General features: G+C 38.2%; 2 protein-coding genes across 2 annotated transcripts; one reads left to right on the forward strand and one right to left on the reverse strand.

Annotated features, from left to right (window-relative positions):
- The first annotated feature begins 31,785 nt into the window (after positions 1 to 31,785).
- Positions 31,786 to 36,407, forward strand: LOC131144325 (LRR receptor-like serine/threonine-protein kinase FLS2). Its single transcript, XM_058092890.1, has 2 exons — positions 31,786 to 35,592; positions 35,702 to 36,407. The coding sequence occupies exons 1-2, from the start codon at positions 32,169 to 32,171 to the stop codon at positions 36,040 to 36,042; spliced, it is 3,765 nt and encodes a 1,254-aa protein (XP_057948873.1). The 5' UTR covers positions 31,786 to 32,168; the 3' UTR covers positions 36,043 to 36,407.
- A 15,224-nt stretch (positions 36,408 to 51,631) lies between these two features.
- On the reverse strand, positions 51,632 to 52,102 carry LOC131143873 (uncharacterized). The gene has a single exon (XM_058092235.1). The coding sequence runs from the start codon at positions 52,100 to 52,102 to the stop codon at positions 51,632 to 51,634; it is 471 nt and encodes a 156-aa protein (XP_057948218.1).
- Positions 52,103 to 72,089: the final 19,987 nt, after the last annotated feature.

Here is a 72,089-nt window from a genome sequence, read left to right on the forward strand (position 1 = left end):
TATCATGATGGACCTGGAGAGGTTGGGTGTAGAATTGGTAGAAGGGAATCATGAGGCACTCATTTCTAATCTGGTGGTTCAATCGACTTTACGTGAAAGAATCATAACAACTCAGCTGAAAGATGCAGAGTTGATGGAGATTGAAGAGAAGATACAGGATAAGCAGCACACAGACTTTAATGTTGCTGAGGATGGAGTTCTCAGATTTCACACTCGATTATGTGTGCCAGATGACGTAGAGATAAAGAGGACGATTCTAGAGGAAGCTCACCGTTCTCTCTATACTGTTCACCCAAGTAGCACGAAGATGTATAGAGACTTGCGGGAAACGTTCTGGTGGAGTAACATGAAGAGGGAAATTGCTAAATTTGTAGGTCAGTGCTTGACATGTCAGTAGGTGAAGGCAGAACACTAGAGGCCAGTGGGACCACTTCAACCACTGGACATCCCTATATGGAAGTGGGAGCATATCTCAATGGACTTTGTATCGGGATTGCCTTCAGCGTTGCATGGATAGAATGCCATATGAGTAGTAGTTGACAGATTGACGAAGACTGCCCATTTCATTCAAGTTAGAACCAGTTATTCCATGGATAAGCTGGCAGAACTCTATGTTCAGGAGATAGTCAGAATACATGGTGTGGCCGTGTCCATTGTTTCAGATTGGGATCCGCGGTTCACTTCCCGTTTCTGGAAGAGTCCACAGGAAGGGTTGGGTTCTCAACTCACTTTCAGCACTGCATTTCACCCTTAGATGGATAGACAGTCTAAATGAACCATTCAGATTCTCGAAGATATGCTACAGGTATGCGTGTTAGATTTTGAGGGCAGTTGGATCCGATATCTGTTGTTGGTTGAGTTTGCATACAATAATAGTCACCAAACTAGCATTGGAATGGCACCATATGAGGTATGGAAAGAAGGGCAAGCGGTAGATTTTGGGACTAAAACTTGTTCAGCAGGCCTCTGCAAAGGTCGAACTTATTAGGTAAAAGATCAAGGCAGTTAAGAGTCGGCACAGGAGTTATTTGGATACTTGCCGACGGGAGTTGGAATTCAAAGTAGGTGATATGATATTCTTGAAGATTGCTCCGATGAAGGGGGTGATGAGGTATGGAAAGAAGGGCAAGCTGAGCAGTAGATACATTGGGCCATTCGAGATTCTGGAGAGCATTGGTTCGGCGACGTACAGGATAGCACTACCCCCAGCGCTGTCTAGGATACACGACGTGTTTCACGTGTCCATGTTGAGGAGGTACATTCCAGACCCCTCACATGTGATCAGTTATGAATCGTTGGAGATTGGGGATACTCTGGCATACGAGGAGGTACCAGTTCAAATTTTGGATCGGAAAATATAGGAACTGCGTACTAAGGATATTCCGTTAGTGAAGATGTTGTGGCGAAATCATGCAGTTGATGAGGCTTCTTGGGAGTTGGAAATGGAAATACGCCAGAAGTACCTGCAGCTGTTCAGTGAGGACAGTGCCAGATGGGTAAGGGTATGGTTGTATAAAGAGGGATTAGAGTAAGTTGTGTGGTTAGTTTTATATAGTTTTAATTATGAATAGTCTTTGGAAAAAATTGTTATGGTTATTGTAATTTCCCAAAGGTAGTATTATAACCACGGTATCCCTCCGCCACAAGTGAGGGTAGTTAATAAACATGGGATGGGGCCGCTATGTGGGTGGCTACCGACTCTTCTATAGACAGAGACTGTGAGTTAAAAATATGATTGGTAATAGTTAACAAATTTCGAGGACGAAATTTCTATAAGGGAGAATGTAGTGATCGTAAAAAAAAAAATAAAAAAAAATAAATAATAAAAAAATTTTAAAAAATTAAAAAATTTTAAAAAAAATTTAAAAATTGTAAATTTTTTTTTATTTAAATTTATTATTAAAAAATTAAAATTAAATTAAAATAAAAAATTAAAATTTTAAAAAGTTAATTAATTAATGTTAATTAAATAATATAATATAATAATATAATATTATAATGAATATATAATACAGGATGTTTATATATATATATATATATTAATATATATATTATATATAATATATATATATATATATATATAATACATCCTGAAGGATCATAGGATTCTTCAGGAGGAAGGAAAGTATAGAGGCATTTTTTTAAAAAATTTTTTCTTTCCTTCGTTCTCCATCTCCTCTCTCCCACTCTCCTCCATCTTGTCTTCGTTTCTCAGTCGATCAAAAATTCAAAAATACCGTTGGACTCTGCTCGCCACCACTGACATTTCTACTGGAGCGGATTTGTCGTGGGAGTGGTGTAGGCATATCTATTGGGGTAAGGCCAAATCTTAAACTTACCTCAATTTCTCTTAAACTATAAGCCTCATTAATGAACGGAAATTATAAGGAGACTCGTGGGGAGATTCTCTACAATCTAGCCGAAGCGAGTTTTCGAATTGGGGCTCCAGGGTACCATTCCTAAATCGGGGGTAAGTTTGATAGTTTAGGATTTTATTAGGCTATTTAGGGTATTCAGAACCAAGGGGATTTTAGGAAAAGTTGCTCTAAGAATTATGACGGGTAATATGGTGAAATTTGAATTTCAGGATTTCAGGGGTTTTTGAACACCTGGGGCGTAGGCCGGAGTGTTATCGGGTTTTTTTTTTTTCAAGAATCAGGTAAGTGGATTAAGTTAAGTCAGGAATTTTATTTAATTTGAACCGATTAAATTAATATATTTATTTATTTATTTATTCATTTGGGAATTTAAATGCTATTTTAAAAACAAACCGTTTGAAATGAGTTTTACAAACGTAGGATATACGGTATGATATTTTTGAATAAAATGAACGGTGGAAAGCTTGTTTATTTATATGGATATGTTAAAATGTGAAAAATTGTGTGGAAAATGATTTAATTTGTATGGATTATTGTATATTTGAATTTGAGATTTTGAAATACTGGAACTATTGTGAAAAATACTAGAAATGCTTGTAAAAATACTAGAACTGTTTATGAAATGCAACGGTTTGAACTAATGGTGAGTGGCCGGGTATTGTTTGATTGGCCAAGAGTCAGGATTATTATTTGACAGCTGATGGCAGAGTTTTATTTGACGGCTATGTGCCGAATTATAATTTTGGCCAGGGGTCGGGTTTTTGGAATAACAAGAAATATATGTGAAATGATGTTTTAAATGATATTTTCTATTATTTTAATTGCACGATATGCTTTAGGAACCCTGGGGACTAGTGTAGTGTGAGCACGGTACCGTTGCTAGATATTTGTTATGTGGCCATGTGCGCCCACACCTGTGCTGAGAGGTGTAGGGTGGCCTTGTCAGATTTGCCCACGTGAGGAGAATGCCCCCTTGGGTGAGGGCAATCGGACCAGCAATTGGAACTGCGTGTATTTGTGGAGTATGTTAACAAAGAGTATGGATGACTACTGTTTGGGTGGATCCCCCAAGACATTAGTCCAGCCTTCGGGCCTCACAACCCGTGCCATGGGGATGTAAATGGCGTGTTTGTCATAGAGAGTGTCTTATATGCATAACTGTTAATTTATGTGAATATGATAAATTAATAAATTTAGTGTCTTATATAAATATAGGCTCATTTGTGAGGATTAGCAAGAATTAGCAATTTGATTAGCCAAAAAATCCTCTCTTTTTAAAATACACTCTTTTTTCCAAATACTCTCAAATCTTCACTTCCTTGATATATTCTGAGATTGTGAGAGCATATTTAAAGTGTAAATATTCACATAAATTAACTAAATTTGAACTAAATAGCTCGGTTGCCTGAGTTGGTGGAATGTCCCTTTCGAAGGGTTCGGGTGCCCGAGGACAGCATATATAAATATGTTCGGTCGTTGAGAGCCTAAGTCCACCGTTGACTTCTCAATAGTTCGAGCGCCCAAGGAGTTTTGAACTGCTGAGGTTTGGTCGCCCGAGCTCTCTCAATTTACCTAATAATGTTCAATTTAAGTACATTTTCAACACTCCTGTATATTATATGATATGTGTGTGAGTGTTGGGACCTAAAGTCATACTATGGTCTTACTGAGCTTACCATATATCCCATATGCATGATATGTAGGTAAGAAAATACAGACCATATCCTAAGTTACTATTACAGACCCATATTACAATAATTTTAATTGACAATACAAATTAAAATCTTCAGGGTCTTCATGTTGTTTCAAGTGTCATTCCTTGAGATGCTCATCTAAGCCTGCATAAACATTTGAAAACCATCAAATACCTAAGTATTTGTCATTATCAAAACTGGGTGTGACCTATAAGTTCAACATTCTCCCCCTTTTTGATGATGACAAATACATTATGCAAAAATTGGTATTGTAAGAACTCGAACCGTGATAGGTGGGTTTAATTAAAATAAGAGAGGTGAAAAATTAGAAATTTAGTAGGTTTCATCGACGAAGTCCATGTAAGTCTCGTCAACGAAATTTAGAAGCTCATCGACGAGGAGAAGCTGAGAGATTTCGGGAAACTGGTTATATCAGGATTCGTCGACGAATCCATAGTCTCGTCGACGAGCTGACTATATGGCCTCATCGACGAGGACACCATTCGTCGATGAGGGCGGCCAGGTTAAAAAAGCTATAAATATCTTTTTCTCATTTCTTCTCAACTAAGAAAACTAAAAATCCTCTCTATCTCTCTAGAAATTCTCTCTACTCTCTATCTCTTTAGATTTCTACGCCATTCGTCGTTGGAATCGTTAATTTGAAGTTACCACGAGGATCATGGAAGGATTCTCTACAAGTTTTATGGATTGGATTTTCTATTCGGCCATTTTCGGGTTTTAGCAAAAAATCAAGATAAGGCTCGGTTTTCTTTTCTGATTTAGTAGTTTTGTAGGGAACAGTCTTGTGAGTATCTTCTGTACTGGGATTTGTAGGTTTTGGAACTCGGTTCGCTGTTTAGGGGCCTTATAGTTTGAGATTTTCCGTTTGGGGGAAAGGTAAGGGGAATTGTGTTTATATCAGTTATTTTTGAAATCAGACTTGGTGGAACTGTGGTTCACGGTCCTGTGTGTGTTTTGGCTACTCATTTGGGGGGATTTAATGGAGAAAACTATGAGTTTTTCATGATTACAGTTTTGGGAAAAAGGGGGTGACGGGCTGCATCCCTGGTTTTGTTGAAAACCGAATGTATATGTTGATTTATACTGTGTTATAGGGATGGTCGTGCCTTGACTTGTTTTAAACTGTATATGTTTGAGAAACAATGATTTTAGATTACCAAATGGGCGTGGTTTGTTTGGTTATGTGAGCATGCATGTTTATGTTGTGTTTGGTTGAAATGCGAGTAGAAACGTGGTTCTGAATTTGTTCCACGTACTGAGAGTGTCTGGCTCTATATCTGAAGGCATATGAAATCGTTGGCCATAGGTTGGCAGAGTGTCTAGCTCAGGCATATGAAATCGTTGGCCATAGGTTGGAAGAGTGTCTAGCTCTATATCTGAGGGCGTGAGCCTATCCCAGCTGATCATCGAAGGGTGTGGATCCACCAGTTTAGCGTCGGTATGATGCCATGGGAGTCTGGGACTAGCCATGTGTCGGTGGTGTCGTGTTCGCGGGTTGGCTACGGGCCAACGCCGTATGTTGCAGGCCAGCTTTGGGTCAAAGGGTGTGACGACACCGGGATTGTTGATCATGTGTGTGTGCGTGTATGCACTGTTGTGAAATTAGTAGTGGAACTGCATTTAACTGTGTGTATATTGCATCATGATAACACTCAAATACCATACACCGATATAACCTGCATTCTTCCTTACTGGGAGGTGTCTCATCCTTGCTATATGTACATATTTTTCAGGTCCTTCGAGTAACCAGAACTAGTGTCCTTGTGTCGGGAGCGTAGTGGCCGGTGTACTATGGTTAGCGCTTGGGTAAGTGCTAGAACTTGTGTTTTGTGGGTTGTCGTTTTGAGATATGTTGGCACCTGGATGTACGTTTTGTATGTATGGAGCTTGGACTCCATTTTGGTTTTGTATAGACTTTGATATGGTATAGTACATGTATAGAATGACCTTTTTCCGTTACGTATATTCTGTTGTGTTTGGATGTGTATAGGGTGTTTGGGAACTCTATGGGGTCAAACCCTCATCCTTTGTACTGTATCTTTGGATGTTTTTTTGGATACAGGGATAAGTTAGGTTACTGTAATCACACCTGGGACCCATCTGCGGGTTCGGGGTGTGACAGGTATAGCCTTAGAAGGCTCCCCCTAACAATGTGCATTATGTAAAACTTTAAATAATTTTTCATTTAAGTTCAACTTCAACTCAAACCAATTTTTGGGTCAACCCAATTTTTTCCCTCTCTTATCCATCTCCCCCTTTTGGAAAAAGCAAAAAAGCCCATGAGTAAGAATTATTTGTATACAAGAGAAGTTTGGGAATTTTTAAAAATTTCGGCAGCATGCCATTTGAAAATAAGATATTTCCCAAAAATTCCTGTATAAAAATGACCTGTTTGGAGGATTTAAGACCTAACAATTTATCAACAACTAGGCAACTCCAACAATTTCGTATGGTCAAGAATTATTACTTTCAGTATCCAAGAAGATGATATTATCATACAATGTACAAAGAATGACAAAGTATGAAATATAGTAATTACGCACACAAACAATATAACTGGTCATTTAAAGATTTAAATAACATGAAAGCTAAATTAAACCATAAATATGCACAAACCATGACAATTGAAACATATTATAAGATTCGTGAAAGATTTTAGTTTAAAAACACACGACATAGAAGGTTTGAGCATAAAAACAGTCCAACTAGTTCACATGCATTTTTATGTGAGTTACTGAACTAGTTATGCGACTTGAAAACCATATATGTATATAATAATAACAATAATATTAAGACAATAAGTATATATATATATATATATATATATATATATGTAAATATAAATATATATCCCCCTTTAATATTTGCAAAAAGTACTGGGGGTGTGCTTGCTGAAAAATAAGATTTTAATTTAAAATAAGCAAGTACAAATTTTATGGTTTGTCAATTAAGCACATGCTAAAATATAACCAGAAAACCACAACCATAATGATCCTAAAAATTTAACAATTACATGCAAGATCATATGACAAACACAAAGAACATGTGGCTAAGTATTATATTTTTCAATTAAGATATTCAATAAGGTTATCACAATTAAGCACATGCCACAGTGAATAACAAATTGATCTAAGCCAAAAATATTGGTGAGCATAACAAGATAGGATTTTAATTTAATATGCTCCCCCTATCAATTTGAATTCTAGCTTAGATGCAATAAGCTGCTTATACCAATTAAAGACCATTTTCAATATGCTTAGTAGTATAAGCCATCATTTTAAATCTCTTGAAATAAATATACTGGTAAAGATTAATTTACTCTTTTATGCAACCAGTATAGCTATCCCTATGTATTACACATGCATCAGAAAAGATATACGAAGGTATGAAATGATACTCATAACCTAGATCAATCCATATATATTCATAGACCATTAAGCACATGATATGATGTTCAGGGTTTTCTGAAGAGCCTTGATATTCAAAAGGTGAATTGATGCATATGAGATCATTATTTTCTTTCTCTAGGGATAGAGCTGAGCTCCTCTAAATATGTGATGATTATGCAAGGATGAAAGTTTGATATTTCTATTTAAGTTTTCACTCATCCTTTTAAAAAGATTTTAACGTTTATCTTATCATAATAATCTTTATACAAGGTTTTACTTTTGGGAAAAATCTACCAAAATTTCGGCAGCATGCCGTCTGTAAATTGGACGTTTTCCCATAAAACTTGTACCTGATAGGTTCAAATAAGCAATTTATAATTTAGTTCAAAGCACACGAGAACCTATATCCACTACCAATATGCAATTCTCATCAATTGCATCCGCCGTACAGAAGACATTCTAGACTAAGCATGCATTCCAGTAGTATAATCAATACAAGATATTCAATATAGCTCAATAGAAGTTCGTGCTAGGAGAAGACATAAACTATCCATCAAAGACATTTTAATTATTTATTGAATCATGGATAGTGCGACAATGCTTTGCACATATAAGCATAGAGGCATAATCGATACAAGAATATGAGAGCATTAAAATTTATATATATGAAGAATAAAAGCTCCCCCTGAGTCATGCACTCAACTCATTTTATGCCATTTTCATTTTTAATTACTTAGCCAAGTGTATAGATTTTTCGTGATTCAATCTTGGCTAAACATGCTTATGCTTAAAGGACCAAAGATTCACATGCAATACTTCTTTAGGGTCATAAGCCAATGCATGCCTCTTTACTTATGAGTTTCAATATATGACAGAGGCACGAGTTCGAATGGTTTCCAATATAAAAATGCATGTTCATAGGTCTACTTGAATTTTATGTATTCATATAGATTAAGACCTAGTGCAACCAACTTAGTCATTCAACTCATTTCTAAGGATACGAAGCTTTAAAGGACATGACTTACCGTTTTGAGAGCTTATGAGACAAAGTAAAGAATAAATACTCTTAATAGTTAAATTTCTATTAAGTTCAGAAGAGTGTTTAGGTAGTAGCAGAACAATATGAATGATGAGCACGCCAACCAATATGTCCTAACTAGTTTTAGAAAAGAGCAGTATATAGTGTATGAATATTTAAAGAATGATGCTATTTGATAATTTCAAATCAACCATGGTTGGAGGGTATCCGTTGAAGCATAATTGACCAATTAAGTTAAGGATACGAGCCCATGGATGGATGATACTTTACCAGATATGATCATGAAGTGGTAAAGATTTCTTGTGGATAGGATAAGCCAGAATTAGAGGATTTATGATTTAAACTCAAAGGGAAAAGTTTTATGATATCTAGATGAAGACTTGATTCCCTTAGAGGAAGCCCCTAATTTGTTATAGCTTTGAGAAGCACTCAATGTATATTAGTCATCTATGATCAATAGTGCTTTAAGCCTAGAGTGATGACAACATAAATTTATTAGGCATTTTAGGCTTTCAATATAAGTTTAGGATAAAATGTTAAACTGGAAGAATTCATTTCCTACAACTCAAAACTTGTGCAATGGACAAAGTATGCTTAACATAAGATTTGTACAATCAAGCACGGATTAAACATTAAGAATTTTATACCCAGCAAGGATGCTTTTGTCCATTTGGAAGCGAATTTTAATTAAGCTATAGCCAATGATTTCATATTTTAACTAATGAATATATGCATTAAGTTCATATTGGTTACATACTTGAATTTGCAGATTGACTTGATTTTTCAAAATACTTAGTATGTAAAATTTTAAATAGTGGACATATACTAATATTTTACATTTTCAGTCCGAACCACTTCCTAAGCCTTTACTCAACACTACCCTCTATGGCTAAACCTAAATGCTAAGGAAGAATTATGTGATCATGTAATTCCCGTTTGAGTAAATTCTTGGGGCTTTCTTTCTTAACAACCCATACCATTTTTCTATCTTTGATTCTTGATGGGTTAGGACTAGGTGGTACTTTGACTCTCCATACTTGTTTGCATTTAACACCTTTCCTTTTAAGCGGGCAATCAAATTTTGTGTGCCCCTTCTTTTTACATAAGATACATGTGGTGTGAGTATATGGGCTAGAGGAGGTACTAGCATAGTGTTTTGATGCTCTTACAAACTACCCCATGTATAGGTTCTTCTTTTTCCTATTTTCAATTCCATTAAAACCTATACCTTCTTTATCTATGGTCATCCTTTGTAAACCTAAGAGTTTGTCAAAATTTTTTACCTCTAGTGAATGTATAGATGATCTTAAACTGATCTTCTACTTTCTTTTATAGATCTTGCATTTTTGAATCTTTCAAGTCTTTGCAAACACTATGTAATTTAATAATCTCCTTGGTCATGTTATTTGCTTTGCATTCAAGTTCTGCAATAAGAAGATCTTTATTATTATCATTTGAAGTTTGAGATCTTACTGTCTTCAATTTGTTTTTTCTAATTTTTCATTATTGTTTACTAACTCTTTGGTTTTAAAATCATTTTCCCTTTCAACAAGAACTTTTTGATTCACATTCGTTCTCACATGCCTCATACTTGTTCTTCAAAGTAGTATATCTTTTGTTAGCTTTAACAAGTGACTTATGAATTCTAACATATTCAATTTGCAATTCTTCATAAGTAGGCATGCTCTCACTATCACTACGATCATATGATTTAGAATCAGATGCATCATTCAAATCATCACATGAATTATTGTCAGGGTTATCTAATAACACAGAAGGAGACGGGTTTACCTCATCGTCATTGAGATCTATGAAGCACGATTTACCTCCTTCATGGTTTTTTAGCTGGAGTCACATGGAGCTATAGACTTTTCATGCTTAAATGTTCCATATCTCTTTTCAAGTTCCTCCCATATTGCTTTAGCGTTTTGACATGCCCTTACTTCACGAAAGATATTAGTATCTAAAGCATAAAATAGAACATTCATGGCATCAAAATTTATTTGAATTAAACTCACATTATCATTCAGCTCAATTTTTGATTTGGGGATTTCAACATTATTGACACTTTTCATAGGTACGATATCCCCTTTGAGTAATGACTCTCCAAGTCCTCCAATTCAATGATTTTTTAAAGATAGTCATTCTAAGTTTCCAATCAGAAAAATTTTCACCAGAAAAACATTGGAGGGTTTGCAGAGAACCTACCCTCACATGATTGGGATACACCAACATGAGCCATTTTTATCTTTTACAAAATAACGTTTAAGTCAAGGTAATGAGGCTCTGATACCAAATGTTAGAATTGGTGTATTCCCAATAAGGGGTGGGGGGGTGAATTGGAATTTAAAACTTTTTCCTAGGTTTGACCTAAATAGTAGCAGTACATTCACAACCTAGGGTCTATCTATGCAATTCCAAATGCACAGATAAATATAATGTGTAGAAATTAAAATCATGCGCAACATTCACCAACTATAACATATATGTGCAGGAATGTAAATTGTAGAAAGATAAACAGTGCACACAAGATATGTTATCGGGGTTCGGCCAATACTGCCTACGTCCTCGCCTTGGCTACACTAGCATAAGGATTACCACTATAATGCTCACTTAAACGGGTGGAGCAGCACCTAAACAACCAGGTCAATTAGCACAGAGTTGACCTCAACTTTTACACAATCCTTACAGGGCTGGATTACCGCCCTCTCATGCCACGCCTGGAAATAAAACAGTATTCTCTCAAGAAAATGGTACATTGATTATGCTTTTATGTAAAATAGATATGTACCAAATATGTGCAGTCACATACACATCAAAGATATGGATATAGTGTAAGCTCATTGATGCAAATAGTTGTGCTATCAATACTTAATATGGTATAATCAGCGTGATGCTCAAGAGTGTTCAATAAAAGCAATATCTTGGAATCTAAGCAAAGCACAGTTTAGTAGCAAATCAATATTCCAAAGATATCAATCAGATATTCAAACTAGTTTGAGAAAATTTTCCTCAATGAAATAAGTACAATATTAGTTTGAAAATATTTTGCTTGTTGAAAAATCTTTGCACAACTAAAATCAAAGTTATTGGACACTTGCAATAACAATGCAATTATCCTAAGCTCACTTAGTTTATCCCAATACAAGATTTATAATATGAAAATCTGTGGGATAAACTTAAGCTAAACTCCTAAAAAAATATCGCAATCAATTACACAAGTGGGAGTTTCTAGTAAGTCTAGCAATCACAAACACTCTAAATATGCTCTCAAAATCTCTGAATATATCAAAGAAGTGAAGATTTGAGAGTATTTGGAAAAAGAGTGTATTTTGAAAAAAGAGGATTTTTTGGCTAATCAAACTGCTAATTCTTACAAATCCTCACAAATGAGCCTATATTTATAGGCGAGGATGAAATTATAACCGTTTGAGACTTGTTGGGAATTATTAAAAAAGTTTCAAATAGTTAAAAGCCCATTAACCCAATTTAACCCAATTTTACCGTAGTTCAATTAATTTTAACCCGCCGAGGTTCAGGTGGCTGAACTGTGGTTCGGTTGCTCGAACAGACACTGTAATAAAAGTAATTAAATTCAGTTCGATAGCCCGAGTGCACTTTCGGTGGCCCGAATCAAAGTAAAAAAGTTTGCTTTGTAACTTTAGGTGCCCAGTTATATGTTTGGTAGCCCCAACTCGTGTGTTTGGTCGCCTGGGGCTCAATTTGAACTAAATAGCTTGGTCGCTCGAGTTGGTGGAATGTCCCTTTCGAAGGGTTCTGGTGCCCGAGGACAGCATACATAAATATTTTCGGTTGCCCGAGAGCCTAAGACAACTGTTGACTTCTCAACAATTCAGGCACCCGAGGAGTTTTGAACTCTTGGGGTTCGGTCGTTCGAGCTCTCTCAATTTACCTAATAATGTTCAATTTAAGCACTTTTTCAACACTCCTGTATATTATGTGATATATGTGTGAGTGTTGGGACATAAAGTCATACTATGGTCTTACTGAGCTTACCATATATCCTATATGCATGATATGTAGGTAAGAAAATACAGACCATATCTTAGGTTACTATTACAGACCCATATTACAATAATTTTAATTGACAATACAAATTAAAATATTTAGGGTCTTCATGTTGCTTCAAGTGTCATTCCTTGAAATGTTCATCTAAGCCTGCACAAACACTTGAAAGCCATAAAATACCTAAGTATTTATCATTATCAAAACCGGGTGTGACTTATAAGGTCAACAAAATTTAATTATTCCCGTTGTGTCCCTAACGGTAAAAAAATCCTCCTCACTTATAAATACCTATTCATTTATCATAATTAGCAAGGATTAGCATTTTGATTAAGGCCAAAATTATCTTAACTTCCAAAACCCTATTTTAGCCTATACTAATCCCAAACACTCATACACTTCATATTTCTTGATCTTTCAAGTGCTGTGAGTATTTCTAAACTGATTGTGCTTAGGCTTACTGGCTAATACTCTCATTTGGTGCATTGTTTGATTGATTTTATTTGAGAGTATAACTTTAAGTTCTTCCACCGATTTTACTTGATAAATCTTGTGTGGGAAGACTTAGAAGGTTGTTGTTCTTGCATTGTCATTGCAAGATACCTAAACATATAATTTTTGTGTGCAAAATCCTTTTCAAAAGCTAGTTTTTCAAACAACTTCATTGTGTTTTGTATATTGAAATATTTTATTGAGATTGTTTGAATCAACTTGATTAGCATGTTTAAAACCTTGATCTGTTTTTGTATCATTCACATGTTGTGTTTAAAATCTTGCTTTGATATACACTCCAGATCTGGACTAATAAGCTATACTTGATTGAGTGTTTAGCATACATTAGAGCACTGAGTATATTTACTTATCATTTGTGCTTGCAATATTGATTGAGTTGTACTGGTGCACATATTTGCTTGTGTAGAAGCGTATTTCCGTGTACAAATTTTATACACATTGGTTGTATTCTAGGCGTAAGCCTGAAGAAGGATACTAGCCCTCTTGAATAGTCCCGGACTGACTTAGACCCGGTTAGGAAAGTTAGGTGCGCCATTATAGTAAGGTGTGTTGGTTGAGGTCAACCCCTTGAATTGACCTGGTTGTAATCGGTGCCGCTCCACCCATTAAGTGAGCTTCAGTGAGCTTTAGTGGAATCCTTGTGCTGGTGTAGCCAAGGCGAGGACATAGGCAATTTGGCCAAACCTCGATAACATATTGTGTGTATTGTTTACTTTTCCGCATCTTACTTTTCTGCATATGTATGTTTAATTTCTAAATTGCGTAGATTGACCCTAGGCTGTGTTATACTGTTGTTAAAATCAATAGACCTAGGCGATAAATTTTAAATACCCAATTCACCCCCCTTTTGGGGTTGCACAAAAACTAACAACTATTATCAGAGCCTCGTAACTTAGACTTAAACGTCATTTAGTAAAAGATCATGATGGCTCGTGATAGTGCATCCCCTTCATGTGAGGGAAGATTGGTCACACACCCACCAGTATTCTGTGGTGATAACTATGCTATATGAAAATTTAGAATGAATATGTGAAAGCTTTAAATTGGAAATTTTGGAATGTCATTGATTAAGGTGATTGTGAGCCTATGAAATCTACTAGGTGTATTGATGTTCTTAAATCTGAGTGTGAACTAAATGATCATGATAGGAACTTAGTGCAGGTAAATTTTGATGCCATGAATACCTTACTGCATGCTTTTGATTCTAATGTTTTATATGAGGTTATGGCGTGCAGTAATGCTAAGTAAATCTGGAATGAACTTGAGATGAGATATGGTGCATCCATGCAAAAGGAAGTCATCTCTCCGTGCGACTCAAGCTCCACTGATCTTGAGGGAGGTAACCAGTGTTTTGTTGCTTTAACTGATGATGAGGTTATCTCTATTCCTTCTGCTTTAGTATACAAATCTAAAAATGATTCATATGCTAAATTAAAAGATATGTCTGATTATGAATCATATGATAACAGTGATGATGAAAGCATGCCAACTTATGATGAAGTGCAACGTGAAAATGTTAGGACTCATAAGTTACTTGTCAAATCGAATAAGAAATATTCTATGCTGAAAAATAAGTATGATGCATGCATTAAAGAATGCGACTCAAAAGTTATTGTTGAAAGAGAAAATAATTTGAAAATTAAAAGATTGGAAAGCATGAATGAGTCATTAGAAAAGGAGTTAACTGTTTTGAAATCTCAAGTTTCTAATGATAATAAAAAGGACTACTTGATTGCTGAACTTGAACAAAAGGAAAATAATTTGGCTAGAGAATTCATTAAACTTCAAGATGATTGCAAGAGTCTTAAAAATTTGAAAATGAAAGAGCTTGAAAAGAAAATAGAGGACCAATCTAGGATCATGTACACATTCACTAGAGGTAAGAACAACTTTAATAAGTTGTTAGGTTCACAAAAGATGAACTTAGATAAGGAAGGTATAAGTTTTAATGGAATTGAAAATAAGAAAAGGAAGAACCTATACATGAGATACTTTGTAAAAGAATCAAAACATTATGCTAGTACCTTTTAGTCCATACACTCACACCACATGTGTCTTGTGTAAAAAGAAAGGGCACATAAAATTTGATTGCCTGTTTAAAAGGAAAGGTGTAAAATGCAAACAAGTTTGGAAAGTCAAAGTACCACCTAGTCCTAACCCATCAAGAATCAAAGATAGAAAAATGGTATGGGTTATTAAGAAAGAAAATCCCTTGAAATTTAAGGAAGAATTTACTCAAATAGGAATTACATGATCACATAATTCTTCCTTAGCATTTAGGATTAGCCATAGGGGGTAGTGTGTTGACTAAAGGCTTAGGAAGTGGTTTGGGCTGAGAATGTAAAATCTTAGTATATGTCCACTATTAAAAATTTTACATACTAAGTATTTTGAAAAATCAAGCCAATTTACAAATCCAAGTATATAACCAATTTGAACTTAATGCATATATTCATTGGCTAAAATATGAAATTATTGGTTGTTTGAATAAAAATCCACTTCCAAATGGACAAGGCAATTGTGCCTGGCATATTATTCTCAAATGCTTAATTCATACTTGAACATACAAATCTTAAGTTAAGCATACTCTGCCCATTGCATAAGTTTTGAGTTGTAGGAAATGAATTCTTCCAGTTTAACATCTTATCCTAAACTCATATTGAAAGCCTAAAATGCCTACTAAATTTATTCTGTCATCACTCTAGGCTTAAGTACTTTTGATCATAACTCCTTATCTATTTGGTACTTATTAATAGACATTCCTCTTAAAACCAAAATTAGAGACATTCACTAAATAATTCAAGTTTTATTGACAAATCAAGATATCTTCTTTGAACTTTAAATGTAAAAAACCTCTAATTTTAGTTCATCTCCTCCATAGGAAATCTTTACCATACCACGATCACATTAGGTAAAGATCCATCCTCTCATTGGTTCGTATCCTTGATCCAAAATTGTGATTATATCTAAAGGATACATTCCAATCACCAAAGAGCAGTGTTCCAAAATTCATACTCTTCTAGTTGCTCTTTATCTAAATTGTTTGGACATATCCTCTTCCATGAAAATATCTTGAATCATGTCCATTCCTAATGAATACTCTTTGAACATAACTTAAATTTTAATTTTTCAAGAGTATTAATCCAAAATTTCTTTTATAAGCTCTCAAACATCAAAGTCAAATCCTTAGAGATGAGTTGAATGACTAATAAAATTGCCTAGGACTCAGTCTAGATGAATGTATAAAATCCAAGTAGACCTATGCACAAGCAATTTAAATCAAAAGCCATTCCAACTTGATACCTCTTACACGCATTAAAATTCATATCAATAGAGGCAATATAGGCTTAGAACTCTCAAAGAAATAATCCTTGTGTTTTTTTGGTTTGTTAACCCTAAGAACTTAAAGGCAAGCTATAATTATTGAAACTATTATAACTCTTGGTTATTGAACTTGAAGATGAAAGAAAATGCATAAAATGAGTTGAGTGCATAACTTAAGGGGAGCATATATTCTTTCATGATTATATACATTAAAATGTTCTCAATTTTTTTATTTATGCTTATATGTCTGTATGCTCTTGTGATAACAATTCTACACTAATCTCATAACTATCCATTGTTAGTTATTGTTCATATCATCTATTGGATAGTTCATTTCTTTTATGAGTTGTTGATTGAACTACTGGAAAGCATGCTTGTGTTGAAAGCCTCCTGCATGGCGGATGCAATGATATAATTTGCATGATAGTTGTGGATATTAGGTTGTTGCTTGCTTTATATGATTTATCAATTGAAAACAACCCATTATTAGGTACAAGTTTTATGGGAAATGTCCTGTTTACAGACGACATGTTGCAGAATTTTCTGTAGACATTTGCCCAAAAGGTTGAAATGACTTTTAAAATTGAAAACTTTGTGTGCAAATGAAACTTGAATTTTGGATTTTAAATATTTATGCTTAGCTCATTTACTTTAAAATTTTCAGTTATATGGAGCTGGTTGTGCGTACATATTTAAAATACTTTGAAATTGGCAGCTTTTTATAGATAGATCACATTTTCAAACAAAATGTTGCCAAAATTTTTCAAAATTATTGCACATAACTCTATATCGCTTCTAAGTGCTAAACTTCCTAAAACTTGAGTTGTGCTTTTAAAATAATTTTTGAATTATGCTCAAGTTGATATATAAAGAAAGTGTATATTCTTAGGGGAAGTCAGTTAACCTTAAAATCATTAGGTTCTCAGAAAATAAATATGTATTTTGCTTTCATTTTTATATCCTTTGGAAAATACATTAACAATATGATATCAATGTGCACATTTTAGTAAATCTTTGCTTGACATCATGTTCGTTTCAATACAACATTTTTCTATAACTAGTGGTATTTTAACCATTAGTATCTCCTCTACCACGTAGTTATAACAATTGGTATCAGACCCACATGTTTTCATTATACTATATCTTATGGGAATACATATTTGTTTTGTCAACCAAAGATGATTATGATAAAATTAACATTTAAATATTTTTGAAAGGATGAGTGAAAGCCAAATGAAAAATCAATATTCATCCTTGCATAATCATCCTTTGGGGGAGTATACAACATTAAGATTGTTAATGTGTTGCATGCTACTTTTACACCTTTGATGCACATTCTGTTTGAGTTAATTGATTGAAATATTCTATATATTGTTTATTGAAACTCCAAACAGGTCACTTAGGTACAAGGTTATCTAGGGAATGTTTAATTTTCAAATGACATGCTGCCGAATTTCTTTAATTCCTCCCAATGTACCTTCTGTATCTAAATGACATCTTTTGCCTTCGTGCTATAATTCTTAGCCCTTTTTGTTGTTGCCAAAAGGGAGAGAAGAGGCAAAAGTGAGTAAAACAATGCTTAATCTACAATTACCCATTACTTTAATTATCTTTATGCATAAAGTCAGGGGGCGCCTTTCTTGGCTGTACCCACTTTTGCATAAAGTATTTGTCATCATCAAAATGGGGGAGATTGTTGACCTGATTGTCACCCAATTTTGATCATGACAAATACTCTTGGTATTAATCGTTGTACTAAGGCTTACATGCAGGTTCACTGTGCATGTGTATTCGGACTAAAAGATATACCATGACGGCGTGCGGTGTTCGTGTCGATGAAAGAAAAATTTTGTGTTGTATTTGTATTTATTATTTCATTTCTTCATTCTAGGATGTAATATTTATTATGAACTGTACACCTTACGACTTGTAATAATTTGCATCATGCATGATAGGTAGCTATGCTCAGAAATGCCATAGATTGACCTTAGGGACTGAATGACCTTAAGGTTTGGTCGATCAACGCCAGGTTTTTGGGCGTACTTGAAAAGACCTTAGGTTCCAAGACATATGCACTAATAAGTCCCCATATCATTTATTATATCAGGGGAATCAATTCAGGAAAAAAATGACTTAAATTGAAAATCTTGAGAGGGTTCGGGCGACCGAACCTAAGCCGTATAAAACAGCTCGGGTGACCAAACAAGTGAAAATATTGACTTTGTGTTCGGGCACCCAAACCTGATTTGAGCGTATCTTCCTCAAGCACCTGAATCTGTGTCAGAGCACTTTTCAACTACTCGGGTGACCGAATTAGATAGTTTGGTTTACCGAACTTGGAACCGGGCACCTGAATTTATGAACAAAATGCTACTAACTTTTGTTTAGCCGACCGATTGTTTCTTCGGGCACCCGAACCATTAAAAATTGATTTTCTAAGTGAGTCTATTCAGGCACCCAAACCTTAGGCCGGGCATCTGAAACTCACGGGTTAAAATACTTTTTATAGATTTTTTTAATGGGGTAAATTGGGTTAATTTTCTTAATGGCTTTTAAAATAAATTTAATTATTCCCATTGTGTCCCCAACGGTCAAAAAATCCTCCTTACCTATAAATACCTATTCATTTATCATAATTAGCAAGGATTAACATTTTGATTAAGGACAAAATTCTCTCAACTTTCAAAACCCTATTTTAGCCTATAGTACTCCCAAACACTCACACACTCCATATTTCTTGATCTTTCAAGTGTTGTAAGTATTTCTAAACTGATTGTGCTTAGTCTTACTAGCTAATACTTTCATTTGGTGCGTTGTTTGATTGATTTTATTTGAGAGTATAGCCTTAAGTTCTTCCATCAATTTTACTTGATAAATCTTGTCTGGAAAGAGTTAGAAGGTTGTGGTTATTGCATTTTCATTGCAAGATACCGAAACCTATAATTTTTGTGTGCAAAATCCTTTTCAAAAGTTAGTTTTTCAAACAACTTCATTGTGTTTTGTATATTGAAATATTTTATTGAGATTGTTTGAATCAACTTGATTAGCATATTTAAATCCCTGATATGTTTTTGTATCATTCACGTGTTGTGTTTCAAATCTTGCTTTGATATACACTCCAGATCTGGACTCATAAGCTATACTTGATTGAGTGTTTAGCACACATTAGATCACTGAGTATATTTACTTATCATTCGTGCTTGCAATATTGATTGAGTTGTACTGGTGCACATATCTGCTTGTGTAGAAGCATATTTCTGTGTACAAATTTTATACACATTGGTTGTATTCCAGCCGTGGGCCTAAAGAGAGAGATTGACCCTGTTGAATAGTCCCGAACTGGCTTAGACCCAATTAGGAAAGTTAGGTGCGCCATCCTGGTAAGGTGTGTTGGTTGAGTTTAGCCCTTAAAATTGACCTGGTTGTAACCGGTGCCGCTCCACCCGTTAAGTGAGCTTTAGTGGAATCCTTGTGCTGGTGTAACCAAGGCGGGGATGTAGGCAATTTGGTCGAACCTCAATAACATATTGCGTGTATTGTTTACTTTTCCGCACCTTACTTTTCTACACTTGTATGTTTAATTTCTAAGTTGCATAGATTGACCCTAGGCTATGTTTTACTGTTGTTAAGACCATTAGACTTGGGCGATTAATTTTAAATACCCAATTCACCCCTCTCTTGGGGTTGCATCAAAACTAACAATTTGTCTAGGAAATGTTTAGCCTCTGTTTTACTTTCCCTCCCGGGTGAAACCACTGGCATGCATTAAATGATTTGGGGCTGTTAGGTACATCTCGCAGGCTTGAAGTAGCGGCAGCTACACCCCCAAGATTTCCTGCTCTATTGTACGCCACGTGTGGGGTTTCTGTCCCAATGATCCCATCCCCATTTCTTTCCTTTTGCCTTTTCTTGGGGTTCCCATCCTCAATAAGCTACTCTAGCAGAACTCCATCATAAGCTCTCTCTCTCTCTCTCTCTCTCCATCACCACTTCACTCTCTCCCCATCTCTTATCTTTACATATAATAAAGATTAATGAAAATCTGAAACTATTTGAAACAACATAAAAAATAAAATATTTCTAAAAATATAGAAAAGTTAAAAAATAGAAATTATTTTGGATTCTTTCAGGTGCAAAATAAGAGTTGGAAATCTGAAAAATAATTAAAAAAATATATTAAAATTTTTAAATATACATTTAAAATATTAAAAAAATAAGGTAGTGTCTTTTAATTATTTGAAGAATTTTTAAAATAAAATAAATTTCACAAGTAAATAAATAGTGCCAAAATTATTCATTATTATTTATTTATTTAATACAAAATGCATTAAAAATGAAAAAAATAACTAACTTTTTAATAATTGTTGAAAATTTGAAATGGAAAAAAATAATAACCTTTTTTTTTTTTTTTCTCTCAAAAAGTTTGTTAAAATTTTTAAAAATTTTCAAACAATTAAAAATACTACCTTATTTTTTAAAAAAATTTATCCTTCAAATGGCCCAACTAGACTTTAGGCGGACAGACAGATAACTGGAAAAGCTGTGAAAAAGAAAAGCATGGACTCTGGGAGGGTAGGCAGAAAAGGCTGCAGTGCTTGTCCTTTGTGTTCATCCTTATTAATTAATTTACAAATTTATCCAACCAAATGAAATTAAACACTCAAATTTGCAGAGGCATAATCGTCATTCTGCTTCCCCAACCATTGGCGCCATTACCTGTTTTCCTTTTCCCTTCATTTTTGATTTTTTTTTTTGATCATAAGGGTAAATGTATTAATCAAAATGAATATTTACATGGAACTCTGGGCATACCCAGGTATAGGGGAGACATATAAGTCCCATCTAAATTGCAATCAATAAGTCAGCACACAGGAACATAAAAGAACCTGGGCATTCTAGGGGCCTTTTGGCCAATTACAACAATCCAAAACTCATACAACAAGATCCAAATTGAGATTATACTCCTCCAACTGTGTGTAGCCCAAATCTGTCATAGACCACTGTGTATATATGTTTCTGGATGGTCACTATCAGCTCCTTTGGGGATATGGATTTTCCTTCAAATCTTTTTCTATTCATGGCATTCCATATGAGATAAATAGTAGAGGCCAGGCCAACTCTGTTGCCTACCGAATGTATTCCAGTGCCCCTGACCTCTTTCTGTAGCAATTTCATTGCAGCTCTTAGTGTTGTCATAGCCCTGTTGAGCCCTAACCAACCTTTAATTGTGTTCCAAACCTGGGAGGAGAATCTGCAATTAAAAAATATATGAACAATGAATTCATGCTCTTGGCAGCAAAAGGTACAATTCAGATCCCCATCAAAACCAATGAGTCTATCACATGTAGGTAGTTTCCTTTAATTCCCAGCCAAAGAGTGAAAGCATGTTTAAGGGTACTTCCACTCTTCCATACCTCCTTAGACCAAGGTATCGTAGTTCCTTTAGCTCTCCAAAAGTTATAACAAATGGAAGAGCTAGTGTGGTCAAGGTCCCATTCCTAAAAAAGTTGAAGCACTGCATCTAGGTGATTGCCACATCTTAACGTAATCTGATTCTTAATTTCAATGAGCTTTTTGTATAGTGGGGAGTTGTCATGTTTTACCCCGGCCTCCCAAAGACTTGAACCTTTCAAGTAGATTTGATTAACCCATTTGGACCAGAGAGAGTCTTTTTTAGAGTGGATATTTCAAAGGGTTTTTGTGAGCAAGGAAAGATTCTAGGCTTTCAGATCCATCACCCCCAAACCACCTTTTGATTTTGGCAGACACACTTCCTTCCAACCAACCAAAGGCTTCTTCCTCCCACCCCAAAGAAAGGCCCTGCATAATTTAACAACATGCTCCAAAACTTTATTAAGGATTGGGAAAATTGATAACCAAAAGCATTCAACACCCTGAATGACAAACTTAATTAACTCAAGTTTCCCTGCATAAGATAAAGTGAAACCAGGCCAACCCTTGAACAAATCAGCAATCCTATTTATCAGAGGGGAATAATGACTTGAGTTCAGTCTGGATGTAGCCAAAGGGATCCCAAGGTATTGAAAAGGGAAAGATCCAACATTGAAGTCTATAGCTTGTTTGATGCACTCAAGGTCATATTCTTTTGTACCTGCATGAAATAAGTTAGATTTCATATAGTTAGTTATCAATCTAGAACAATTTGAGAATCCCTCCAGATAGTCCATAAGGGCTTTGAATCACTCGAAAAATGAGCAGCTCGAAAGCTATCCCAAGTATAGGAGTTCTATAGTGTAATATTAAGCCCAAGGGCTAGATCGTCTCCTCAGGGAATGCGTTTTAATCTCAGATTTTACTTTCTTCCAATCGAAATTAAAAAGGTACTGAACTCAGTTCAGATTCGGGTTTTCAAGATTGTGGAGACTTAAATGAAAACACAAATTAAAGTCCTAAAACTATCACGCACGGAATTAAATAACAATAATGAAAACCCTAGTCTACTTAAGGAAACACTAGATCATACTAACTAAAAATGGAAACTTTAAACATGGAATTAAAATAACAATAATGAAAACCCTAGTCTACTTAAGGAAACACTAGATCATACTAACTAAAAATGGAAACTTTAAACATGGAATTAAAATAACAATCATGAAAACCCTAGTCTACTTAAGGAAACACTGGGACACGCGTTAATTAAAAATGGCAACCTAGAACATGGAATTAAAAACACACAATGGAAACTAAACTAGACACATACTAAAAAAAAACCGAACCTACTAAAAATCGAACCTTTAGCACAATTAAGAGATCAAATCAAGACTCACAATTTAAATGCAAACATGAATTCAACAAAAATTTAAAAAACGTAAACAATAACGGAACACAATAAAAACACAACCTTTACTAATCATAGACCCTAACTAAATCGAATTTCGACAAAAAAAATATCTGAATATAATTAAGAATGCTAAATTAAAATAACTATCAATTAGATAAACAAAGAGATTAATTTAACAATAATGAAATACCCAACATTACTCAACTTAAACAAAAAGAAAGAAAACTCCAATAACATTAAAAAAAAAAACTAAACTTTCTTCAATATTCCAAGATTCAAAGAAAAGTAAATAAAAGAAAGAAAGAAAGGAAGAGAGAGAGAGAGAAACAAATCCAGGAAGCCGTGGCAGCAGCAGCGGCTGTGTGTGGGTTGGTTCGCGGCTGTGGCATGGAGCAAGGAACAGCGGGAGAGTGGCTTACGGTTCTGCTGGTGCTGTTGGCAGCCGCCGGAGAGAGCAACAAAGTGCAGCAGGAGCTTTTTGTGCTGCGGCAACAATGGGCAAAAGAGGTTTGAGTGAGAGAGAGAGAGAGGGCTAAAGGGAAGGAGAATAGAGAATAGAGAAAAGAAAAAGAGAGCAAAGCAGAATTTAAAAGAACAAAAAGAAAACAAACTAAAGAAGAAGAAGAAGAAGGAGAAGAAGAAGGAGAAGAGGAGAATGGGGAGCCCTGGGGGCTGCCTACGCAGGAAGAGGAAGAGAAGGGTTAAATAGGATAGGGGGGAAAGCCCTAGACCCGGATAGGAGACCCGACCCGGCAACTTGACCCAATTGGAGTTGACCCGAATTGCTATATTTTTTTTTTATTTTTTTCATTCTCTGTTCATCGCAAATATGACTCTTCTAGAGCCCGTATCTCACAAAAGTCAAAACACAAAAGTTGTAGATAATCTTTTCCTCTTTCTTCAAAAATTTAAATAGTCTCGATCGGAGCTCAGAAGGAAAAGTTATGCATGAAATACGAGTAGGTATTGGTTTTGGTTCCTGGGAATTTTCCTACGACAAAAAATTACCAAAACTTCATAAATTGTGCAATAAAATTCAATAATGATGATTTTGGCACTTTATTAAAATATTGTACAATTTTGGACATTTAATTAAAAATATAAACCATAAAGCCCGGGTTAAGATGTCCAATTACGCAGTTTCGGCTTGTAATCAGACCCCCCAACTAATGTTTTGCTAGTCTCTAGCAAATGACGTGAATGAATTTCAGGATGGTGTCTAAAACTACATACTCCAGTGATTATGAAATCAATGCACATGCTACATAATTATACCACTTCACATACAAGAATATAATTGAATTTTACACAAGCTTGTTCATATTCAATGCACATGACTTCAAAGCACGTCACTCATGCAAGTTTCATCGTTTATATGTGATTTGAGAGCAGTATACTCACATGAAGTTAATCAGTGGCACATTCAGAGTTAATGCAATCATATAAGTTCGAGTATAAACAGGTAAACTTTCGAGGTGTGTGTGATGTGTGTGACTCAGTACACCTAGGACGCCAGTGGACACCTACAGAATGGTCGCTTTGACTCGGCCTAACTGGTATACCCTCAAGAACACTCAAAGAAATTGGGTTCACTCATCATATGTGAGGAGGAATGTCGCGATCAAACATCCCACATATTAAAGGGAACAACGCTAAGTATATGGAGTGGACTAGTCTGGAAAGGATCTAGCCTATCTATGAGGTGTCAGGTCCTTTACCCTAGCATCTTCTCACCTATTCGCCATATCCAACTGAGACTACCCTAGATCAACTTACTCACAAACTTGTCGTGAATACATCTGAGGCATTAATCGGTTGAAGAATCTTTATACGTGGAAAATATGTGTCGTCCTTGACTTTTTGTGATATGTATTTGGGCCGGCATTGACATTTCATTTCATGCACATGTATATTGCTTATTCTTTTTTCTGCTCATTCTTTATTTTTTGTCTTTTCTTGATTAACTAGGACAATCATAACACTTCTTTTGTAATCTTCATACCATCAATGGGAATTGAGCTCGAATAGGAGTTCATGAATTAAGTTTATCTCTAGGGGTGGCTTAGCCTTCACATTTTGAGTAGGCTACAAGACCTAAGTTTCTATCTCCCCACTAGGTGTCACCTCTAGGCTAGCAAATAAAAAACAGAGACTAGTGTACAAGGAATCATTCAGAAAAAGAGAATTGAATTCCATGAACTCTGATTTGATATTAACGCTCAAAAGGACGATAAATAGCTCAAGGATATCTCACAAGGTGTCATAGTCTCCACGGATGTTCTCTTAATGCTCACAGGAAACCCTAAGTGCAATGAATCACGTGAATGTGTTTATTTAGCCTTGTGAGATGCATGTAGATACAGGAAATTATATAACCAAATTAACACGAATGTACTACCAATCAATTTTTTATGGAGTCATAAGATCATATAAAGAGAAAACTACACATGATTGACTCAAGTGTGTCATTCTTAAGTTATATGCAAGTATGCGAAAGGTATGAGTCATTGTTAAGCATGACATAATGCAATGTAATCCTTCAGTACTCCTCCTTTATTTCTTTCTTTTTTTTTTATTTTTATTTTTTTTGTTTTTTTGTATTTTTGATTTTTTTTTTGAAATATAAAACCCGATACGTGTACGTGCACAGTGTTACATGCGAATGCTCATCCCCCCCAACTAAAATGGAACATTGTCCTCAATGTGAAAGCATAGGGGAAATAGAAAGGACTGTGCACGGGAAAAGTAAAGCGTACCTGAGTGGCGAAATAACAAAAATCGAACTACGAGAAAATGGTCCTGAAAACTAACTAAAAATAAAATAAAATAAAATAAGATAAAATAAAAGGAAAATAAGGGAAAGAAAAACATCACAATTGTCTTAGCGGAGGCTCTGGAGGAATTTCGTCTGGTGGCCGCAGGTCTATAATTTGCATCGGCGGTTCTCCAAATTTGAGCCGCCACAATTGATCAGTCGTCATACCTGCACGAAAATCAACCTCAAATGAATTAATGTGTGTCAAAATACCAAACATTTTGTGTGCAGGGTCGACCCTCGTGTGTGGATAAGAAAGGGTCTTTATTCAACATTGTTTCCAGGAAATGTGCTTCTTTATGAACTAACGGTTGAGAGAAAGTGATCGGAATAATTACCTGCAGTTCTTCAGAAGCATTAACATTAAAGATTTTACCTAGTTCTTTAAAAATCATATGCTCACTAGACTGGTCACCCTCTTTATCGGGTGTACATATCATCATACTACTGTAAGAGTCTGCCTTCACACTAGGCTCCTTAACATCTGATTCAGGCGGGAGTGACAATTTCACGATTTCTGAGCTCGGAGTATGAGGTACCATAGGTTGGTACTCCATATGAGTATCAGTCTCCTCATCAACTAACTGCTCCGCTTCTGACCCCGTTTCCTCTGATTTTTCTTTGACCTCTTCTGGTTCAGCCATGACTTCTAGTGCTGGGACAACTGGTTGTCTGACGATGAGCATCTCAGGTTGGGGGACTTCTTTTTAGCTTCTCAAAGTGATGGCGGCCTCTACTGTCTCAAGAGAAACATCGTGTATTTGTTGGTGTGGCTGCTGGTACTCTTGAGGTCTAGGTTGAGGTTCCACGGGCAATTCTTCGTTTTCTAAGATGTCCAACTGCGTGCCTATTGCATTAATGGTGTCCCGCAATTCATTATTATGATCGACTTGAGTTTGCATGAATTTTTGGAGCATGTTCGCCATTTGTGCTATGCTATCCTCGAAAAGGTCTGACGACGTACAGCTCGGAGGGATCTGTTGTGACTGATATTGAGGCGGAGGGTTGTTTGGGCAGTTTGGTGGCTTGTGTACATCTCCACCACTAATTGTGCTGATAGGGTGTGCAGTTATGGGTGCCTGAGTGTATCGTGTATTGCACTGTGGGACATTGTCAGCTAAGTAATCAAAGAATGATAATACCTGATCTGGATCCTTGCTGACGGGCTCTCCATTAGACAGAGTCTGGACAAAACACTTGCAATCAGGGGTAAGAGCACTATAAAAATAATCAGCTAACCTCCATGAGTTGAACCCGTGATGTGGACAAGTGCTTAGTAGATCCTTGAATCGTTCCCAGCAAGCCCGAAATGTCTCCTCATCCTGCTGCACAAAATTAAGAATCTGTTCTTGCAAAAATTAAGTTCTCTGTGAGGGACAAAATGCATGCAGGAATTCATGCTCCATATCAGTCCAATTAGTGATAGAATAAGGTCTCATAGAATGAAACCAAATCAGTGCCCTATCCTGCAAAGTAGTAAGAAATAAATTCAGTCTAGTAGATTCGTCAGTTTTAGCATGAGAGAAAAACATGTTGCAGGTTAATTCAAACTCTGTTAAGTGCTGATATGGGCACTCAGATTTCGTCCCGTAAAACTCGAGTAGCAATGACGTCCTCCCGCGCTGGATCATGAAATTAAGCTCGTCATAAGGCAAAACAGTGGAAGAGGATGCAGTGGCATATTCAAGCTGCAAAAAGTCCATTATCATGTGCGGTGCAGGTGCGACCATTTTTCAAAACTCAAAATTTTTTTTTTTGTTTTTGTTTTCTATTTTTTTTTTCTTTTTCATAAAACTAATAAAAATGACGGGTAAAACGCAAAATTGAGACTAAGAACGACATTTCCCGGCAATAGCGCCAAAAACTTGACTCACTCGAAAAATGAGCAGCTAGAAAGCTATCCCAAGTATAGGAGTTCTATCGTGTAATATTAAGCCCAAGGGCTAGATCGTCTCCTCAGGAAATGCGTTTTAATCTCAGATTTTACTTTCTTCCAATCGAAATTAAAAAGGTACTGAACTCAGTTCAGATTCGGGTTTTCAAGATTGTGGAGACTTAAATGAAAAAACAAATTAAAGTCCTAAAACTATCACGCACGGAATTAAATAACAATAATGAAAACTCGAGTCTACTTAAGGAAACACTAGATCATACTAACTAAAAATGGAAACTTTAAACATGGAATTAAAATAACAATAATGAAAACCCTAGTCTACTTAAGGAAACACTAGATTATACTAACTAAAAATGGAAACTTTAAACATGGAATTAAAATAACAATCATGAAAACCATAGTCTACTTAAGGAAACACTGGGACACGCGTTAATTAAAAATGGCAACCTAGAACATGGAATTAAAAACACACAATGGAAACTAAACTAGACACATACTAAAAAAAAACCGAACCTACTAAAAATCGAGCCTTTAGCACATTTAAGAGATCAAATCAAGACTCACAATTTAAATGCAAACATGAATTCAACAGAAATTTAAAAAACATAAACAATAACGGAACATAATAAAAACACAACCTTTACTAATCATAGACCCTGACTAAATCGAATTTCGACAAAAAAAATATCTGAATATAATTAAGAATGCTAAATTAAAATAACTATCAATTAGATAAACAAAGAGATTAATTTAACAATAATGAAATACCCAACATTACTCAACTTAAACAAAAAGAAAGAAAACTCCAATAACATTAAAAAAAAAACTAAACTTTCTTCAATATTCCAAGATTCAAAGAAAAGTAAATAAAAGAAAGAAAGAAAGGAAGAGAGAGAGAGAGAGAAACAAATCCACAGAGCCATGGCAGCAGCAGCGGCTGTGTGTGGGTTGGTTCGCGGCTGTGGCATGGAGCAAGGAACAGCAGGAGAGTGGCTTACGGATCTGCTGGTGTTGTTGGCGGCCGCCGGAGAGAGCAACAAAGTGCAGCAGGAGCTTTTTGTGCTACGGCAACAATGGGCAAAAGAGGTTTGAGCGAGAGAGAGAGAGAGAGAGGGCTAAAGGGAAGGAGAACAGAGAATAAAGAAAAGAAAAAGAGAGCAAAGCAGAATTTAAAAGAACAAAAAGAAAACAAACTAAAGAAGAAGAAGAAGAACAAGGAGAAGAAGAAGGAGAAGAGGAGAATGGGGAAGAGGAGAATGGGGAGCCCTGGGGGCTGCCTACGCAGGAAGAGGAAGAGAAGGGTTAAATAGGATAGGGGGGAAAGCCCTAGACCCGGATAGGAGACTCGACCCGGCAACTTGACCCAATTGGAGTTGACTCGAATTGCTATATTTTTTTTATTTTTTTTATTCTCTGTTCATCACAAATATGACTCTTTTAGAGCCCGTATCTCACAAAACTCAAAACACAAAAGTTGTAGATAATCCTTTCCTCTTTCTCCAAAAATTTGAATCGTCTCGATCGGAGCTCGGACGAAAAAGTTATACACGAAATACGAATAGGTACCGGTTTTGGTTCCCGGGAATTTTCCTACGACAAAAAATTACCAAAACTTCATAAATAGTGCAATAAAATTCAAGAATGATGATTTTGGCACTTTATTAAAATGTTGGACAATTTTGGATATTTAATTAAAAATATAAACCATAAAGCCCAGGTTAAGATGCCCAGTTACGCAGCTTCGGCGCGTAATCAGGCTTTAACCGATGCAACATCCCTCCTAGAAAAGAGTATCAAGTCATCAGCGAAGGCCAGGTGAGTGAACTTGATACTCTTACATCTAGGATGGAATTTAAAATCTGGATTAACCTCCAAGGATTTCAGCATCCTTGAGAAATATTCAAAACAAATCACAAATAGCAATGGGGATAAAGAATCACCTTGGCGAAGACCCTTACCCCCTTTAAAGAATCCAAATATACTCCCATTAATGGATGTAAAGTAGGAGGTGGTGGAGACACATTCCATAATCCAATTCACCATAGTAGGAGGGAAGTTCAGATGAGTCAACGTTTCTTTAAGGAATCTCCGTGAGATAAAGTCGTATGCCTTTTTAAGATCTATCTTCAGCATACATCTTGAAGAGATCCTTTTCCTTACATATTTCCTTACTAGTTCTTGGACAATATATACGTTTTCAACCATGCGTCTTTTCTCAATAAATGCAGATTGTGCTGAGTTTATAATTCCTTCTAGTGCAGGCTTGATTCTTGAAGCAATGATTTTAGCTATTACCTTGTAAAAGACATTGTAGCAAGCAATTGGTCTATAGTCACCCGCATAATTAGTATGGTTGGATTTAGGGATCAAAGCAATCACAGTATGATTCACCTGTTTCAACAGCTTTCCAGTGGCAAAAAATTCCTTTACTGCACTTGTGAAATCATTCCCTACTAAGTTCCAAGCTTTTTTGAAGGAGCATGCTAAGAAGCCATCCGGACCAGGGGATTTGCTATCCCTGATACTGAAAAGGGCCATCTTAATCTCCTCATTCGATATTGGAGCCATCATATTAGCATGTTGAGAGTCTTTTATCAGAGGACCCCTTGCAATAGTGTTCCTATCTATCATTGTGTAGTCCATTTCCCTTCCCAGCAGCTAACTATAGAAATTCAGGAACTCCTCAGCTACCTGAGCCTGAGAGCTAGTCTGATCCCTATTTAATTTGGTAACCGCTGAGATGTAATTCCTATTCCTTCAACTTCTCATCAGACTATGGAAAGAAGATGATGAAAGTAGATCTTTCCATTTCACTTTTTCCAGAAAGGGCTCCTGCGCCAGTCCTCCATTGTTTCTTGTTCTGATTATAATCCATGCGTCCATCAAGATCAACTCCTCGTCCCCATCCGACCTAGTTACCTAGCTGCGTTCATATCTTCCCCTCCTCCCCCTCTTTAACATCATGGTTTATCAACAAACACCGGATCATAACTTCCTCCACGACCACGAGGTATATCTCTCTATAATCCATGCTGTTGAGCACGCACGATTAAAGCAACAAATTCTTTCTAAAACTAATTCTTTCTAAAAGTAGTTCTACTACTCAGTTGCATTTTTAGTAGATTATTATTATTATTATTATTATTATTATTATTATTATTTTGTATCTTGATTTGGGATGGAAACCCCACATGCGGCGCACAATAGAGCAGGAAATCTTGGGGGGGTGTAGTTGCCGTTGCTCCAAGCTTGCAAGATGTACCTGATAGCCCCAAATCATTTAATGCATGCCAGTGGTTTTGCCTAGGAGGGAAAGCAAAACAGACAGATGCATTGACCAGACAAATCTCGCTGGATCGTCCAATGAGATTTAAATGGTAGCCCAATCGAGTGTTGACGCCAAGCAAATCTCGTTGCTTGGTCTAGCGAGATTTGCTTGGGAAATAAGCTGATTTGACGCGTGACAAATCTCACTGCTTGGTTAGCGAGATTTGTTTCGCCAAGTAGCGAGATTACGTGAGCATCATTCTGAGAATAATTTTCCTGAACAGGGTATTATTTAATATATTATTATAAATTAATAATAAACGAGAAAAACCTCTCCATCTGTATCTACTAGTATTCATGGTTTAGAAAGCAAGTCAATCAAAAGCTAATATAGACAATAGACTAGACTAGATTGTTTTTGGCTATTATATGCAAGTTGCAGAATCCCTATCTCATCTTGCATCATTTGCCGTTTATGATACACACGAGTCAAAAGCTACTGCATTTTTTGGCCAGTATATGCCACTTACACTGGTGCTAGTTCTAAACTCAAAAGTCAAAACGGCGTTGGTTTGCATTTGGAATTTTAAATTATCATGTTGACTCTCTGAAATCTGATCTCTGTCAAGTTTCAAATACACCCAGTTAATGACCCACCTATTAAAATCACCTCATTTGCTCGAACATGGTTTCTACAAATTCTATTCATTCAAGACAGTAATCCCCAGCTTTAATGAACTAAAATCTAATTGAAATTGGAAGTTGAAGAAGTTGAAGAAGTTGAGGTGAAGCATGAATGCTTGAAATCAAAATTTTCAGGCCCTGGATTTGATTGAGCTACGTGAATTTATATCTTGGTTGGTGGGTCAGGCTTTTGGGGTTTTAGCGTTTTACAGCACGTAGGCTTTTAGGGGGTTTATAGCTCATAGGCTTTGAGTGTATTTTAAATTTTTTTTAGCACTCGTCTTTGGTCAGAGGGAAGCCCAGATGGTTCCAGAGGGGAAGAATGGGCTGCCAGGAAGACCGAACAAAGGGGGATAGGTCCACTGTGTTGATGGGGGAGCTGATGCAGCTGAAGCTTCTTGGTTTTGGAGTGATCTCAAAATCCAAAAACTTCACATCACACTTGTTCTTTGCCCACTGGTTCAGATTTTCCATTGATCTGCTTAAGGATTGGAGAGAGGGGGGGTTTCAATTATTGAACTTCGTATATAAATGCTTCATTGCCAAAGCTTCAGATCAGCATCAGACTATCAAGTGTTTCTGTTCTGTGCCTACAACAGCAATGGTCCCTTATAATACCAGTTTGTTTGTAATTTTTCTTTGTTCTCTGTTTTGTATGGCTCTTTCCGCAGAACCCGACTTGGAAATCGAAATTGAGGCCTTGAAAGCCTTCAAGAATTTGATTACCTATGACCCATTGGGAGCACTCGGGGACTGGACCGATGCGAACTACCACTGCAACTGGTCTGGCATTGCCTGTGGTGCTTCATCAACCCACGTGATTTCAATATCTTTGGTGGAAAAGCAGCTCCAAGGCAACATCTCACCATTCATTGGAAACATTACCCACCTCCAGGTTCTGGATTTAACTTTGAATTCATTCGCAGGACATATCCCAGCTCAACTAGGCCATTGTTCCCAACTTTCTGTGCTAACTCTTTATGCAAATGCTCTTTCAGGTTCCATTCCACAAGAACTAGGAGACCTTAAAAAACTGAAATCAATTGATTTGGGTAATAATTTCTTGAATGGAAGCATTCCTGAAAGCATTTGCAACTGCACGTCCTTAATAGAACTTGGCGTCATCTTCAACAACCTCACTGGTACTATTCCATTAGGCATTGGAAATTTAGCCAGTCTTCAGCTTTTTGTAGCATATGGGAATCGTTTGGTTGGTTCTATACCAGCTTCGATTGGCATATTGGGAGCTTTGCAAGCTTTTGATCTAAGTCAAAACCAACTCTCAGGCGAAATACCCCGGGAAGTTGGGAATTTGTCAAATCTAGAGTATCTTCAGCTGTTCGAGAATGAGCTCGTGGGCAAAATCCCATCTGAAATAGGGAATTGTGGGAAGCTCATTGCTTTGAACATATACAAAAATCAACTATCTGGCTCCATTCCGCCTAAGCTTGGAAATCTTTCTTACTTGGAAGAGTTAAGGCTATACAAAAACTGGATGAATTCCACAATCCCAGTCAACTTATTCCAGTCTAAATCATTAACCCACTTGGGACTCCCCGAAAATGAGTTTACTGGAATCATACCTTTAGAGATTGGATCCTTGAAATCATTGAAAGTTCTGACACTGCATTCAAACAAGTTAATTGGAGAGATACCTTCTTCATTAACAAACCTAACCAATCTGACATACTTGTCTGCAAGCTTCAATTTCATCACTGGAAAAATTCCGTTAAATATCGGATTACTTCGAAATTTAAAGAACCTAACCTTGAACAATAACTTTCTTGATGGACCCATTCCCTCTAGCATCATCAATTGTACCCAGCTTCTATGCATAGATTTAGCTTATAATGAGCTAGGTGGGCAAATTCCTAAGGATTTAGGGCAATTGCAGAATCTAACATTCCTGTCTCTTGGCAAAAACAAAATGTCTGGGGAGATTCCTGATGAACTTTTTAATTGTTTAAATCTCAACAGACTCGATTTGTCCTGGAATAGTTTTGGTGGGATGCTGAGACCTAGTGTTGGGAAGCTCTTTAATCTCCAGCTTTTGCAAGTCCATCGAAATTCATTAGCGGGGCCAATTCCATGGCAGATTGGCAATCTAAGCCAACTAGTGTCTTTAAAACTTGGTGGGAATAATTTTTCAGGCCTAGTTCCTCCAGAACTGTCTAAGCTTTCTCTCCTGCAAGGTCTTTTTCTGCAAGATAACATGCTGGAAGGTGTAATCCCTGAGAACATTTCTGAACTACTACAGTTGACTGATCTACAGTTGCAAAACAACAAACTAGTAGGTGCCATTCCGAATGCTTTATCGAAACTTGAGCTGCTTTCAAACTTGAAGCTCAATGGAAACATGCTTAATGGGTCAATCCCAGGAACCATGGCGCGACTTAGCCGATTGATGGCCTTGGATCTCTCTCACAACCATCTTACAGGATCTATTCCTGTGTCCATGGTTGGGGGTCTTAAAAACATGCAGATATATATAAACTTCTCTTACAACCGTTTGACGGGAGCCCTTCCGGATGAGCTTGGTATGTTGGAAATGGTGCAGGCCATTGACATCTCAAACAATAAGCTATCAATGAGCATTCCTGAAACACTTGGGGGGTGTAGGAATTTATTCTCTCTTGATCTGTCTGGGAACGAACTTTCCGGCCAAATTCCAGAAGAAGTTTTTAGGCAGATGGATATACTCACAAGCTTGAACCTTTCAAGAAATGAAATCAGTGGTGAAATTCCTACAAGTTTGACAAATCTTCAGCATCTTGTCTCCCTTGACCTTTCCCAAAATAACATCTGTGGTGCAATTCCCGGAAGCTTTGCCAATCTTTCCTCCTTGAAACTTCTAAATCTTTCTTTCAATCTACTCGAAGGACCTGTTACGGATGCTGGCATATTCAGAGACACGAATGCTTGTTCTTTGGTTGGAAATGTCGCTTTGTGTGGAGCTGAAGCTCATAATTCTTGCAGCAAGAGCCACCACTCTGCTTCACATAGTTTTTCGAAGAAATCCATAATAATTCTCACAGCCCTTGGGTCAGTTTTTATGTTTCTAGTTCTAACAATTGCATTTTTACTCCTCAACCAGTGCATCCGGAAGCATAAAACCAATGGTGTTGAGAATATAGAACCTGGGTATGCTTCATCGTTATCCCTCAAAAGGTTTAACCAGCAGGACTTAGAAGCAGCTACTGGTTTATTTAGCAAAGAAAACATCATTGGTGCTAGCAGTTTGAGCATGGTGTACAGAGGCAGACTAGAAGATGGGAGGATGGTAGCTATAAAAAAATTGAATTTGCATATGTTCTCTGCAGAATCTGATAAACACTTCAACAGAGAAGTCAAGACCTTGAGCCAATTGAAGCACAGGAATCTGGTGAAGATACTGGGGTATGCTTGGGAGAGTGGAAAACTGAAGGCTCTAATTTTAGAATACATGGAGAATGGGAACTTGGAGAGCATTATACACGACTTGTCGGCAGATCATTCAAGATGGACACTATCAGAGAGAATCAATGTTTTTGTATCCATTGCGACTGGTCTGGATTACCTGCACTCATGCTATGATTCCCCTATTGTTCATTGCGACTTGAAGCCTTCAAACATCCTCCTTGATGGAGATTTTGAGGCCCACGTAAGTGATTTTGGAACCGCTCGGGTTCTGGGTGTACATCTCGAGGATGGAAGCAGCCTCTCATCATCATCAGCATTTGAAGGAACTATAGGCTACTTACCACCAGGTAACTAATGTTTCAAGTACTTCCATAGGCCCTTGCCAATTATAAACTTTGTTGCTATGGCTTGTCCTGGTTCTGACTTTAGTGAAACCTGTTTGTGTTCTTTTACTAGAGTTTGCATATACAAGGAAAGTTACAACAAAGGTGGATGTCTTCAGTTTTGGCATAATAGTGATGGAGTTCCTAACTGGAAGAAGGCCAACAGGACTCACTCTAGAGGATGGATTTCCAGTGACTCTGCGAGAACTCGTGGAGAGTGCCGTTGCTGGTGGAAGGGACCGACTTCTTCAAGCTTTGGATCCTCGTCTAGCCTTCAATATCTCTGAGAATCATGAGAAGATAATAGCAGAGCTCCTCAAAGTCGCTCTGTCATGCACTTGTCCAGAACCCAAGGCTCGACCCGATATCAGCGAAGTGTTATCTGTGATGTCAAAGCTAAAGGTAACATGGTAACATCAGATAGGATCAGAGTTAACCAAAACAATGCTTTCCCATCACTGAAGCCTACAGCACAAAATTACTAGCCACAACAATGCTTTCCCATCTTGAAGCAATTCAATGAGAGCTGCAACTCTATGCAAATTTTGTCCTCAATTAACTCCTTGTGGGCTGCATGCCCATCTTTCTGGGTAGCAATTTTGTTCAACTCGGAGTTAATTTATAGTGGTTAGTAATTTTGTTCAACTGCATTTTTTTGTTATGACACTTGTAATTGATGTTTCATTTACTTGATAGCTTCTTTAATGTCATTCAGAGGATAAAGGGTTTTTAACACGACATTTTATATAGACTTTGATTTTTAGTTGTTTTGGACATTTTGAATTTTGGCAACAAAAGCGTTGTGAACTACACGTTATTATTTTACTACACATTTCACGTATAAGAATGGCAATCTAATGGAAAGGAATTAAATTTATCAGGTAATTTCATCATACTATTCATTCAAATTTTTATTTCATTCCTTTCCGTCTTCATTTTATTCCTCAAACCAAATATAGTGTTAATTGAATGTGAAGTCTTATGATAGTGTGGATTGTGGAATGCCCGTTTGGAGGGTTCTTAGGAAAATGAGATTTATGTTTAATATTTATTGTTATTGTACACAATAAATATTGTTTGGCAAGTTAAAAAAGTTATAATTTTATAAAATATTTTTTAAAAAACTTCTTATTTGAAGTAAAATTTAAAGCTAATTTCTGCTTTTCTTTTTTCAAAAAAAAAAAAAAAAAAAAATTTTAAAGAAGAGGGCAATGAGAAGGGTTATAAGATGCCAACAAGTAACTCCAACGACCATAGAATTGGTTGCATGAGTATGTGGAGATGGCTTAATCTTCGCCAAGTGTCTTCTGGTTTTCTTCTCAAAGCATCTCACAGGAAATTTCTTAAAAAAATAATAAATACAATTGAATAAAATTCGATAAGATGAATGTCTTAGAGAATTCGATGTTTGAACCAAAAAACAAATAATTTCATTTGGTTAAAATAAAATAAAATAAATTAGTAATATGTATACACACTCAAATAAAAGTTCAAATAAGGTAAAATTTTGTGGCAAAAATATTTTAATATTTTGAAAATAGGACAAATTAATTTTTAAAAGAAATAAATTCAATCAAAATTAGATAAAATTTCATTTAGAAAATTTGCTTTAGATTAGTTAATGAATAAATCAAAAAGAAAAAAAAAAAACTCCATTTGGCTAGAAAAAAAAAAAACTAGTAATTTATATTCATATCATATATAAAAGTAGGAATAGAATAGTATAAATAATATTGTAGATAAAAAATACATTTAAAAATTTTAGTTTGAATAGGTTAAGAATTGAACGTGTTGACCTCATAGGTCATACCCGATTTTGATAATGACAAATACTCAAGTATTTAATGGTTAATGAGTTTGTGTGCAGGTTCAAGTAGAGATTCAAATTTGGTGCACATGAACTTGAAGAGGATAAAGACCCTGAATTTTTTATTTTTTGTATTTTAATTCAGTTTTTATTTGGGTCTATAATAATTAAAACTCAGTGGACTAATAATCAATACATTACATGCATGATAGGGTAAATAAGCTCAAAGGCCTTAGATCAACCATAGGACCCACAATATTGCATGAAAATGACTCCCATAATCTTAGTGTTGATTATCATGTGAATAGGGTAACTTTATAAGAAGAAAAAGACTGAAATGAACAAAAAGAGCATGTTCGACCAAACTTCTACACGTAGAACCCTTCAGTCGACCGACAAAAAATATAAGGCAACGCCCTGGTTGACCGAACCCCCACGTGGGAAATCTCAACACCACGGTCGACCGATCAATATAGTTCATTCTCATGCTGGTCAACCGAAGCTCGTACAGTTTGGTCAATCGAACCCAGTATAGTCGGCTGAACCGCGGAGGTTCAGGAATTGCCTTATGAATGGCCAACTGAACACAGTTCAAATTTTCCCTGGTTGACCAAACTTAGCACTTTGGTTGACCGAACTCTCAAGATGGTTGACCAGTCCTCTCGGGTTGTCCGAATTTACCAAGGTTAAAAACTGTTAAATATTATTAACCTCACTTAAACTTTTTAAAAAATGACATCTGTGTCCTAAACGGTTATAATTTTGGGGAAGTCTATATATATCCCCTCATTTGCAAAAATTAGTAACTTGATTAGCAATCTTAATTAGCAAATACTCTCTGAATTTCAAAAATCCCTGCACTCATTTTCAAGCTCCCTACACTCATTCTTACTCATTTCTATTTCCAAAAATCATATAGTGAGAGTGTTATTGTGACTGTCTTATTAAGCTTGGGCTCTCTCTTGTTCTTGTTGATTAAGATAAATTTTATTAGAGAGCAAGTTACAAAGGTTTTTTAGGAGACTTTGTTAGTAAGTCTTCCATAGGAAAACTTCTTTGACCTTGTGAGTTTTGCATCTTCATTGCAATACTCAAAGAGTTCATATTGCATTTTGGTTGTGAAATATTATTTTGCAAACCGATTTCAAATGTCTACAGTGATTTATTTTGAGAAAAATATTTGTTAAAGATATTTGAAGTGTGCTTGAAATCTTTATTGCTGTAGTGTGATTGATTCCATTATCTTGACACAAAGATTCTCACATATACACTCTCACATATTGATTTTTATTCTTGCATCATATTGAGAGTAGATATTAAAACTATATTGAGCTTATTATATCTTATTATTCGATAGTGTGCTGATTGTATTGGTACAAAATTTGCTTGATTGAGAAGCATATAGTTTGTACGTAAATTTCATTGAGAAATTTGTTGTATTCCAGGCGTGGCCTGAGGGGGCGGTAATCCTGCTTGGGAAGGATTGTTTGTAAAGGTTGAGGTCAGTGCTGTGCTAATTGATCTATTTGTTTTAGGTGCTGCTCCACCCGTTAAGTGAGCCTATAGTGTAATCCTTGTGCTTGTTAGCCAAGGCGATGGCGTAGGCAGTTTGCCGAACCTCGATAATATTTTTTGTTTCGTCTCCATTTACTTCTTTATTGTGCATGCTTAGTTAAATCAATTGTGCAATTTAATTTTCGTTGATTATTTATAATGATTTATTTTATATGCACTAGATTGATCTTAGGTTTGTGTAATACTGCTGTTAGTGGATTGACCTAGGGAATAAATTTTTAAAATACCAATTCACCTGCCCTCTTGGGATTACAGTAAAGCTAACAATTGGTATCAGAGCCTCATAGCTTAGACTTAATAGTTAATTTGCAAAAGATCTATGATGGCTCATAGCATTGTAACCCCTTTCCCTAAGGGATCCTCTTCCACACGACCTTCGATTTTCAGTGGTGTTAATTACACCTTCTGAAAACAGAGGATGCACATCTACCTTCAAAATATTGATTGGAAGGTGGGGAGAGTTGTCTCTAAGGGAAATTATGTTCCCATGAAAACGAAAGGTGAGACTAGAGTTCCTAAAACTGAGGAAGAATATAATGATGATGCTATGAAAGTTGTTAGCTTGAATGCCACTGCCATGAATAATCTGTATTGTGGTCTTGATGTTAATGAATTTAATCGAGTTATGACATGTTCATCTGCTAAATAAATCAGAGATAAGTTAGAGGTCACAAATGAGGACACTAGAGATGTAAAAGATAGTAGGATTGATATGTTGACCAATGAGTACGAAGCATTTAGGATGAACATTGGTGAGTTTATTCAGAGCATGTACACTAGATTCACACACATTATAAATTCACTGCATGCATTAGGAAAGGCCTATCCTACTTATTAGATGATTAGGAAAGTCCTTAGAAGCTTACTTCTGTTTGAGAAACTAAGGCTACGACCATTTCTGAGGGTAGAGACCTTAAGGCCATGACATTAGATGAGTTGATAGGTTCACTGATCACCTATGAATTAGTTATAAATGAGAGACTTAATGAACATAATAGGTTGAGAAAAGTAACTGCACTAAAAAAGTCTACTAATTCATCATTGTGAGTTCAGAGAACCTGATTCTAGAGATGATATGGCCATGCTACCTAGAAAATTCAGCAAGTTCTTCAGGAAGAATAGTAGGCCATACAAAAATTCTAGGGATTCTGTATCTAAGAAGGTAGAGTCTAGTAGAAGAAAAGAAAAATCGAATGCTCCCATGTGCTACAATTGCAACAAGGTTGGACACATCAAACCTGACTGCCCTTTGCTGAAGAACGAGTCTAAGAAAAAGAAGAAAACCATGAAATCAGGAACTTCATTGGATAAACTAAGTAGCAGTGACTCAGACTCAGACCACAATGATTTAGAGGTTGCTAACCTGTACTTGATAGTACATGGTGATGAAGTGCGTTTGAGATCGTCCTCTTCAAAGGACAAGTGGTACCTAGATAGCGGGTGCTCACGACATATGATCAACGATAAAGCAAAGTTTGCATCCATCACTCCCAAGGATGGAGGATATGTGACATTCGGCGACAATGCAAAGCGGCGCATCATCGGCATAGGTAAGGTTGGTAAGGAACCTTCCTTTGTTATTAATAATGAACTATTGGTTGATGGATTGAAACATAACTTGTTGAGCATTAGTCAACTATGTGATAAAGGCTATAGGGTATCATTTGAAAATGATACGTGCATAGTTGAAAGTAAATCAAATAATTAATGAAATTATTTTCACTGCAAATTGCCATGAAAATGTATACACTACTACTTTTGATAATCTAGTTTCGCAACAAGTAACTTGTTTTTCTGCAATAAATGAAACTAGTTGGTTATGGCATAGGCGCTTAGGACATGCTACCATGGACTTATTGTCAAAACTAGTAAGAAAATATTTAGTGAAAGGATTGCCTAAAACACCATTGGTAAAAGATAAAATCTGTGATGTATGTCAAATGGGTAAGCAAAAAAAATCAAGTTTTACGAAAAAAAAATTCATATCTACCACTAAACCACTTGAAATGCTTCACTTAGATTTTTTTGGACCTAATTCAGTGCAAAGTCTAGGTGGAAAATCATATGCTTTTGTGATTGTTGATGATTATTCTAGGTTCACAGGGTGTTATTTCTCTTATATAAAAATGAATCATGTGAACAGTTTACTAAGCTATGCAGGAGAATTCAAAATGAAAAAGGCTATAAGATAACTCACATAAGAAGTGATAGAGGCACTGAATTCAAAAATGATGGCATAGAAAGTTTTAATGATCTAGAAGGCATATACCACAACTTTTGTACACCTAGGACCCCTCAACAAAATGGTGTGGTAGAAAGAAAGAATAGATCATAACAAGATATGGGTAGGACAATGCTAAATGAACATAATCTACCTAAATATTTGTGGCGACATTCCCAAGCAGAACGAAGCGAATGAAAAGTGAATTTTAAATTTTCATGAAAAATGGTGTAATGGAGTCGCCACTAACCTTTTAGTGTGGTTAGAACACTTAATTACTACCTAATTAAAGGTAGAATCAGTCTACATTACCAGAGACAGGCTCGGGAGTACGGTTACGCAAGGGGAAGGTCTTCTCACCCCCTACGCGCCCATTTTTACGAACAGTACCAGATTAATTAAAAATTACCTCAAAAATTAATTTAATTAGCCTTTAAAATTACTCCCTTTTTTAAAATTGTAAAACAAATACTTGAAAAAAAATTATATATAGGTATTCCCTCAGAACCGGGGCATATCATGCTTCGAAAAACTCAACGCCCTTCTTTGCAATCATTGTGATCGGAAAATAGAGAAAATAGGATTTTCACAAAAAAATAACTCCCAAGTATTTTGAAATTTATAGGATTCTTTTTAAGTAAGGTAAATTGACATTCTTGAAACCTTGGGAGGTTTTGGGCTCATTTGGGGTGAAAATGATTTCTTGGACCTTGAAAATGTTGTTGTGATTTTTTCTAAGTGTGAAAACATTTTTGTGACTTTTATGATTTTTCAATATTTTTCTCGAACTTCAAAATAGCACAAACAAAATTAAAACAAACTCATAGAAGTCAAAGTTTGAAAATATTTTTGGAATTTTTCCTAAAAAACTTTTGTGATTTTTTTTTGGCATTTTATGATTTTTATGGGTTTTTTGAATCATTAGACATTGAAAGGAAAGAAAAAAAAACATACTAAATAAAACAATAAATCGGTTCCATACCGATTCAAGGGTTCAAACAATTCGCAGAGAGATAAACGGGGTTTAGGATCAAGATTGAACCTAACTTTGGGTTTGAGTCTTCGATTCACAACTTCATACCCCGTTTATTATACTTAAGAATGTACCCTAGGAAGGGAAAATCCATTAGTTTTACCTCTCATCTTCCTCTCCTCTGGTCTTCTTTTCCTGTTGGTGAGTCTACTAGGGTCAGTCTACAACGTCTTCCCGATGGTTGTTCTTGAACTCTGACTCGAGGCACTACGGAGTGCCTTCTTCAGATGGGGTGACCCGACATCGGAAGGAAACAGGAACAGTCGATTGCTTGATCTTCTAAGAGAATGAAACGTAACCTCAGTAGAAGACTTCAATATTCAAAATCTTCTCCTTACCACTAAGAAAAACAAGCTTCACAAACTTAATATAGAAGACTTCAATATTCGAAATCTTCTCCTTACCACCACCAAAAACTGCCCCCTTGTGCTTAGAATGAGAAGGCTATTTATAGACTTAACTTGGGGCAAGTATGAGAAAGAAGACATATGAGAGTAATTATGGGGGGAACAAAGCATGAGGTGAGTGATGATGGGGGGAACAAAGCATAGGGTGAAGAATGATGAAGGGAATATAGTATGGGACGAGTGATGAAAAGGAGAACAAAGCATGTGGTGAGTGATGATGGGGGGAACAAAGCATGAGGTGAAGAATGATGAAGGGAATATAGCATGACATGTATGATAAAGAGGGGAACAAAGCATGTGGTGAGTGATGATGGGGGAACAAAGTATGGGGTGAAGAATGTTGAAGGGAATATAGCATGGGATAAATAATAAAGAAAGGAACAAAGCATGTGGTGAGTGATGATGGGAGAACAAAGTATGGGGTGAAGAATGATGAAGGGAATATAGCATGGGATGAATGATAAAGAGGGGAATAAAGCATGTGGTGAGTGATGATGGGGACAACAAAGCATGCTTGCATTTGACAAATTAGATTAATAATAATAATAATAATAATAACAATAAAATAATAATACAGGGGTCCTAGAAGCTATGCGGAGCCCAACAGAGATGTGTGGGGCCCACGCGCCATGTGGGGCTAATGGAGATGAGTGGGGCCCACAAGCAGCGTGGGAGTTATAGGAACCCAAACTAGCATGCACCGGATATAGGGATCCGAGCTACCGTACTAAGAGATGTGGGGCATACAAACAATGTGGGGCCCAAAAGCCATGTGGGGCCCACGATCCATTGAGGGTTATAGGAACCCGAGCTAGCATGCACAAGCATGCCAAAGGAGGTAACGTGCACTAGATGTAGGAATCCGAGCTAGCATTCCAAAAGGGGTGACGTGTATCGGATGTAGGAATCCGAGCTAGTCTACTAGGAGATGTGGGGCATACCATGGCTCACAAGAGACTACGTAGCATATAACAGTGTGTAGGCTCACAAGATCGAATGGGGAAACATAGATCGAATGGCTCACAAGAGACTACGTAGCATATGACAGTGTGTAGGAGGGTGTGCCACGTGTCAGTAGCTGAATGGCTAGTCAAATGTGACCTGGATCTAGGCATGGCACAATCCTGATCGACCCCGGAGAATACAAATCCAACGGTGCTCAAGGGGCCACGTAGGATTCTTCGTGCATTGGGGAAAATAAGCCACGTGTCGGTGGCCCGATTGGTGGGTGTATGCGAGTGTGGATCTATGACATGGCTCGATCCAAGCCGTCCTTGGAAAAGCGGGATTCAATGGTGGAGGTGAGGCATGCTCGGATTACTAAGGTGGAGAAATCCTTATTGTCCTGAGAAAACACACATCGGACGGTAAGCAGCAAGTGGTACTCAGACTACCAATGTGGAGTGATCCAAGCCGTCCCTAGAAAACACAGATCGTGCGGTTGAGGAGGGGGCGCAAACTCCTGAAGCTAATGTGCTGATGTGGAGTGATCTGGACTGTTGATGCACTATAGGGATCCGTAGGGATTCGACCTGCATAGATATCCTTTCATGGAATGATCTGATCCATCTAATGGAGGGACGATCCGAAGGCTTGTGGAGAGGGCCTGTGGGCTTCTATGCGCATTAATGACGAGGGCCACGCACTTGCCATATGTCACCTGGCGTGTAGACACTTATGATGGCTTCTTCTTGAATGAGGCGATCTTGACCATTGCTGATCTGCGAGGATCAGATGGTTATCCAGAGTACTAACATGGTGAGATCTGGGTTGTTGATGGGGAATAGAAACGGACGGATGCAGGGGAGCCACACGCTTTCTTCGATCGAATGGATGATGGAATGCCACATGGTTGAATCTTGTGGCTCCGGGGCTTTAGATACTTAAACCCAATTTTTTTCCTTTTGTTCATTTTTCCATGTCTCATTCTCTCGAATGCCCTCTCTCTCTCTTCTCTTTTCTCTCTTCTCTCACCCTCTCTGTTCTTCTCCTAATATCCTCTATTCTTCTCTTTCAGTCACTCTGTTCTTCTCTTTCAGTCTCTTTGTCCCTATCGCTCAAACGGACCCCCTTTAAAACTCGACTCTTAGACCACCTATTTTTCCTTCTTGTATTAGTAAAGCTCCCATCCTCCTCATTCCTCAGTTGTCAACGAGCTACCGAACACACAAGTGTGTTTGAAACTGCACAAGGTTTGCTTGGACGATGACGAACAACCAGTTGGCCGAAGGCATTTCAAGGAGTCACTTGAGAAGATCTAGGAAGTCTAAAAAGCTAAGTGCCCCTTGTTCTCCCTTTATTTGATTTTTTTTTTCAATTTTTCTCCTTTTTAGATTTGGTGTGTGTGTGATTCGAATGGGGGCGTGACTGATATTTGTGATGATCTGAAGAGTGTTGATGTCAGGCTCTGGTTTGAGGGATTAGAGTTTCAGGTTGGTTGGTGAGGTTGAATAAGAGTCAACTCGTCTTCGACTCGGTGAGTGAGTATTAGGGTTGACTCATGCGAGTCAACCTACTGAGTGTGTGAGTCAATCTAGGGTTGACTCATGCAAGTTAACCTAGGTGAGTTGAGTGAATTCGAGGGACCTCGAGCAAGCCACATGGGCTCTATCACGTGCCTAGATCATGTGTGGACTTTGGGACTTATGAGAATGGGCTTGAGTGAATCGGGTCTGAGCTTGATTTCGAAAAATGGGCTTGGATTGAGTTTTAAAATGGGCTGGCCCACTTTCCTTTTCAAAAAATAAGGCCCGAGTTTATTTAAATTGTTGAGCTCGGATTGAGTTTTAAAACAGGCCAGCCCACTTCAAAAAAAATAGGGCCCAAGTCACTTTTAAAACGGGTCGGTTTCTTTTAAAATAGATTTGGGGTTTTGGTTTAAAAATGAATAGGCCTGGTTTTTTTTTTTTAAATAGTTATTGGGCTTTGTGCAAAAAATTTAGCTTCAGGTTCTTTTAAAGCGGGCCTCGGGAATAAATGCACCAACCTTTTTTTCTTTTTCTTTTTTTTCTCGGGTTTAGATATTGTGACGGCTCCATGTCTTTCAAAATCTATCTCAGGATTTTTTTCACTGCCTTGTGAACATAATCCTCCACTAACAGTTGGGGGACTTCACGACTCTCACAACTTATCTTTACTCACAGTCCTTGGGACTTCTCGATGCACATCAATTCTCTCTTTCTCCTGTCATTTGCACACTTTAAAACATATACAGCTGGGCAGTCTTAATATTGTTCTATTTAACACACTTCCTCTCACACCTAAACACTACAGGCAAACTCCATGTGTAACTGCAACCCATCTTTGGCCATCCTCTGTTATGGAAACCGCGCCTTAACCATTTCAAAAAAATTCTCAATCATTTCTCATGGCAGGGGCTTCATCTTCCAAATAAGTTCCTGATTTGAATGCGGCATCGGAGGTGCCATCCTGTCCTAGTGTTCTCGGCTCCTTTCAGCTCTCTTCTCAGTTTCAAAATGAAATGCTGAGGAATGAGACAGTACTAGCCACGATGTCTAATGTCGGCGTAGTTAACCAAGCACTCTATCACAGTGCCCAAACAATGACCTCGACATCTCACTTAACTCGTCGTTTGCAGAAACAGAACGAAACCGTGACCCTCCTTGGAAATGACGTCTACCTTTTATGGATGAAATACCAAGAGGAACAATAGAAGATGAGGGACTTAAGGCAAGAAAATAAGATGCTGAAACGGGAGGTCGAGGATTTGAGAAGAATGGTGGCCATTTACTCGAACGACCTTGGGTCTAAAATAGCCGAGTTGGAGAAAAGTTGGGAGGACATCCAGTGGGAGCATAAACGACTCAAAACCATAGTGTATGGAAAAGGCCAGACTTCTCGTTTCTTGACTTGAAAAGGGAAGTGGAGAGGCATGAAGAGCCTTGATGTTATGTGTTTATGTTGCCATACGTGGCGTGTAAATGTACACCCCCCTGCCCTTTTTTTTTTAAAGAGTTTTGATTTGGTTTTGGGAGAGTTTTGGTTTAGTTATTGTAATCTCCCAGAACCGTAACTATAACCACGGTATTCCTTTGCCATAAGTGAGGGTAATTAATAAAATTTGGGTGGTTTTTTTTTTTTTAAACGAGGACAAAAGTATTGATGGTACACCGAACCGAGTTATAATATCCTTTGAATGACTTGCTGTGGATGTAAAAATTTGGGCCATGGGGGTACAATGACCCAAACCTCTATGATGGTTGGCTATGGATGTAGGAATCTGAGTCACATGGGTATGATGACCCAAACCTTTGTGTCGGTTTGCTGCGGATATAGGAATCCGAGCCGTGGGGGTACGATGACTCAAACCCTTATTTTAGTTTGCTGTGGACGTGGGAGTTCGAGTCATGGGGGTACGATGACCCAAACCTCTGTGTTGGTTTGCTGTGGATGTAGGAATCTGAGCCACATGGGTATGATGACCCAAACCTTTGTGTCGGTTTGCTGTGGACATGGGAGTCCGAGCCGTGGGGGTATGATGACCCAAACCTTTGTGTCGGTTTGCTGCGGACGTGGGAGTCCAAGTAGTGGAGGTACGATGACACAAACCTTTGTTTTGGTTTGCTGCGGATGTAGGAATCTGAGCTGTAGGGGTACGATGACCCAAACCTTTGTGTCGGTTTGCTGCAGATGTAGGAATCCAAGCTGTGGAGGTACGATGACCCAAACATTTGTGTCGGTTCGCTGTGGACATGGGAGTCCGAGTTGTGGGGGTACGATGACCCAAACCTCTGTGTCGGTTTGCTGCGGATGTAGGAATTCGAGCCGTAGGGGTATGATGACCCAAACCTTTGTATCGGTTTGATGCAAATGTAGGAATCTGAGCCATGGGGGTACGATGGCCCAAACCTTTGTGTCGGTTCGCTGCGGACATGGGAGTCCAAGTCAGGGCGGTACAATGACCCAAACCTCTGTGTCAGTTTGCTACGTATGTAGGAATCCGAGCTGTAGGGGTACGATGACCCAAACCTTTGGTTTCCTCGAATGGCTTGCTACTGATGTGATAATCCGAGCCAAGGTGGGTTTGATGATCCGAGCCAAAATTTTTATGTAGGAAATCTTGTGTTGGAAAAATCACTACTTTGAGATTTTTTAGAAAATGAATCTTTAGGTTTGAAACATAGTTGTCCCGCTAGGGATGATCAATCGGAAAAGAAATCTAGAAATTTTTTTTTTTGAAGAATAAGCTCATATACAGGGTCTAAGTCCTGAAAAAATTGCTCTGGTAGGAATAATCAATCAGGTATTAGGTCCTGAAATATTTTGGAAGGTTAGTATTTTGGAAAATGGTTACCTTGTTGAGGGTGATCAATCGGGTGCAAGACCCCGAGATTCTTTTGGAAAATGTCCTCAAGTGTAGAGTTCAGAGTTACTCTACTGGGGGATTATCGATCAGGAACGAAATCCTGAGGTTCTTTGGCTGTCTTTATATTACCAGCTTTGAGACTCAACAACTAATGCCTCAATCGATTCCCGGGGACAACTACCACAATTTCAATGTAAATCTATGCATGGGGTCAGCTGCCCTAGTTTTCAAATATGTCAAGACAGGAATGGCTCAATCAAGGATGTAAAAGAATTATTCAAAAGTTTATTCAATCAGGCAAGTATGAATGAATGGTGCTATATTGCTCTATGTATGCATGTTGCTACCTGAGATGCTATAATGCAGTGATATGTTACTATGTGTATGTGTGCATAATGATGCATGAATGCAAAGACGTATGCACGTTGTATGAGATTTCCTTTGTATTTTATTTCTTATGCAATGCATGGAATGCATGCTGATCATGAACTTTCCTTCCTCCAACGTGCCTGTAATCGACAACCCTATCCTTATCTTTGGCCATTTTCAAATTCTAATCCAATATGAGGGTCCTTGAATTGATTCATTAAAAATTCATGTCATCATTTGTCTGAATTATATTGGTTTGTGCCTGCTCTCGGACATGTTTTCAAATTCCAAATTGCTGATGATTTTGGCCATGTTTCAAATTCCAAAAGTGCTCAAAATCTGGCCTAGTATTTACCTGGAATTGATCTTGGCTATGTCTTCATCTTGTGTTTTGATATGAAGGCATTTAGATAAAACTCAACCTAAAATCTGCCCCTAATTACCATCATTGCTGGCCTTGCCCCCTTTTCAAATTCGATAGGCACCCAAAATCTGCCCCAGTATCGAGAACTTTTAGTTTTGTTCTTTTTTTACCGTCCATTTTTTAGGGTTTTGAAAAATAAAAGGTTTTTTGATTATACATTTATGACATTAATCTGTTGACTCAGTGTATCAGATTGTGCAAAATAATTGTTTTTCTATGTTTAGAAATTATTTTGGGAAGAGGGTAAACTCGACACCAGTGCCCTTTGTCAAGGTGATGACATCAATTTATAAAGCCGAAACAATTCTTCCCTTTTCAAGAACTGCCCCTTTTCACCAAAAAGAACTCACTCCTCCTTTTGATGCTGTAAGATCGAATGATACTCTTCGTTCATTTGTTTGTCCATGACCCGATTGGGCATTGTTCATGTTTCGATCTCTAGATGGTCTTTAAGACTTGGGACAAAACATTGGCTTTAAGGATGATGGCTTTCAGAAGAATGAGAAAACTAAAGCTCAAAGTCCCACCCCCAGATGAACGTGTTTTCCCCCAATTTGGGGTTTTTGTTAAACATTGACCGAGCTTGTTAATTTGAACAAGCTGCCTACGTACCTTTACAGGATCAGGTCGTTACATAGTTCAAAATCAATATTGAGTCTGACAAATCGTTTGAGACAACAACATATGCCAATCTGGTTAGGTCTTTTCATTCAGGTTGTAATATAGGCTGTGGGTATTGGTTAAAGAAGAAAGGGCGCATGAGGCTCGAACTTATGGATTTTACCAAAGGGTGAATTAGCCAAAGATCACAAATGACGCATATCCCTTGTCTCTCCTTTGCTTTGATTTTCCCTTTTGTTCTTTTGTCTCTCCTTTTTTTTTTTTTTATAGGGAATCATGGCTCTATTTATTCATTTAGGCTTTGTTCGGGACCGGTCTTTCCAAAACTGCCCTAGTGTGGGGTGTGATCCTTCGGCGGATTTAAACAAAAGATTAAACATTTTCAAGCTCAATAAGGGGTATCAAGGGGGTGTTTTCTTTCTCTAACTTTTGGGTAGAAAAAAAATGGCATGCCGTCATTTTGGCACTGCGTTATTGCCTCGCATGATTTGCATGACCTTTGAAAATCCCAACCCGGTTTAAATTTAGGAAATGACTTTTGAAGAAAATGGCTTGACTTTTAAGTTCAAAAGGGTTTTCCAAGTGATAGATGAATTTTTAGGTTTTTTAAGGGGTAACTGGTTTGCCAAAAATGGCCATCTATCATCTAATCAAAACATGAACAAATAGAGGGAGCATGGAATAACAACATGATCAATTTATTGCTTTCTTTCGAGAGTGTACAAGGCCTCTAAGCATAATATTTCTTTACAGCATTAGAATTAATAGGGTGCAGGAGCTCGGCTCCATCCATGTCTACCAACAACAAGGCGCCTCCTGAGAATGCCTTTTTTACCACGTAAGGCCCTTTGTAGTTAGGCATCCATTTACTGCGAGGATCCATATGGATTGGAAAAATCTTTCTCAATACTAAATCCCCTTCTTGGAATTGCCGAGGTCGCATCTTCTTGTTGAATGCCCTCATCATCCTTTTTTGGTACAACTGCCCATGAGTTATTGCGGACATCCTTTTTTCCTTAATCAAGTTCAATTGATCAAATCGAGATTGTATCCATTCTGCTTCGGTCAACTTTGCTTCCTTCAAAACCCATAGGGATGGGATTTCAACCTCTATCGGGACCACAACCTCCGTCTCGTACACTAGTGAGAAAGGAGTGGCACCCGTGGAGGTTCGAACTGTGGTTCTGTATGCCATTAGGGAAAAAGGGAGCTTGTCATGCCAATCTTTGTAGGTTTCCGTCATCTTTTTCAAGATACTTTTGATGTTCTTGTTAGCTGCTTCCACTGCCTCGTTCATTTGTGGTCTGTAAGGAGCCGAATTATGGTGCCTAACCTTGAACTGATTACACAACTATGTTATTACTTCGTTATTCAGGTTTTTGGCATTATTCGAGATTATCCTTTTGGGAACTCCATACCGATAATTTAACTCCATCTTTATAAAGCGACTGACCACGTTCTTCGTGACACTGGAGTATGACGCCACCTCTACCCATTTTGTGAAATAATCAATAGCCACAAAGATGAAATGGTGCCCGTTGTTGACTTTCGGAGTAATCGGCCCAATCACATCCATGCCCCAGGCTAAGAAGGGCCAAGGTGCGAATAGGGCATGGAGTGGGGCTGGTGGAACTTGAATCCGGTCTCTGGAAATTTGGCATTTATGGAATTTCTGGGTATATTCAATGCAATCCCTTTCCATGGTCATCCAGTAATATCCAATCCTGAGGATTTTACGCAACAATGAATGACCCTCGGCATGAGTACCACAGACTCCCTCATGGACCTCATGCATGATATGTCGTGCTTCCGGTGTTTCTACACGACGTAGAAGGGTCATATCGTGGTTTTTTTTTTGCACAACACCTCACCGTCCAAGAAGAACCCCTTGGCCAACCTCCTGATCCTCTTTCGGTCATTGCTGGTTGCTACTTCAGGGTACTCATTTTGCTGGCTGTATGTCCTAATGTCATGGAACCACGGCTTTCCATCCGCTTCTTCTACCACTACACAGTGAGCAGGTTCTGATTGTATTTTGATTTGAATTGGATCAATCTCTACTCCAAGTTCTACTTTGATCAAAGCCGCTAAGGTTGCCAGGGCAGCAGAAATTAAATTTTTTTCCCTTGGCAAGTGTGAGAAACTGATGCTATCAAATCCTTTGATCATCTCTTGAATGTACTCTTGATACGACACCAATTTGGAATCCTGAGTTTCCTATTATCCTGTCACTTGATGAATGACCAAGGATGAGTCTCCCTTCATGACTAATTCTTTGATATCTTGGTCCTTGGCGACTTGTAAACCTAATATACACGCTTCATATTCCGCTATGTTATTGGTGCAAAGAAAAGTCAGCTTGGCTACGAGCGGATAATGTCTTCTTTCTGGTGATATGAGTATGGCTCTTATTCCATGTCCCCACACATTAACCGCCCCATCAAATAACATCGTCCATCCTTCGGAATCTTCTTCCTTTTGGCTTATTGAATCAATATCCTTATTTGGGGAGTCAAACTCCATAGGTTGGTAATCTTCCACAGCTCTATCTGCCAGATACTCAAAAATGACGCTTCCCTTAATAGCTTTTCGAGTCACATAGGTGATGTCATATTGAGTCAACAACATCTGCCACCGTGCAACCCATCCTATTACTACGGGCTTTTTGAAGACGAACTTGATTGGGTCCATTTTGGAAATCAGCCAGGTCGAGTAATACAATGTGTATTGTCTCAGCCTACTAACTACCCAAACCAAAGCGCAACATGTTTTCTCCAAGTCCGAGTACTTAGATTCATATTCTGTGAAATTTTTGCTAAGGTAATAAATGGCCCTTTATTTTCTTCTCGACTCATCATGCTAGCCCAATACACAACCCATGGAATTTTTCGATACTACTAAGTACAGAATCAGTGGCCTTTCGGGCACTGGGGGTACTAGCACTGGGGGGTTCAGGAGGTATTCCTTTATTTTCTCAAAAGCTTCTTGGCATTCCTCATTCCACCTCTTTGGGTTATTTTTCCTTAACAACTTAAAGATGGGTTCACAGGTAGCAGTCAGTTGGGATATGAATCAAGCTATATAATTGAGCCTACCCAAGAAACTTCGTACCTCCTTTTTAGTCTTGGGACTAGGCATTTCCTGAATGGCTCTGATTTAATCAAGGTCGAATTTGATTCCTTTCTCGCTTACAATAAACCCCAACAATTTTCCTGAAGTAGCGCCAAAGGTGCACTTTTCCGGGTTCAATTTTAATTGGCATTTTCGGAGCCTTTTAAATAACCTCTCCAAGTTCATCACATGGTCACCGTCATTTCGTGACTTGACGATCATATCATCCACATACACCTCAATTTCTTTGTGCATTAAGTCATGGAAAAGAGTCACCATAGCTCTTTGGTAGGTAGCCCCAGCATTCTTTAGACCAAATGGCATGACCTTATAACAAAAGGTCCCCCATAATGTAATAAAAGTTGTTTTTCCCTTATCCTTTGGGGCCATCTTGATATGATTATACCCTGAAAAACCATCCATGAACGAAAATAAAACGTGCCCTGCGGTGTTATCCACCAACACATCAATGTGCGGGAGCGGGAAATTGTCTTTGGGGCTAGCTTTATTTAGGTCCCGGTAGTCCACGCAAACTTGCACTTTGGCGTTCTTTTTCATCATCGGAATGACGTTGGCCATCCATTTAGGATATTGGGCTACGTCTAGAAACCCAGTCTCAAATTGTTTTTGCACCTCTTCTTTTATCTCAAGCAACATCTCCGGCCGCATTCTCCTTAACTTTTTCTTGACTAGCTTCGAACTTGGGTAGAGGGGAATCTTGTGAGTTTCCAAATCCGTGTCTAGACCCAGCATGTCCTGATATGACCAAACAAACACATCCCAGTATTCTTTTAATAGTTTAATTATTTTGCTCATTTCCTCACCCCTTAGTAGTGCTCTAATCTTTACTTGTTTTAGTTGCCTCTTTAGTTCCCAAGTTGATTATAGTGGTGGGGTAGCTACTGGTCAGTGTTGGCTTTTCACCTGATTTCAACATTCTCTCCATTTCAGGGGACAAATTCACCTCACCTTCTTCAATTTCAGTTTCATGAATTATATTTTCAAAATTAACGTCAATTTCTTTATCAAGGGTACCAGTGTCATTATCTCTCCTATTCCTACATGAAGTCATAGCAAACAAATTTTGACAGCTGAACCAGGGATGCAAACAAATGTCAAGAGGTGCATAATTTTTTATTAACTGAGAAGAAACTTCCCATGACTATAGTGCCTTAGGCTTACAAAAAAGAAAATTAAAATGAAAAATCAGAAATAAAAGAAATCATTACATGAAGAAAATGGGACAATCAAAAGAACTCCAATTATGCAGTTCCTCTCCTGGTTGAAGATGGTGGACCCATTTGTCCGAGGTGGCTGATGAAGCCTCTGAATCTAGAACAGATATGCTTAGCTATCTCATTTCAGACTCAAGATCATCGTGACTGCTTTTTATGAATGTCTGATTGATATGAGGGACACTTGACCCCCACCGAAAGTTGGTCTCACCAGTGAGTCTTTCCCTTCTCTAAGCTTCTTTTTCTACTTTATTCTTTTTCCTATCTACAAATGTAAGCCTATATCCTAGACCGTATCTGTATTTCATTTCTGGAATCACCAGTGACTTTGAAATCCCCTGTAAACATCTTCCCAGCCCTTGACCCAGATGATACCCATGTCTGATTAGTTCGGTCGCAATCATGTGAGCTGTTGAGGAAACTCGTGGTTGTGGGACTGGGAACCCTTGGACCACAGTTGTTGCATTGATTATTTCAAAGGCTTGAAATGAATCTTCCAAGGCTTTCTCAGCGGCTTCCACATAAGGGGTGGAAGTGGGTTTGGTTACCATCAAGTCCGTTTCTCCGTATACGCAAACCAATTTCCCATCCACCAAATTTGACCCGTTGGTGCAAAGAGAACAAAACAATTGGTGTTATGTATCCACGACCTCCCCAATAAGCAGCTATAAGATGGGGTTATGGCCATGACTTGGAATGTAATGTTGAAGGTGACTGGTCCAATTTGCACAGGAATTTTAATAGATCCCACCGATTCCCTGTGGGTGTCGTCGAAAGCCCGCCCAGTCAAATTGTTTTTCCTTATGTAGGAAGGGTCAACAGGCAGTTTCTGTAGGGTCTTCATGGGTATGACATTCAAAGATGACCCATTATCAATCAACACTAGTGCAATCATGTGATCTCGACATTTAGCGGAAACGTGCAACACTTGATTATGCCCCTGTCCTTCCACGGGGATCTCCTCATCAACGAATGTAATGTAGTTGGTAGTTGTAAGACCACCAATCACATGATTAAAATTATTGATGTTGATGTCTTTGGAATATAGGCCTGATTAAGGGCCTTTAATAGAGCTTCCCGATGGGCTTCCGAGCTCAACAATAATGGCAAGATAGAGATATGGGCTGACATCTTCTTCAATTGGTCAATGATGTTGTATTCACTGTGTTTAATTATTTTCAAGAATTCCTCGGCTTCCTGAGGTTGAACCGGCTTGTTCAAGTTCTTATTCTATTCTTGGCTAGACTACACTTTCTCCAAGACCTCCGGCGTATAAACCCTTCCACTTCTGGTTATCCCTCTTGCTTCAGCAGCATTGCTAGTTTCTCCTTCGGTGCGTACTTCACAATTGTACCTCCACGGTACCGCCCAGTCACTGCGGTATGCGAAAGGGTGAGGGGCCACGATTACTACTCGAAATGGGGCCTCTGGGACTTGTGGGGTTTTTCCCATGATGGGGATAAATGGTCTATTGGTGAATTGGGGATGGTCAGATTCCCCTATAACTGAAACTTCATTCGTTTTCTAAATGCGGCTGACTTCCACTTGTTTGCTGTCAATCAAGCTACTTAGAAAAATTAGGAAAGTCCCACATTGTTGTATTGATCCTTTCACAGTATTTTGGCATGCACATGGGGTGCCTTCAGGGCAAATAGACTTTAGTCCTGCTAGGCCTGCCGTTGTCAGTTCACCATACACCTAATCTAGCTTCATTTGTTCCCATTTTCTTTCTGATTTTTCCCTGGCTTCTTCTTTGATCATCCCAACATTGTCCCTTTTGTGGTCAGGTAAGGGATTTTCTTGAATACCAATTGACTTCCCGTCGAATGACAATCAACCAGCATCCCTCAGATCTTGCACCTTGTGTTTGAAGGCCCAACACTGGTCAATAGGGTGCCCTGAAGAATTGGCATGGTACATGCATCGGACCTCGGGATTATACTAGTGCAGGGGAGGATTGGTGAGAGGAATCCCGAGGATGGCAGATATCATCCTTTGTTCTAGCAGCTGAGGGAATAAGTCTGCGTACGACATGGGAATCGAGTCCACCCTCCAAAAACTCTTCGGTGTATTTCTCGTGTGTGTTTGCTGGCTCGGGCGGGTTGGTATGTTCAGCTGGTCTAACACAGGCGTAGGGGCAACAAACTGGGGCCTGGTGCTTACATATGCTGCTTGATTCACTGCGGGTTCAACTGCAAAGTTTTGGTTGGACCATGAACTATAACCCTTTGTAATTTTTTTGTTAGTTGGTCCCTGAACCATCTGAGTCTCTTCATCCTTCTTTTTGCCTGTCCACTTCCTACTTGGACCTCTTTCTATGCTACTTTCTTTGAAACGACCTGCTTTAATGTTGGCCTCGATCCACCCCCCTGTGATCACTATGTCCATAAAGTCGTGGTGAGTTGCCCCCCTTAAATGCCCTCGGTAGGGTTCCTTCAAAGTGTTAACAAAAAGGGCAATTGCTTCTTGGTCACCCACCGGGGGGTCAACTTGGACTGCTAGGTCTCTCCATTTGTAGGCGTATCTCAAAACGTCTCACCATGCTTCTTTTCCATTTCAAGCAGGGCCATTCGATCCGGGGCCATTTCCATCATATGTCGATACTAGGCTACAACGATAGTAGCTAGGTCTCCCCATGTTCGGACCCGTGTTTTGTCTTGGTGGATATACCACCTGGCTGCTGTCCCTACCAAACTGCTCCGAAAACAGTGTATCATCAACTTTTCATCATCGGAGTATGCGACCATCGGTTGGAAGTACAACTGTAGGTGGGTTTAAGGGCATTGAGTTCCGTCAAACTTCTCGAATTCAGGCACCTTAAACTTTGGTGGGCGCACCACCTTAGGCACTAAGCATAGATCCGCAGGATTGATAGAATTTGACGTGCGGGTCCCTTCGATGGCTTTTAATCGCTCTTCAAGTTCATCACAGCGGTATTCAGTTGTGGTCTTTCTTGTTCCTATAACTGCTGTCATTGTCAGGGGCATCCCACTTCCTGAAATTGGTGCTGCCGGCACGAAGGTGGCTGCACTCGGAGTGGTCCCTCTAAAATAACCGGTGGCGGTCTAGATGACTGCCCATGGATTGGTGTGAAGCCTAGAGGGTTGATAGGATCCGTGTTTGCTTCATGGTCTTGCTCTTGAACCGTCTTTCCTTTGCTCAGTAGCAAGTCCAGTATTCTTTTCATTTGGTTGCTCAGTTCCTCATGTCCTTGCTCGATGCCCAGGACGCGGCTTTCCAACTGTTCTGCCATAGCTTTTGCTTTTCTGCGATTGTTGTAAGGGTGTATAGGTGCCTCAATTTTTCCAATTCTCAATCACGCCTCTTTTCCCTTTGAACATGAAAACCCACGTCTTTCAGTACAAATGTATGATATGCCGTGAATGTTTATGCAAATATGTATTTAATGCATGAATGAGAAAATACAATTATGCAGCCTATGTGCTTCGACCAAGGTTCTAAAAAAAAATCATCATCATTTCATTACAAATTTTCATGAAATACATGGATCTTTCGAATGTACTACACGAACGGAGGATTCTGATTGTCTCGTTTGCTTTTGCTGATGCAGTGCGATCCATCTTGGGCTGGCATTGACCCTATGGGTGTCGATCTATCCACTCTTTGCTTTAGCGCTTAGTATTTGTCTTCCCAGCTCCTGGCCTGTTCTATGAATGGTTTGACCTTATCTAGTGCCTGGCTGAAGGTTCTCCTATACTTATTCCATTAGTCGTCTAATTCTTGAATGCGGAGGGTTCTCTTTTCAATTTCAGCCTTTGCGCCTTTCAATGTCTTGGATTTTTGATCGAGTCAGCTCGAAGCATCCGTCTCTCTTTTCTCAAGGCCACTACTTCTTTTTTTGACAGCACGAGCTGAGTTTTTTGCCATTTTACTTTCTTACGGTAAAAGGCCACCAACTCTTCCTTCCTTCACTCCGTCAGTTGACTTTCTGATGCCGTTTCCTTCTTTGAGTGTGGCTCCATCTGTAACTATGGATCCTTTCATGATTGGCCATGAGTAGCAAGGGCTCTGAAAATTCCTTCAAATTTGGGGTTCACCCGATTGACCCGCCATATCTCGTCACTCTCCTGAATTGCAATTGCTTCCTCACCTGGGTCTACCAAGTGCACGTGTTTCCAGGCCACTGTGAACTTCTTGATTTGATTTTGGGCATCCGTTGCTATATAAGAGAAGTCTGATTTTACCAACCCGCGGGTTGCTGGCATAAATTGAGATGCCCCCATTTGCCTCTTGGCCATTAGAGGAGCATATGCCACTCCTCCCCATGGACCTAGTAATGAGACCTATGGGAGGTTTCCACGCCAGTATATCATGCCAGAATGCTTCATCCATGGCGCTTTCCAGATTAGTCCTGAATCTCCCAATTTGTGTAATTTTTCATTCCATACGGCGTTGCTCCATTGGACGATCTGTCGAGCCCCTTCAAACTCCGCTAAGGGAATTCTGAGAGCTGAAAAGGTGTAGTGGTACCCCCTCGGTTGCTTGGCAGGTGACTGGCGAACCAAACATAAAGTAAAGGAACATAACACTTATCGTTCTTGACCCTTATCCCTACATTTGTTGAGGGAGCGGAAAGTTTCCGCCAAAATGCTTGGGACTGGATTAACTCCATTCTTCACTTGTGCCACAAAAGAAATGGTGGTTCGGTTGATGGTCCCTAATTCTTAAGGGAAAATAACCAGACCATATATGGCCAGGGCTAGCAGATGCATCTGAGCCTCCTTACCTTCTTCTTCTTCCAACAATGCCTTTAGGCACTTCCAAGTGATTTTCTCATCTTCTCTTGTGGCTCGCTGAATCTTGATTCCAGCAACATTATACAACTCTCTTGCCAAAGAAGCTCAAGAATCAGGCGTATAAATGTGATAAGGTGACCGCTGTTTCATCAAATGTATGAGTGACATTACTCTTCTATTGTAGGAACCATGTCTATCCCATTGATTGTGAAACATGTGTACGGGGGATTCCAGAAGTCGACTAATGCCTTCACCATTTGAAAGTTCATCGATATATGCAATAAAAAACTAATGTGGCTGTATAACTATGAGAACTCCAAACCGCGCTGCGGTGTCCACCCTTTCCAAATAGTCTTTAGTTCATCTAGTGGGTTTGACCGGGTATATATGCAAACTTTGGCTGGTAACTTCACCACTAATTCTTTGTTCAGGCTGTCTCCCCATTGTCTCTATTGATCTTCAGAATATAACCGTACCACAGACTCGGTTTCCTGGTAAATTATTGCATCCTCCATGGACGGCCCTGATTTTTCTCGGAACCTTGGTAAAGCGGGTGGGATGCCTATATGTATGCAATATGTTAGTAATACTACCATGCAATATGTATAGCCATAAGATCTCTTGGAGAAGGATGGGGTTCCTATCCAAAACCCAAGGTGGATATATACAAGGCTCTTCGAGACTCTGTCCTAGGTAGGGGATTTTGGATAAGCACGTGTGGTTAAGCTCTATCCCTCTAGACAAAAGGTTCCCAAATTGAAACTCCATCCTCCCTCACAGAGGTCCGGACAAAGTTTGCACTGAGCGAAGTGGTTCGCGGGTCCCATCAAGCTTAAGCTACGAAGGGACAAATGCTATTACACCCTTATCTAATCCTAAAAGGGAAAGCTCGGGTACAAATCTGTGAAGGTGTGTGAGTTCGTCCATTTTATCCTACACCCTCTACCCCACATTCATCCATTCGTTATTCACAATCAAATACATGCAACACATCACATGTTAGAAATCTATACAACCAATCACATGCTTACCAACCAATCATATGCTCAGCATGGAAAATATTTACAAGTATCAATTACCTCTTATTTGAACATAAAAGGTAGGTCAAAAACTTATGGTTATCAATATGCACAATTACTCACCTATGCACCATTAGTTTTATCAATTTGCACAAAAAGAAAAGGGGGGTATTCAAAAGGTTCATTATATTTGAAATTGAGATAATCAACGATTAATCACTGGCTCGACTCTCAACGTTCCCCAGCGGAGTCGCCAAGCTGTCGCGACATTCCCAAGCGGAACAAAGCGAATGAAAAGTGAATTTTAAATTTTCGTCAAAAATGGTGTAATGGAGTCGCCACTAACCTTTTAGTGTGGTTAGAACAGTTGATTACTACCAAATTAAGGATAGAATCGGTCTGCATTACCAGAGACAGGTTCGGGAGTACGGTTACGCAAGGGGAAGGTCTTTGCACCCCCTACGCGCCAATTCTTACGAACGGTACCAGATTAATTGAAAATTATCCCAAAAAATAATTTAATTAGCCTTTAAAATTACTCCCTTTTTTAAAATTGTAAAACAAATACCGGAGAAAAAAAAAAACCTATAAGTATTCCCTCAGAACCAGGGCATATCATGCTTCGAAAAACTCAACGCCCTTCTTTGCAATCATTGGGATCGGAAAATAGAGAAAATAGGTTTTTTACAAAAAAAAATAACTCCCAAGTATTTTGAAATTTATAGGATTTTTTTGAAGTAAGGAAAATTGACATTTTTGAAACCTTGGGAGGTTTTGGGCTCATTCGGGGTGAAAATGATTTCTTGGATCTTGAAAATATTTTTGTGATTTTTTCTAAGTTTGAAAACATTTTTGTGACTTCTATGATTTTTCAATATTTTTCCTGAACTTCAAAATACAAAAAATAATATTAAAACAAAACTCATAGAAGTCAAAGTTTGAAAATATTTTTAGAATTTTTCCTAAAAAACTTTTGTGATTTTTTTTTTTTGGCATTTTATGATTTTTTTATGGGTTTTTTGAATCATTAGACATTTAAAGGAAAGAAAGAAAAAACATACTAAATAAAACAATAGATCGGTTCCATACCGATTCAACGGTTCAAACAATTCACAGAGAGGCAAACGGGGTTTAGGTTCGAGATTGAACCTAACTTTGGGTTTGAGTCTTCGATTCACAATTTCATACCCCGTTTATTATACTTAAGAATGTAACCCAAGAAGGAAAAATCCATTAGTTTTACCTCTCGTCTTCCTCTCCTCCGATCTTCTTTTCCTGTCGGTGAGTCTACTAGGGCCAGTCTACAGCGTCTTCCCAAGGGTTATTCTTAAGCTCTAACTCGAGGCACTATGGAGTGCCTTCTTCAGATGGGGTGACCCGGTACCGATAGGAAACGGGATCAGTCGACTGCTTGATCTTTTAAGAGAATGAAACGTAACCTAACTCAGTAGAAGACTTCAATATTCAAAATCTTCTCCTTACCACTCAGAAAAATGAGCTTCAACAACTTAATATAGAAGATTTCAATATTCGAAATCTTCTCCTTACCACCACCAAAAACTCTCTCCTTGTGCTTAGAATGAGAAGACTATTTATAGACTTAACTTGGGGCAAGCATGCGAAAGAAGACATAGGAGAGTAATTATGGGGGGAACAAAGCATGAGGTGAGTGATGATGAGGGGAACAAAGCATAGGGTGAAGAATGATTAATGGAATATAGCATGGGATGAGTGATAAAGAGGAGAACAAAGCATGTGGTGAGTGATGATGAGGGGAACAAAGCATGGGGTGAAGAATGATGAAGGAAATATAGCATGGGATGAATGATAAAGAGGGGAACAAAGCATGTGGTGAGTGATGATGGGGGAACAAAGTATGGGGTGAAGAATGATGAAGGGAATATAGCATGGGATGAATGATAAAGAGAGGAACAATGCATGTGGTGAGTGATGATGGGGGAATAAAGTATGGAGTGAAGAATGATGAAGGGAATATAACATGGGATGAATGATAAAGAGGGGAACAAAGCATGTGGTGAGTGATGATGGGGGGAACAAAGCATGCTTGCATTTAACAAATTAGATTAATAATAATAATAATAATAATAATAATAATAATAATAATAATAATAATAAAATATTATACGGGGGTCCTAGAAGCAGTGCGAAGTCCAACGGAGATGTGTGGGGCCCACGTGCCATGTGGGGCCAATGGAGATGTGTGGGGCCCATAAGCCGCGTGGGAGTTATAGGAACCCGAACTAGCATGCACTGAATATAGGGATCCGAGCTAGCGTACTAGGAGATATGGGGCATACAAATCATGTAGGGCCCAATGGAGATATGTGGGTCCCACAAGCCATGTGAGGCCCACTAGCCATTTGAGGGTTATAGGAACTCGAGCTAGCGTGCACAAGCATGCTAAAGGAGGTAACGTGCACCAGATGTAGGAATCTAAGCTATCGTACCAAAAGAGGTAACGTGCATCGGATGTAGGAATCCAAGCTAGCGTACCAAAGGAGGTAGTGTGCACTAAATGTAGGAATCCGAGCTAGCGTACCAAAGAAGGTAACGTACACCAGATGTAGGAACCAACCCCTCTAAACCAAAAATGGCCAAACCCCTATGAATCCAGAACCAAACTGAACCTCAAAGCCCAACTAACCTTTTTTAAAAAACCTAAGGCCCAACTCCCTTTTAAAACTTGAGCCAATACCCTTTTAAAGCAAAGCCGAACTAACCTTTTTTTTAAAAAAACTTGAGGCCCAACTCCCTTTTAAAACTTAAGCCCAAACCCTTTAAAACTAGGCCCACTAAATTTTTTAAAACCCAAGCCCAATAACCTATTTTAATACCCGAGGCCCAAACTCATTTTAAAAATAACCTGAGCCCAAACCCTTTTAAAACCCAGCCCAAAACCCCCCCCCCCTTTTTTTAAGCAAGCCCCACTCCCTTTTAAAACCAGACCCACTTACTTTTTGAAAACCCAAGCCTAGCAACCTGTTTTAAAACCCGAGGCCCAAACCCGTTTTGAAAATAAAAATCGAAGCTCATCATTTAAACCAAGCCCCCTACGTGTCAAGCCCCATACGTGTCAAGACCAATATGCCTACTCGAGCCTAACTGAGTCCATACAACCCCACGGGTTGACTCATGTGAGTGAACCCTATTACAACTCATTGAGTTAGGGTTTGGATAAGTCAATTTGTCTTTGAACCATAACAGACCTAAAACCCTAGAATCGCTCGAACATGAGAACTCAACAACAGATCGGGCACACAATTACACGTAGAAGAACAAATAGGTCAAGTAGGATGAGATAACACTTATCTATTTCATGATTGAACTAAATAGACCCCCTCCTAGGTCTCATAGCACGATCCACCATCCTCTGTTCTGTGATTTGCCACTATCAAGGCGAATGAAGCTGGGAGCTTCAACTTCATATAGGACCAAATGGGTTTCTAGATCCAAGGGTTAGCTTTCTGAACAAAGGGGTTCCAGACATTAGATGTTCAGGGTTGTCGAATGGATTAAAGAGAGGGAAAAGAAAGTTTTAGGGAGATGAAAATCTAAACCCGAAGCTTTAGATTGTTCAGAGAAAGAGAGCTTCATAGAAAGAAAAGAGTTGTTAGAAACGAAGGTCTGAAACCCTAGGGTTTTAGATCACTCAAGGGTTTCTGAGAGAGAATACAGAGCTTCTAAGAGAGAAAGAGAATAGAGAGCTTCAGAAAGAGAAGAGAGAATCACTCTAGGGTTTCTGAGAGAGAAAATAGAGCTTCTAAGAGAAAGAGAGAATGGAGATCTTCAGAAAGAGAAGAGAGAATCGCTAAGGGAGAAAAGAGAGAGAGCAGAGAGAGAACTTCAAAATGGAGTGGAAAAATGAATGAGAGAGAATTTTTGGCTTTTGCATGTTCGGATTTGAGACCATAAGCATGAGACACGTGGCACCACGACTAACACATCTTTAGCGTGCTATGCGGCTCCTTTTTTAGCCATTCGATCTGTGTCTCTTGGTAACGGACACAATCGTGCCACGTTAGCGATCCATATCACATCAATCCACCCCGCTAGATGGCTTACACGTGGCCTCCATACATCATCCTGATGTCACTTGGTGCACACTTTAATGAGGATATATATATACAGGCCACGTGTTCTCACCTAGAGACGACACGTGGCCAAGACCCTTTGACCTGGTTTGGTTCTCTACGAACTGGATGACCTACTTAACTAGTTTTAAATTGGTATTTTGTATTTTATTATTTATTTTCTTATTATTCTGTTTATTTAAAAATTCTAGAAAAATATAGAAAAATCACAAAAAAAATTCAGAAAAATCAGAGAAAAATTTTGAAAAATGTTTTTGAGGTTGGAATATTGTTTTTGCACACTTTTTTTCATCCTGAAAAATAGAAAATGGTTCCCAAACTGTCCCAGAAAATTTTGAAAATATTATTTAATATTTATAAAATTTCTATGAGTTTTATTGAAATAAATCTAGAAGTTATTTTCATAAAATATTTTCTCAATTTTTACCCTTATGATTTCAAAAAAGGGGCATGAGCTTTGTTGGGATTGGTGTATTCCCAAGAGGAGGGGGGGGGGGGGGTGAATTGGGTATTAAAAATTTCTTCCTAAGTGTAACTAATCCAACAACAGTATACCACAACCTAGGGTTTATTTAGAACACACACCAATTCAATGTATAAACTACTGAGTAAATATTCAAACAAATAAATCAATCTCAGTATTACCAATCATTTAATGCTTATAAACAGTATAATCAGAGTAATGAAAAATATCATACAGGTGTAGAAAATAAATTGCAGATAAATAAAGCTGACACCAGATATGATATCGGGGTTCGGCCAATGTTGCTTACATCCCTGCCTCAAGCTAACAAGTAAAAGGGTTCCACTAATGCTCGCTTAACGGGTAGAGCGACACCAATTACAACACCTTACATGATGGTGCACCTAGTTCTCCTAACCAAGTCGAAACTAGTTCGGTGCTGTTCTAACTTAATATGAGTAATTCAGAATTATTCATAGGGCTAGTCTCCCTCTTCCGACCACCCATCAGGAATACAACAGATAATTAATAATTTTTGTGTACAAACAGATGTGCTTCTAAACTAAGCAGATAATGTACAACAGTATGCTCAACACACTCACGTATGATGGGATATTAAGCTCAAGTGAGATATGGTTTAATTAGTATATTAACTCACAACAATATGTGTATCTATATGTATATGTGTGAGTAAGTGAGACCTTTGATCCAAGCTAATATATTCACAATATGAATAGCCAAAGAGCCTCTACAACCCTAAGCAAAAATCACAATAGTATTTTTCAAATAACAAGCACCATGGATATTAGGGTTTAAGCTTGCTGAAAATATTTTTATCAAAAGACAAAGCAAGCTTATAAAACTTGCAATAAGGATGCATGTTCTTAAGAAAATGAAGAGTTTTTCCCAATCCAATATTTATAAGTAAAATACAATGGGAAAACTTTAAGTTACTCTCTAAAATCAACAATCAACAAATGCAAGTATGGGAGAGAGTTTAGCTTGCAAAAAGTATGTGAAGAAAAAAAATGATCTCTCTTAAAAATATGTAATTATATGAGTATGAGAAAGAGATTTTAGCAATATGCTTGTATAAGGTGGAAGTATGAAAGATTTAGCCCAATAAAATTTTCAGAGAAAAATTGGCTAATCAATATGCTAATCTTCTGCTAATTATAGCAAATGAGGAGGTATATATAGCTTTTGGAAAAAATATAACCATTTGGGACATCAAGGGTATTTTGGAAAACGTTTAATTATGTTTAATGAAAATTAACCTTGTTTTACTATGGTAAAAATTTTACCAACCCGAGAGGTTCGGTCGACCATATTCAAGGTTCGGTCGACCATATTACTAAATTCGGTCGACTGTGTCAATTTTGAACAACGGATTTGGTCAATCGTCTTAAGGTGATTTTGAACCCTTCATAGGTTCGGTCGACCATGGCTAAGGTTCGGTTGACTGCTCATATGGTTTGGTCGACCGTGGCCAATTTGAACTACACAAATGGTCGATCAGGTTGTTGGGGTGTTAGAATTTTTATGCTTCGGTCAACTAGGGACGATACGTTCAAAAAAGAATGGTTGATCGAGCGAAGTCAACAAGTTGACTTCTAACCGGTTCGGTCGACCAAGGACGATACGTTCATTTTAGCACAGTCGACCGTGAGAAGTCAACTTGTTAACTTCTAACCGATTTGGTCAACCAAGGCTTAGTCTTTTCAGCCAACAATGTATTCAGTCGACCAAGCTGGTTATTACCAGAATGGTTCGGTCAACCCGAGCTACTTAGAGGTACAATTTTAGCCCTCAATTTGACCCTAAAAATCCAACGTCAACCAACCTTCTGGTTTGGTTCCCTACGGTCAGTCTATGCTCATATTGAGCTTTTCATCCATATCATGCATGTTATGCATTATTATAGACCAAAATATAAACTAAATGCAATACAATGAAATTTAAATGTCTTCTTCATGATCTTTTGCTCTTCACTTCATGGAGTACGCCAAGTATATGTGCATTAAGATCTGTCTTGGCCGCCATTTCCCTTAAACCTTATGTGTGTGTTGAAATATGAACTTGTTCACAAACTAAATACACACATAAGATACAGATACTTTGTCAGCATCAAAATAGGGATTAGACTCAAAAAGTCAACAAGCTTGTCAAACTTCACGTGTCCTAGTTCTGCGGGATGCTTTATACTATATAAATATTTGTGTGGTCTATTTATTTGCATGTGCATTAATATTTTGTAAATTCACAAAGAGAGTAAAATAAAAAGACTATTAAATTTAATTTGGGATAATTATCAATTAATTAGGTACCGTTCATAGAACGAGTGGGTGTGTAGGGGGTGTTAGTACCTTCCCCTCGCCTAACTAAACTCCTAATCTTGATCATGGTAACGCAGATCGATTCTACCCTTCATTGGGTGGTAATCATGTGTTCTCACCACACTCCAAAAGGTTAGTGATGACTCCAACATCCATTTGTCATGAAAATATCAAATATCATTTTTCACTCGCCCACCCCAGGGCACCCTCGCTCTCGGGACGTTGCTACAACTTGGCGAGTTTGCTGGGGGCCTTAGAGAGTTGTGTCAGTAATTAATTTTTAATTATCAAAATTTTAAATTTAATTGGTCTTTAATTACTCCCTTCCATATTGTCAATATTGCATACTTGTGAATATTTGAATGCTTCTTTGTACTTGTTGTGAATAGTGTATTATGATTATGTGCTTACATCTAGAGATTGGATATGGGGAATATGGGAACAAACTTAAATTCACACCCTTTCACAAGCCTTCTACTTGGGCTTCACCTTTTTAGGAATAGAAAGGAGCACAATATTGTTAGCCTTCATGAAACATGGTCTTTGGGGGTGTGCAAATCACTCCACTCAGCTTGAACTCTATCCAAATCCATTGGGCAAGGATAGGGGACATGTTAGGAACCTTTTGTTTATAGGGGTTAGAATCTTAACCCCACATACTTGACCACAAGGTTCACTCTTATAGCATAAAGCTTTCAACTAAACAAAGCCTGTACTAATACACCTACCTGGGGCAAGGGACAAGATCCACATCCTTCTCCACGATATAATTATGATTTTTGTTTCAATTAATTGGTTAACTTGCATCATCCATTCATTTGCCTACATGATAGGCCCATCATTGTATGCCAAAATTCTAAGATATCCTGTAGTTATTTCATGGTAGGTCCAATGGCGATACATAAAGAAGAAGAGCTCATAGTCCAAACACATTACGAAGCCCAACGGAATCCTAACGGAGATAGTCTGAATTATAGCTCAGAAAAGGTGTTACCAGCCTGGGTCAAGTTGGATATTAGAACTAGTGTCCTGAAGGAGATAAGGAAAATATGGATTGATTGGAAAACTGAGAGACATTTGCGATTTTCAAAGTTGTATGGTCACATAGGCTTCCTACTGCATGTAGTGGTCAACCATGATGTAATAAACGTCCTGATAGAATTTTGGAATCCTCCCTACCATTGCTTCACTATGGAAGAGATAGATATGGCTCCCAATATGGAAGAGTATATGTCTCTGCTGAACCTACCAAAGACTTACAGAGCCTATATGCCTAACACAACCACGTTATTCAAGAGGGAGCTAGGCAAGGTAATTGGGGTCAAATCCCAGAGAATAAATGATCAAGTCAACAAGGGAGCAAAAACCATCTTTTAGGAAGTATTGAAAACTCTAGTGAAACAGGATGAATCAAAAGAAAGTCATATGAGTATGCTGGCCCTCGTTATCTTTAGGTTAGTAGTCTTCTTGAAAGAAATGGGGGCTATTGATCATGGAGTTATTCCTTTGTGGCCCAAGTCCAAAAAGGGCTAATTTGGTACTAGGTATCCTAGTAGAAACAATCCGATCCAATCATTATCGAACTAAGGGAAAGGGTAGACGGAAATGTTGTGTTCCATTGCTTTATGTATGGTTCATGAGTCATGTACCATGTAAGGAAAGTCACTTCTACCCAATATACTCAAGACTCCAGATCACTTTAACCAATTTTGAGAAGGCGTCGTGGGAGCAGCATTCAAGCAAAGAAGAATGGGATGAAAGGATACGCAAGTGGGAAACCAAAGGATTCTCTTGGATGACACCATGGATGGGAAATTTTGATATGATCTACCAGTGTGGTAACTTTCCATGAGTCCCATTACTAGGCCCAAGGGGAGGGACTGCTTACACTCCCCTTATGTTTAGGAGACAATTGGGTTCTTGTTAGTTCATCCCAATAACTCATGGGTTAAGCAGAGCGGAGCTCGCTTATGAGCAAGAAGAAGCCCATAAGTCGATTAGAGAATTTGCAACTGCATGGAAGACGATTTATATTATTAGCTTAGACCAACATTTGATGGAGGTACAAGAAAATTATGACAATTGGGTTACCAATCGAATTAATCCTCAAATTGTATAAATTTCACTCAAAACACCCGCGAATCAGACACAACTAGAAGAAAGACTCATTGAAGCAGAGCTCATCGCCAAGAGAGTAAAGGATAGGGAATGCCAAATAGTCTTTTGAAGTTAGAAAAGTGTAAAGCCAAAGAAGAGTCAATGTGTACGAGCTGAAGAATAGATAATTACATTAAGAAAACAACTTCAAATCGAGGCTCAAATCAATCGAACCTTGCATAAAGCTGACTTTGGGAACAAAGACAATTAAAAAATAGAGGGGATATGGCTGTAATGGGGAAAAGGGATATAAAACTTATCAATGTACCCACTGTTTGAATTAATAAAGGCTATCTTAATAATTTTGGTAATACAATCATTTGGTGTCATACATTGTACAATCCATCCTCATTGCATCTGTGCATCAAACATTCATTACATACTCATGCAGTCATATTCTAAGAGAAGGATTTTATGTGTAGAAGCAAGGAGTAAATTCAAATTTTAAACATTGAGGCTTCTACTCATCCATACAACACTCGAAGGAAAGCTAGAGTTATGAGCAAACAACTAGAGAACATAGTCATGGGTTTGGAATAGGGGCAGGAGGAGATAAATAACAATGTCAAAGACATGCAGGTTCAAATAAGTAAGGTTCTAGTGCTGCTGATGAATAAAGGAAAAGCAGTGCAGGTCGACTTTGAGATAGATGTAGACCCCGCTCATCCTTTGAGGTTCACCTCGATCCATGGTCAAGCCTCAACACCTCCACATTGTAACATGGAGGGCCCAATGCCAAATATCTCCCCATTCATCCCTACCATGCCGGCACAGGGATTCTCGGTGATAGGAACCCCTCCAATAGTATTTTCCGATATGGGGATGAACAAATTCAAGACTAAGTGCTGTTGCGATGTGGTTGAGTAACACCTAAGAGCAATGGAGGGAACTAACGCATTTGGATCCATCGATCCTACCGATCTCTATCTAGTGCTGAGGGCAACTCTACCCCTAAAGTTCAAAGTCCTTGATTTTGAGAAGTTTGATGGAACTGATTGCCCTCTGATTCATTTGTGCCTATACTACCAAAAAATGGTAGGTCATTCCGATAATGAGAAGTTAATTATGCATTGCTTCCAAGACAGCCTAATCGGCGTAGCTATTTAATGGTATATACAGTAGGATAGAGCTCGGGTCTGCACCTGGAAGGATTTGGCCAATGCTTTTATGGCCCAATATCACAAAGTAATGGAGATGGCGCCTGACCGTCTGACCTTGTAAGGTATAGAGAAAAAACCCATTGAGATTTTTAGAGAGTATGCGTATATGTGGAGAGACACAGTGATCCAAGTAAGCCCTCCTATGGATGAGAGGGAGGCAATCTCCTTATTTGTTAACACACTTAAAGATACCTACTTTGGGCATCTTCTCAGGGCCACCCCCCAAAATTTCATGAATGTAGTGTCCATAGGAGAGAGGATCGAGATGGCTATAAAATTAGGGAAGACAAAGAATCCTAGTTCAGTTCAGGTCCAAGTAAGAAATGGACTAATAAAAGGAAAGACGAAGAAGACCAGATGATTCAAGGGCATAAGTACTAGAGAAGTTAGAACCAGGGGCCTAATAGAATTTTTTTTTTGAACCCACTGCTAACCAAACAATACATACGGGTGCGAGGCCCCAATTTATTTCTTCTAGGCCTATACCGGCCTATTAAAATGTTCAGACACATGAGAGAGGCGTCCCGAGGAATTTTTGGAAAGTAGACCCTATCCTGATGACATACACAGAGTTATTTTCAGCTGCTAGAAAGAAGAATGATATTAGCAGTGTCTAGGATTCCCATTTCAACCCCTCCCTCGCAATGTTATGCCCCGGAAGCCCGTTGAATATCATGCCGATTCCCCCAGTCACACCATTGACCAATGATGGGCATTCAAACACAAGGTAAAAGCATTGAGGGATGTAGGCTGGTTGGCTTTCAATGATAAGCAGCTAGGGATCTAAGGCAATCCTTTGCCAAATCATGGAGGGGACAATGTCAGCATGATAGAAGAAGAGATAGAGGGGGCCCAAGGAATGGAGCTCGATCATATTTCACTAGATTGGGTACACAATGAGCTTATCACCACCAGTTGGGCAGAACAGGAAGTTACTTGCCCAAGGGGTACATTATGCCCATGCTATAAGAAAGAGGGGCAATCCATACAACAATGCAGGACGTTTTTGTCATTTATTAAAAAAATTATGAATCGTAGATGGTTAGAAGTATGCAGTAACAAGAAGAGCAATGAGGTTTTGACTGTCGAGGAGAATAAGCCAGAACATCCCCAATATACGAATTGGCCTTTTATACCCAGTATAAGGAGGACTCCTCGTCTCGAGGAAGCGCTGACTTGTTTGATAATCTCTACACCCCGACCATTCCCATACCAGAGTAATCAAGTGATACCATGGAAATATAAATGTGAGATGTATGTGGAAGGAGGTGCCAACAGCCTAATTGGAGTAAAAGGCATAACTCGCAATGGTAGGGTGTACACGCCGGAACTGGCGAAAAAGGAAAATGCATGAAAAACAGGAGAACAAGACTAGGCCGTCAAGAAACTCGTCCCTTACAGAGAAGCAGAGGAGTTTCTAAAGATAATAAAGCATAGTGAATACAACATTGTTGACCAACTGAGTTATTGGTTGCACATTTTTTAGTATTATCACTCTTGTAGAATTCAGAAACTCATAGGGAGGCCTTGCCAAAGTCCTTAATGAAGCTTATATCCCCAAGAATCAGTGTAGAAAACTTTAACCATGTGATTGGGAGTCTCACGAAGACTAATTACATTACATTTGCTGATGAAGAGATTCCATCGGAAGGCCGAGGTCATAACAAAGCACTACACATCTCCACAAAATACCAAGACCACATGTTCGCAAGAGTGTTAATAAACAATGAGTTGTCCTTTAATGTCATGTCGATGACCACTCTACAAAAGTTAGCCATTGACCTTTCATACATGAGACAGAATAATCTGGTCATATGAGCCTTTGATGGAACCTGTTGAGAATCCGTAGGATCCATCGAGATCCTTATACAGGTAGGTCTAATAACTTTCAACATCACATTCCAGGTTATGGCCATCACACCCTGTTATAGTTGTCTTCTAGGGAGGCCGTGGATCCATAACACTGAGGCAGTTTCGTCCTCTCTACATTAAAGGGTAAAATTTTTGGTTGAAAATAAAATGATCTGCATGTATGGAGAGACAGACTTAATGGTTACCAAACCTTCCTCTACTCCATATGTGGAAGCAGTTGAAGAAGTCCCTGATGATTCCTTTTAAGCTTTCGAAATCATCAATGCGGCTACTGTGATGGAGGGATCATCTATTCCTTGACCTCAAATCTCTTCCACTGCGCATATGGTCGCCATAAAAATGGTCATATCTGGGTATCGTCCGGGAAAGGGATTAGGAAGGCATCTCTAAGGCATTTAGATGTCGTTACTGTAGTAACCCAAAATAATAATAATAATAATAATAAATTAATTAATT

Source organism: Malania oleifera, chromosome 12 (assembly GCF_029873635.1).
Source record: "Malania oleifera isolate guangnan ecotype guangnan chromosome 12, ASM2987363v1, whole genome shotgun sequence".
In the NCBI taxonomy this organism is placed as follows: domain Eukaryota; kingdom Viridiplantae; phylum Streptophyta; class Magnoliopsida; order Santalales; family Ximeniaceae; genus Malania; species Malania oleifera.

Excerpts from the sequence above, each read along its gene's own strand:
- LOC131144325 (XM_058092890.1), top strand. The coding sequence starts at position 32,169 with ATGGGCTGCCAGGAAGACCGAACAAAGGGGGATAGGTCCACTGTGTTG. Across the intron at positions 35,593-35,701 it reads TATAGGCTACTTACCACCAG|AGTTTGCATATACAAGGAAA; the intron begins GTAACTAATGTT and ends TTCTTTTACTAG.
- LOC131143873 (XM_058092235.1), bottom strand. The coding sequence starts at position 52,102 with ATGGACCCAATCAAGTTCGTCTTCAAAAAGCCCGTAGTAATAGGATGG.